At 37.6% G+C, this 72,089-nt stretch overlaps 1 protein-coding gene across 1 annotated transcript; it reads right to left on the reverse strand.

The window, feature by feature from the left end:
- Positions 1 to 13,030: 13,030 nt before the first annotated feature.
- hs3st3b1a (heparan sulfate (glucosamine) 3-O-sulfotransferase 3B1a) lies at positions 13,031 to 59,977 on the reverse strand. The gene is made up of 2 exons (XM_061974228.1): positions 59,327 to 59,977; positions 13,031 to 14,911 (listed from the first exon to the last, which is right to left on the reverse strand). The coding sequence occupies exons 1-2, from the start codon at positions 59,815 to 59,817 to the stop codon at positions 14,296 to 14,298; spliced, it is 1,107 nt and encodes a 368-aa protein (XP_061830212.1). The 5' UTR covers positions 59,818 to 59,977; the 3' UTR covers positions 13,031 to 14,295.
- Between the last annotated feature and the right edge of the window lie 12,112 nt (positions 59,978 to 72,089).

Consider the following 72,089-nt stretch of genomic DNA (forward strand, 5'->3'; position numbering starts at 1 on the left):
GAATAAAATGAATAAATATACTCACCTGTGTGATATCAGGTAATCAAGGTAATCCTCCTTTTTCATTGTCCCATTTACTCTCTGTAAAGCACCAGTTCCATTGGCAGCAAAACAGGCCCAGAGCATAATACTACCACCACCATGTTTGACGGTAGTAATGGTGTTCCTGGGATTAAAGGCCTCACCTTTCCTCCTCCAAACATATTGCTGGGTATTGTGGCCAAACAGTTAAATTTTTGTTTCATATGACCACAGAACTTTCCTCCAGAAGGTCTTATCTTTGTCCATGTGATGTCAGATGAAAAACATGTTTTTAAAAGTTACTAAGAACAACAATGAAAATCTTATTATTCAATGTTTTGTGTTAATTTGTTCTAACTATTTTTTTATGTATTAATTAAATGTAATGCAAGCATTGGGGTGGTATAGCTCGGTTGGTAGAGCGGCCATGCCAGCAACTTGAGGGTTCCAGGTTCGATCCTTGTTTCTGCCATCCTAGTCATTGCCGTTGTGTCCTTGGGCAAGACACGTTACCCACCTGCTCCCAGTGCCACCCACACTGGTTTAAATGTAACTTAGATATTGGGTTTCACTATGTAAAGCGCTTTGAGTCACTAGAGAAAAGCGCTATATAAATATAATTCACTTAGTTTATTACTCAGTGGCCTAGTGGTTAGAGTGTCCGCCCTGAGATCGGTAGGTTGTGAGTTCAAACCCCCGGCCGAGTCATACCAAAGACTATAAAAATGGGACCTATTACCTCCCTGCTTGGCACTCAGCATCAAGGGTTGGAATTGGGGGTTAAATCACCAAAAATGATTCCCGGGCGCGGCCAACGCTGCTGCTCACTGCTCCCCTCACCTCCCAGGAGGGTGAAGAAGGGGATGGGTCAAATGCAGAGGACAAATTTCACCACACCTAGTGTGTGTGTGACAATAATTGGTACTTTAACTTAACTTTAGATGCTTGCAATCCCAAATGAGTCACTTTAATTGCTAAATGGTCTGTATGGGGTGTGCACACATGTGCTGACTGGCATCGTGTAACTTGTCATGGCATGACAGACAGGCGACGGGACAAATGGAGTCTTCCTGCAGCCTGTACATAATCCACGTCTGCTCCCTAAAACCACTCTGTGGATTTTTTATTGTCACTTTATTACAAACGTATTAAGCTGTTCTTGATATCGTTTTTCTGTGGATGGCTGTGCAGTGTGCAATCTATGGCTGGCTGCCAGGTGTCTATTTTCCTTGTCTACTCCTCTCCCAACCTTCAAACAAATGCAAGCCTCACTTACAAGCGCCCGGAGGGGTGTACGTACAACAATTCCCCTGTCGAGAGGCAGGCAATTACACGGGCCTCCTCTATGGGCTATAGCTGCAGTGGGAGCCTCTTCCTGACAGAGTAGACTGCTTTCCTTGCCACCTGGGAGACCTGACTTCATCAACTCTGGCAGCCTCCGGTAAATGAGGGCGTTTTGGCTGAGGTGTTAAATAAAGGATGTGAAATAAAAGTTGCACATTAATAAAGTGGGGTGGTTAATAACTCACTTTCAACGTGACCTTGGTATGTAACTTTTACATCATGCGATCTGTCGCGACAAAGACACAACTTTTACAGTATACAGCAGGGGTGCTCACACTTTTTCTGCAGGCGAGCTACTTTTCAATTGATCAAGTCGTGGGGATCTACCTCATTCATATATATAATTTATATTTACTTATTTATGAAATATATGTTTTTGTTAACAAGTTAAAGGTGTTTAATGATAATGCAAGCATGTTTAACACATATAGTTAATATTGTTAAAAAATTAAAGGTGTTTAATGATAATACAAGTATGTTTAATACATATAGTTAATATTGTTAACAAGTTAAAGGTGTTTAAAGATAATGCAAGCATGTTTAACACATATAGTTAATATTGTTAATAAATTAAAGGTGTTTAATGATAATACAAGAATGTTTAATACATATAGTTAATATTGTTAACAACTTAAAGGTGTTTAAAGATAATACAAGCATGTTTAACACATATAGTTAATATTGTTAACAACTTAAAGGTGTTTAAAGATAATACAAGCATGTTTAACACATATAGTTAATATTGTTAATAAGTTAAAGGTGTTTAAAGATATTACAAGCATGTTTAACACATATAGATTCCTTTCTTTCATGAAGACAAGAATATAAGTTGGTGTATTACCTGATTCTGATGACTTGCATTGATTGGAATCAGACAGTGGTGATGATAACGTCCGCATTTTCGAATGGAGGAGAAAAAAAGTCCTCCTTTCTGTCCAATACCACATGAAAGTGGTTGGTTTTTGGCATCTTATTTGTCCAGCTTCCGTACTCCTTTGTATACACTTTACAAGAAATACATTGTCGGCAAACTCCGTAGCTTGCTAGCTTGTGCACGCCAGCTTTCTGAGACTCTTATTTTGTTAGCACAACTGTGCAACTGTGCAGTCGGTCTTTGGAGTTTTGACAACAGGTACGGCGCCAGTCTGTTGAAATAAAGTATTTCTCGCCTTCCAGTCGGTAATTTTAATGAGCTGGCAGCAGCCAGCATCATCTCAGAAGACCCTCGGGTGCCGTGAATGTCAATCAAGTGACGAAAGTGACGTCATAGTGAAGATTTATGATCGCTCATTTTTAGGACTATTTTTTTAATGCCTGGCTGGTGATCGACTGACACACCCTCCGAGATCGACCGGTAGCTCGCGATCGACGTAATGAGCACCCCTGGTATACAGTCTTGGTCAAAAGTTTACATAATGTCATGGCTGTCTTGAGCTACCAGTAATTTCCACAACTCTTATTTTTTTGTGATAGAGTGATTGGAGCACATACTTGTTGGTCACAAAAAAACATTCATGAAGATTGGTTCTTTTATGAATGTATTATGGGTCTACTGAAAATGTGAGCAAATCTGCTGGGTCAAAAGTATACATACAGCAATGTTAATATTTGCTTACATGTCCCTTGGCAAGTTTCACTGCAATAAGGCGCTTTTAGTAGCCATCCACAAGCTTCTGGTGGAATCTTTGACCACTCCTCTTGACAAAATTGGTGCAGTTCAGCTAAAGTTGTTGGTTTTCTGACATGGACTTGTTTCTTCAGCATTGTCCACGCGTATGTGCTCCAATCACTCTATCACAAAAAAAATAAGAGTTGTAGAAATTATTGGAAACTGAAGACAGCCATGACATTATGTTATTTACGACTGTATATCACGCCCTGATGAGGAACCTATTACTGTATTTTTCTATTTGCCAGGGCCATGGCAACCGATGGCAGCCGACGCCTGCCATAAACAGCTAAGAGCGCCGTGCTAATTAGCTCGTTAGCTCGGAAACCTTCAAGACGGCCAATTACACGCAGCGGTACACATTCGCATTGCAGGGATCTGCAGGTGAAACAGGATGTGGGAGAGGAGTGGGGTAGTGGGGTTCATCAAGACTAATTTCAAGTTTCACACAGAGGTACTACTTGTAAAACATATTTATTACTTCAATAAAAAAATAATCACACCATTTAATGGAATACCTCAGTCCAACCTGCTTCATTTTAATATTTCAAGGATGCAAACAGCAACATAGTGTTTCTATAAAAACAGGGAATGGCATTTATTGTTACAATGCTGAATAAAACTGAACCATACATGACACCCTAAATCTCCCACTGTAAAGTGTGTCTTTTTTGTTTTCTTCTTGTCAATATACCGTTTAGATTCTTCTAGTCCAGGGGTCAGCAACCCGCATGCGGCTCTTTGATCACTCTGATGCGGCTCAGCAGCTTACTTGCTGAACCCCCCAATTTTCCCGTGAGACTTCCGGATTTCAGTGCCTCTCGCGGAAAACTCCCGGGATTAATATTCACCAATTTTCACCTTTACAGTTACAATAAGGGCGTGCCATGATGGTACAACATTTGGCACCCTCTACAATCTGTATTAACAGCGTGCCAGCCTAACACTTGTTATACAATATACATCTTGTACTTGCACACGTACGTGACAGCAAGGCATACTTGGTCAGGTTACACTGACCGTGACCATATAAAACAACTTTAATACTCTTACTAATAATGCGCCACACTTTGAACCAAACCCAAACAAGAATGACAAACACATTTCGGGAGAACATCTGCATCTTAAAACAACATAAAACACAACAGAACAAACACCCAGAATCCCATGCAGCCCTGACTCTTCCGGGCTACATTATACACCCCTGCTACCACCAAACCCCGCCCCCACCCAAACCCTGCTCCCTCACACATCAACCCCCCCTCCCCTCTCTGCGCGTCGGTTGAGTTGGGCGGGGTTTGGTAGCGGGGGAGGGGGGGTGTATAATGTATCCCGGAAGAGTTAGGGCTGCATGGGATTCTGGGTATTTGTCCTGTTGTGTTTATGTTGTGTTACGGTGCAGATGTTCTCTCGAAATGTGTTTGTCATTCTTGTTTGGTGTGGGTTCACAGTGTGGCGCATTATTAGTAAGAGTGTTAAAGTTTTTTTTATACCGCCACCGTCAGTGTAACCTGTGTGGTTGTTGAGCAAGTATGCTTTGCTGTCACTTACGTAAGCAAGCGGAAGCCTCATACAACGTGTGGCTAATCAGGTACGTTGGTTGTAGTGGGTGCTGTTCGCTGTACCATCACGGCACGTATGACGCTGTCAAGTGCCATTCATTCAAAACCCGCGTGCCGCACCAGCTTTCAAATTCCATATAAAGGTGTGGGCAGCGTGCCTGAGACCCCTGGATTATAGATAGCACAAAGCCAAAAAAAACTTTGTATGCAGTGTTATTTCATTTAAAATTTCCAAAATTTTTTGCGGCTCCCATTGTTTTCTATAATTTGTGAAACTGGTCAAAATGGCTCTTTGACTGGTAAAGGTTGCCGACCTCTGTTCTAGTCAGACAAGATTTGGGGACGGCGTGGCAAATTTGGGACAGTGGCCGTGCCAGCAACCTGAGGGTTCCTGGTTCGATCCCCACTTTCTGCCAACCTTGTCACGTCCGTTGTGTTCTTGAGCGAGACGTTTCACCCTTGCTCCTGATGGGTCGGGGTTATGGCCTTGCATGGCAGCTCCCGCCATAAGTGTGTGAATGTGTGTGTGAATGTGGAAATAGTGTCAAAGCGCTTTGAGTACCTTGAAGGTAGAAAACTATACAAGTATAACCCATTTACCATTTATTTACCATTTTGGTACGATAAATGGAATATTTTACCCTGACATGTTTCGACCATTATCCGCAGATCAGAAGGGTCGCCCGGCCACTGTCACTGATCAGCTGTTCTTATAGGGCGGGGGTCAGCAACCCGCGACTCTTTAGTGCCGCCGTAGTGGATCCCTGGAGCATTTTTAAAAAAGGATTGAAAATGGAAAAAGATGGGGGGAAAAATATTTGTTTTAGTATGTTTTTTGTTTGAGGACAAACATGACACAAACCTTCTCAATTGTTAGAAAGCCTACCGTTTAATATCTTTGTGTGTATGCTTCACTGATGAGTGTTTGGTGAACATCATTTTGTCCTACTAATTTTGGCGGTTCTTGAACTCACCATAGACAGTTTGTTTACATGTAAAATCTTCCACTCCTTTGTTGCCTCATTTTGTCCATCAAACATTTTATACTGTGCGTGAATGCACAAAGGTGCACTTTGTTGATGTAATTGACCTGTGTGGAGTGCTAATTAGGCATATTTGGTCAGTGCATGACTGCAAGCTAATCAATGCTAACATGCTATTTAGGCTAGCTGTATGTACATATTGCATCATTATGCCTCATGTGTAGGTACATTTCAGCTCATTTAGTATCCTCTTTGTATATAATTTAGTTTTGCATGTCTCATGACACATTATCTGTATGTAATATTGGCTGCATTTCAGATGTTTCAGTTGTTTGTGTGCCATGCTGTTCCAGACCACAGCAAACATTACCTAGCATGCCAAAGATTGTAATACATCTATTAAAAGAAGACAGCCTGTCGTTTCCTTTAACTTGGACACACACATCTATACCTTTGGCCATTAAAAGCTAGTCATTTCTAGGAGTTATCTCACCTTCTGAGTAGCCTCTCATTTACTAATGGTTTCTAATGTTGTAAAAATGTGTAGAATAAATATGAAATTTCAACATTTCTGTCAACGAAGATTTGCTTCAGTCTGCGACACATAGTCATTTTGATAGTAGGCTATTATAGCTAATATAGACACTTACATCATGTGTTGCCTTCATTATAAGACTTATATATGGCTTTAAAAATTTTTTGCATCTCCAGACAGATTCGCTTTTTGTATTTTTGGTCCAATATGGCTATTTCAACAATTTGGGTTGCCGACCCCTGCTATAGGGACATAAGAAAGGCCCCTAAAGACATCATCAATCGCGACGAGGTAGCATCAATGCGCTCTCATACCTGGGACTCCCTCCTCCGATCCCCATCAAGCGCCTATGAATACGGCTGATATAGGAGACGCGTCACCGTGGTCAGGTGACCCTTCTGATGAAGACTGTAGACCAGGGATGTCAAACGTACGGTATCAGGCCCGCGAACAGGTTTTATCCAGCCCGCGCGGGATGAGTTTGCTAAGTATAAAAATGAACCTGAAATATTTGAATGAAAGAAACCGCTGTTCTAAATGCGTCCACTGGATGTCGCAATAGCAATTCTTTGTATCTTTGTAGATAATGCTACATATGTCCAAAAAAACCCACATGATGTTAGTACATCAGTCGAGGAAAATATCATCATTTTGATATCATTTTTTTTTATCTTCATAGATTGAGTTGACTGACATTATCACATAATTTATTCAGAAAATATAAATAACGACAAATAAAGTAGATATACTATTAACCGCAAAACCAACAACATTATTATTTGTACAATTTCCGAATGTGCTTAATCTATTTTTAAACAAAGAAAACAATCTGAAGTTGTCTTTATTTTTAAGTTATCGTGCCGTGATTTTACCAGTCCGGCCCACTTGGGAGTAGATTTTTCTCCATGTGGGCCCCGATCTAAAAATGAGTTCGACACCCTCTGCTGTAGACGACAGTTGAAACATGTCCAAGTAAAATAATCCATCTATCATACCGAAATTCTATGGTCTGACTAGAACAGGGGTCGGCAACCCGCGGCTCTAGCTCTTTAGCGCCGCCCTAGTGGCTCCCTGGAGCTTTTCCAAAGATGTATGAAAAATGGAAAAAGATGAGGGAAATAATTTATTTTTTGTTTTAATATGGTTTCTGTAGGAGGCCAAACATGACACAAACCTCCCTAATTGTTATAAATCCCACTGTTTATATTAAACATGCTTCACTGATTCGAGTATTTGGCGAGCGCCGTTTTGTCCTACTAATTTTGGCGGTCCTTGAACTCACCGCAGTTTGTTTACATGTATAACTTTCTCCGACTTTCTAGGACGTGTTTTATGCCACTTCTTTTTCTGTCTCATTTTGTCCACCAAACTTTCATGAATGTACAAAGGTGAGTTTTGTTGATGTTATTGACTTGTGGGGAGTGCTAATCGGGCATATTTGGTCACTGCATGACTGCAAGCTAATCGATGCTAACATGCTATTTAGGCTAGCTATATGTACATATTGCATCATAATGCCTCGTTTGTAGGTATATTTGAGGTCATTTAATTTCCTTTAAGTCCTCTTAATTCAATGTATATCTCATGACACACTATCTGTATGTAATATGGTTTTTTTAATTTTTTTGCGGCTCCAGACAGATTTGTTTTTGTATTTTTGGTCCAATATGGGTCTTTCAACATTTTGGGTTGCCGACCCCTGGACTAGAAGAAATTAAAACGTGTGTTTTTTTCCCATATTTATTCATTATCAGTTGAATTATCATAGGATATCGTTGTCACTTATACAGAACTATTCATGGAAAAACAGCATCTCTTCAAACAGAAAGAGCTTCAAACATGCATCTTTGGAAAACAGGTGGAATCCAACCCCTTAAAAATTCTTCCGGACACCAGTTGTCGAAATGTTCTACGACAAAACTTGCAGAGGACATTTTAAATTACATTTAACTTGATTGGACTTAAAGGTCAGCGATAACCTCGCGAGCATTAATGGATCCGTGTTTTATTGCAGCGCTTCAGCGATCGTGGCTGCGCCCATCCGTCGGGCCTAATTGACGTGATGAGGAGCTATTGCCGCATCAATCAACCTGGCCGAGTGACACCGGATCATCGGAGGCCCGCATCGACCTTACTAAGTGAGTCCACAGACCGCGGAGGGTCAAGCAAATGTTAAGGGGATATTACTCGTTGGATCTCGTAGTCAGGTTGAGGTGAGGGACGCCGAAGCAGCTTTTAAGAAAGGAAAAAGGAAAACAAAAACAAAATTAAAAGAGCTAGCTTAAAATACCCGTATTACATTGTGCTTTGAGGAGAATCTTTATAACCTTAAAGCAGTGGTTCTTAACCTGGGTTCGATCGAGCCCTAGGGTTTCGGTGAGTCGGCATCAGGGGTTCCGTGGAGCCAACTCATCAGGTAAATAAAAACTTCTGGTAACACTTTAGTATGGGGAACATATTCACCATTAATTAGTTGCTTATTAACATGCAAATTAGCAACATATTGGCTCTTAATTAGTCATGATTAAGTACGTATTAATGCCTTATTCTGCATGGCCTTATTATACAACCAGTAAGCCATTAACTAAGAGTCTTCCCTCAATAACCTCAGAATTGTTGCTTATTAGTAACCCTAACCCTAACCCTTATATGTTCTCCTAGTGTCCAGATAACTCTAAATTAAGTCTCTGTTACTTAAAATACGTTCCCCATACTAAAGTGTCACCAAACTTCTCCCTATCGGCGTATTATGGACACGCCAACAGCAGAAGTCACACCGATTTGCAGGTGTGTAATTTGTTGTGAGTTCTTGCACTGTGTTGGTTTGGTTCTTTTAAGAAGGTGATGTTCATGCACCGTTCATTTTGTGCACCAGTAAAAAAAACATCTAACTTTGTCTTGAATTTAAAAAAAAAAAAAACATTTTAGGTAACACTTTAATATGGGCAACATATTCTAAGTAACAAAGACTTAATTTAGAGTTATTTGGACACTAGGGGAACATATTGTAAGTAGAGATTACCGATAATGTTTTTTTTCCGATATTCCGATATTGTCCAACTCTTAATTACCGATACCGATATCAACCGATACCGATACCGATATCAACCGATACCGATATATACAGTCGTGGAATTAACACATTATTATGCCTAATTTTGTTGTGAAAAAACATGCAAATCAGCAACATATAGGCTCTTAATTAGTCATGATTAAGTACGTATTGATGCCTTATTCTGCATGGCCTTATTATACAACCAGTAAGCCATTAACTAAGAGTCTTCCCTCAATAACCTCAGAATTATTGCTTATTAGTAACCCTAACCCTAACCCTTATATGTTCTCCTAGTGTCCAAATAACTCTAAATTAAGTCTTTGTTACTTAAAATACGTTCCCCATACTAAAGTGTCACCAAACTTCTCCCTATCGGCGTATTATGGACACGCCAACAGCAGAAGTCACACCGATTTGCAGGTGTGTAATTTGTTGTGAGTTCTTGCACTGTGTTGGTTTGGTTCTTTTAAGAAGGTGATGTTCATGCACCGTTCATTTTGTGCACCAGTAAAAAAAACATCTAACTTTGTCTTGAATTAAAAAAAAAAAAAAAACATTTTAGGTAACACTTTAATATGGGCAACATATTCTAAGTAACAAAGACTTAATTTAGAGTTATTTGGACACTAGGGGAACATATTGTAAGTAGAGATTACCGATAATGTTTTTTTTCCGATATTCCGATATTGTCCAACTCTTAATTACCGATACCGATATCAACCGATACCGATACCGATATCAACCGATACCGATATATACAGTCGTGGAATTAACACATTATTATGCCTAATTTTGTTGTGAAAAAACATGCAAATCAGCAACATATAGGCTCTTAATTAGTCATGATTAAGTACGTATTGATGCCTTATTCTGCATGGCCTTATTATACAACCAGTAAGCCATTAACTAAGAGTCTTCCCTCAATAACCTCAGAATTATTGCTTATTAGTAACCCTAACCCTAACCCTTATATGTTCCCCTAGTGTCCAAATAACTCTAAATTAAGTCTCTGTTACTTAAAATACATTCCCCATACTAAAGTGTCACCAAACTTCTCCCCATCGGCGTATTATGGACACGCCAACAGCAAAAGTCACACCGATTTGCAGGTGTGAAATTTGTTGTGAGTTCTTGCACTGTGTTGGTTTTGTTCTTTGAACAAGGTGATGTTCATGCACTGTTTGTTTTGTGCACCAGTAAAAAAAAACATCTAACTTTGTCTTGAATTTGAAAAAAACAAACACATTTTAGGTAACACTTTAATATGGGGAACATATTCTAAGTAACAAAGACTTAATTTAGAGTTATTTGGACACTAGAGGAACATATTGTAAGTAGAGATTACCGATAATGTTTTTTTTCCGATATTCCGATATTGTTCAACTCTTAATTACCGATACCGATATCAACCGATACCGATATATACAGTCGTGGAATTAACACATTATTATGCCTAATTTTGTTGTGAAAAAACATGCAAATCAGCAACATATAGGCTCTTAATTAGTCATGATTAAGTACGTATTGATGCCTTATTCTGCATGGCCTTATTATACAACCAGTAAGCCATTAACTAAGAGTCTTCCCTCAATAACCTCAGAATTATTGCTTATTAGTAACCCTAACCCTAATATGTTCCCCTCGTGTCCAAATAACTAAATTAAGTCGTTGTTACTTAGAATATGTTCCCCATACTAAAGTGTTACCAAACTTCTCCCTATCGGCGTATTATGGATACGCCAACAGCAGAAGTCACACCGATTTGGAGGTGTGTAATGTGTTGGTTTTGTTTATTGAACAAGGTGATGTTCATGCACCGTTCATTTTGTGCACCAGTAAAAAAAAACATCTAACTTTGTCTTGAATTTGAAAAACACAATTTAGGTAACACTTTAGTATGGGGAACATATTCTAAGTAACAAAGACTTAATTTAGAGTTATTTGGACACTAGGGGAACATATTCTAAGTAGAGATTACCGATAATGGCTTTTTTGCCGATATCCGATATTCCGATATTGTCCAACTCTTAATTACCGATACCGATATCAACCGATACCGATATATACAGTCGTGGAATTAACACATTATTATGCCTAATTTTGTTGTGAAAAAACATGCAAATCAGCAACATATAGGCTCTTAATTAGTCATGATTAAGTACTTATTAATGCCTTATTCTGCATGGCCTTATTATACAACCAGTAAGCCATTGACTAAGAGTCTTCCCTCAATAACCTCAGAATTATTGCTTATTAGTAACCCTAACCCTAACCCTTATATGTTCCCCTAGTGTCCAAATAACTCTAAATTAAGTCTTTGTTACTTAAAATACGTTCCCCATACTAAAGTGTCACCAAACTTCTCCCTATCGGCATATTACGGATACGCCAATAGCCAAAGTCACACCGATTTGCAGGTGTGTAATTTGTTGTGAATTCATGCACTGTGTTGGTTTTGTTCTTTGAACAAGGTGATGTTCATGCACTGTTCATTTTGTGCACCAGTAAAAATAACATCTAACTTTGTCTTGAATTTGAAAAACAAAAAAACACATTTTAGGTAACACTTTAGTATGGGGAACATATTCTAAGTAACAAAGACTTAATTTAGAGTTATTTGGACACTAGGGGAACATATTGTAAGTAGAGATTACCGATAATGGCCTTTTTGCCGATATCCGACATTCCGATATTGTCCAACTCTTAATTACCGATACCGATATCAACCGATACCGATATATACAGTCGTGGAATTAACACATTATTATGCCTAATTTGGACAACCAGGTAGGGTGAAGATAAGGTCCTTTTAAAAAAAAAAAATTAATAAAATAAAATAAGATAAATAAATTAAAAACATTTTCTTGAATAAAAAAGAAAGTAAAACAATATAAAAACAGTTACATAGAAACTAGTAATTAATGAAAATGAGTAAAATTAACTGTTAAAGGTTAGTACTATTAGTGGACCAGCAGCACGCACAATCATGTGTGCTTACGGACTGTATCCCTTGCAGACTGTATTGATATATATTGATATATAATGTAGGAACCAGAATATTAATAACAGAAAGAAACAATGAGTGTGAATGGGTTTCTCAAACACATTACAAACGATAAAGTCAAAGAAATCTGCCGCCAGACCCTCATTGAATCTGCCGGAGTGTGTGAGCAATTCAGGGACAAAGGACCTCGGTAGCACGGCAATCAATGATGGCAGTTTGTTCCCGCAGACGAGCGAGCTAAACCCCCTGGATGTCTTGGCTCACACCGTCCCTTATGCCACCGAAGAATATCGACCCTAGCTTCTCTGGCCTGCTGACATCAACTCCAAAACTGGACAGATCAGCTTTCAGGAAAAGAGAGCGGATGAGGGTATGTCTACAGAATATATTAATTGATGAAAATTGGGCTGTCTGCACTCTCAAAGTGCATGTTGTTGCCAAATGTATTTCATATGCTGTAAACCTAGTTCATAGTTGTTAGTTTCCTTTAATGCCAAACAAACACATACCAATCGTTGGTTAGAAGGCGATCGCCGAATTCGTCCTCGCTTTCTCCCGTGTCGCTGGCTGTCGTGTCGTTTTCGTCGGTTTCGCTTGCATACGGTTCAAACCGATATGGCTCAATAGCTTCAGTTTCTTCTTCAATTTCGTTTTCGCTACCTGCCTCCACACTACAACCACCGTTTCAATACATGCGTAATCTGTTGAATCGCTTAAGCCGCTGAAATCCGAGTCTGAATCCGAGCTAATGTCGCTATAGCTTGCTGTTCTATGCGCCATGTTTGTTTGTGTTGGCATCACTGTGTGACGTCACAGGAAAATGGACGGGTGTATAACGATGGTTAAAATCAGGCACTTTGAAGCTTTTTTTAGGGATATTGAGTGATGGGTAAAATTTTGAAAAAAACTTCAAAAAATAAAATAAGCCACTGGGAACTGATTTTTAATGGTTTTAACCCTTCTGAAATTGTGATAATGTTCCCCTTTAAGAGAAAGCGATTGCAGCTATTTGGGATACAACACTTCTCAGACGGCTGGAGAACTTTCGAATGCGCGAAAAACTTTGTCCATTCGTCGAAGGAGAGACAACGAGAATGCGGGCTCCAGTGGATGTGATAAAAAAGTTAGCGTGTGCTTTGTATTACCTGGCCGTCGAGGGAAAACTAACTACGGAAAACGGCGAATGCTTTTGGACTGGCAAAGCAGACTGTATCCGTTATTGTCCGCCATATATGTCTCGGACTCAACGTCTAGGTCCAGAGTATATAAAGTCACCAAAAAGGAATGGACAATGAAGGTGAAGGCAAAAGAGTGAGGAGTGTCCTTACCAGATATTTAGATCCCTAGTTTGATTGATGTAAAATGTTCTTTATCACATTGTTTACGTGTCTAAGAAAGATTTGATTAATTTATGATGGCTCAGGTGTGATTCACTACAATAGGGCCCCACAGCACACTGGATTCCAGTTCATTGAAATACCACAACACTGGATATTGTTCAGATAAGTTAAATTTAAGAACTTGCACACAAAGCAACACTAGAGGTGGGCATTTTCCGCGCATACTTATTTGGTCGCTTTGCGCCAGCGGACGGATGGGGGCGGGGGTCTTAAACGGTGGCATTAGTGTGTGTGGACACGGATAAGGTTAGGTGTGATTTACCCTGGATAACCTTATCCGGCTATAGTGTAAACGGGGCCTTAGTTAATGGTTTACAGGCCATGCAGAATAAGGTATTAATAAGTACTTAATAATGACTAATTAAGAGCCAATATGTTACTAATTTGCATGTTACTAAGCAACTAATTAATGGTGAATATGTTCCTCATACTAAAGTCTTACCACATTTTATTTTTCACTAAAGAAGGGTTCGGTGAACGCGCATATGAAACTGGTGGGGTTCGGTACCTCCAACAAGGTTAAGAACCACTGCCTTAAAGTATGTGTCTACTCTAAAGTTACACAGCTTAGTAATCATAGCAATAAATTATTATAAAATAGACTTTTGGACTTTTTACATATCTGGCAAATATACTCTCTACGTCTTCTGCATGATACAGTTATATATAAAAAAAAACCCACACACAAATAAGGAACTAGCATGAGCCTGCTGCTCTTCCTTTCAGTCCCAGCCAAAGTCATGGCCAATCATCTGGTAAAACTTCCGGTTAAAGGGCTTGTAGAACTCCCGTAGTCTCTGCACCACCTCGGGGTCAATATTAGGATGGGTTCTGCCTTTTGTTTTGCCCAGACAGTGGGGCTTGCTGTTCCCCTCTGGCCTCTTTAAGCAAGGAAAGCCCTTTGTTGGGTTAAAGTGGAAATGCTTCTCCGTGACCACCCTCCGGAGCCTGAGAAAGTCTTGAACCCGGGCCACCTCGCCGGCGGGGTCGCTGATAAGTCTCTCGCCGCTCACAAACAGCAGCTGCTCCATAGGGAAGTACTGGAGCCAACGTTCCAGGTGCTTGGCGTACATTCCGATTTGGACGGCGCTCCACGCCGCGTCGATCACACCGGACGTGTTCTTAAAGGTCAGGCTCTCAAAGGACGGGATGTCCGGTTTCTTGGAGCGGGTCTGGGTGTAGTCCGAGATGGCTCGTGTGACGGGGTCCCGGACAACCACTATCAGCCTTGTGTCTTTAGACATGGCATAAATACGGGCTGGGACCTCCTTGGTGATGTAGTAGCTGGGCGTCTTCTCCATGGTCAGCTGGCCCTGGGAGGACTTGGGCATTAGCTCCCTGCAAAGGACATAGATATGATTATCCAGTGGAATCTCGATTTACGAACTTAATCGGATCTTGAACAGGGTTCATAAATCGAAAAGTTTGTATAGTGAAGCATATTTCTCCATTATAAACAAGGTAAATATGAATAATGGGTTCGGTAATGACTTGGTATCGGATTGATACCCAAATTTGTGGTGTCATCCAAAACTAATGTAAAGTATCAAACAGAAGAATAAGTGATTATTATATTTTAACAGAAGTGTAGATAGAACATGTTAAAATAGAGAGTAAGCAGATGTTAACAGTAAATGAACAAGTAGATTAATAATTCATTTTCTACCACTTGTTCTTGATAATGTTGAAAAATAATAGAATGGAAAATGACACAATATGTGACTGCATATGTCAGCAGCTAAATTAGGAGCCTTTGTTTGCTTACTTAAAGGGGAACATTATCACCAGACCTATGTAAGCGTCAATATATACCTTGATGTTGCAGAAAAAAGACCATATATTTTTTTAACCGATTTCCGAACTCTAAATGGGTGAATTTTGGCGAATTAAACGCCTTTCTATTATTTGCTCTCGGAACGGGAAGCAATCCGCCATTTTCTCACTTTCGTCGGTGTGTTGTCGGAGGGTGTAACAACACGAACAGGGACGGATTCAAGTTGCACCAGTGGCCCAAAGATGCGAAAGTGGCAAGAAATTGGACGAAATTTGTTCAAAATACGAGGCTGTGGGGAAAGCCGACGAAATGGTCAGTCGTTTGTTCCGCACACTTTACCGACGAAAGCTATGCTACGACAGAGATGGCAAGAATGTGTGGATATCCTGCGACACTCAAAGCAGATGCATTTCCAACGATAAAGTCAAAGAAATCTGCCGCCAGACCCCCATTGAATCTGCCGGAGTGTGTGAGCTATTCAGGGACAAAGGACCTCGGTAGCACGGCAAGCAATGGCAGCAGTTTGTTCCCGCAGACGAGCGAGCTAAATCCCCTGGATGTCTTGGCTCACACCGTCCCTTATGCCACCGAAGATGATCAAGAGAAGAATATCGACCATAGCTTCCCTGGCCTGCTGACATCAACTCCAAAACTGGACAGATCAGCTTTCAGGAAAAGAGCGCGGATGAGGGTATGTCTACAGAATATATTGATTGATGAAAACTTTATTCATTACTCGCGGTTTTACGTAAATTATTATACATAAACTGTGTTTACCAATAATTTAGCTTAAAAACATTTATTTTTTTCAATCATTCGAGTACATTCGGGTAGTCTTGTGTAATGCAGTATTTTGTGTCTATTTAGGTATGGTTAACCTGAGTGCTGAAATCGTGGAAAAATATATGTTCTTAGCGCGCCTGAAATGGGCTGTCTGCACTCTCAAAGTGCATGTTGTTGCCAAATGTATTTCATATGCTGTAAACCTAGTTCATAGTTGTTAGTAATTATCTTATCAGACAGTGTTATGCCGCTGAAATCCGAGTCTGAATCCGAGCTAATGTCGCTATACCTTGCTGTTTGTTTGTATTGGCATCACTATGTGACGTCACAGGAAAATGGACGGGTGTATATAACGATGGTTAAAATCAGGCACTTTGAAGCTTTTTTTAGGGATATTGCGTGATGGGTAAAATTTTGAAAAAAACTTCGAAAAATAAAATAAGCCACTGAGAACTGATTTTTAATGGTTTTAACCCTTCTGAAATTGTGATAATGTTCCCCTTTAATAGGGATGTCCGATAATGGCTTTTTGCCGATATCCGATATTCCAATATTGTCCAACTCTTAATTACCGATACCGATATCAACCGATACCGATATATACAGTAGTGGAATTAACACATTATTATGCCTAATTTGGACAACCAGGTATGGTGAAGATAAGGTCCTTTTTTTTTTTAAATTAATAAAATAAAATAAGATAAATAAATTAAAAACATTTTCTTGAATAAAAAAGAAAGTAAAACAATATAAAAACAGTTACGTAGAAACTAGTAATTAATGAAAATGAGTAAAATTAACTGTTAAAGGTTAGTACTATTAGTGGACCAGCAGCACGCACAATCATGTGTGCTTACGGACTGTATCCCTTGCAGACTGTATTGATATATATTGATATATAATGTAGGAACCAGAATATTAATAACAGAAAGAAACAACCCTTTTGTGTGAATGAGTGTGAATGAGTGTAAATGGGGGAGGGAGGTTTTTTGGGTTGGTGCACTAATTGTAAGTGTATCTTGTGTTTTTTATATTGATTTAATTAAAAAAAAAAAAAAAAAAAAAAAAAAAAAAAAAACGATACCGATAATAAAAAAAACGATACCGATAATTTCCGATTTTAACGCATTTATTGGTCGATATTATCGGACATCTCTACTATACAGTATTGTAAATCAAACAAACATGACAAGGGTGTGATGGATCAACTATCTCTTTATTAAAAAGCCAAATCAACGACAACAACGAGCTGCTCTCCTGTACCGGTTCGCCACCCCTCCCCCCGCACCCCATTGTTGTCACGTCGTGTCATTGCTGGTTTACGAGCAGACGAGCATGTTCGGCAGCGCACAATCACAGAGTACTTACAAGCAGACACAGTGTGTAGACAGACAAGGGAGAACAGACGCATTTTGGCTTGAAAACTAACGATAAAGGTGAAGTTATAACACCGGAGCACTGGAAGAGATGCTTTAAGACATGGCTACCTAGCTAGCGGCTAAAGTCCAGCCCCAGTCGGCAGTGTTTTAGCTACTTTTAAATCACTAATCCTCGCCTCCATGGCGACAAATAAAGTACGTTTCTTACAAGTATCATCCCTGCAGGACGCGGAATAGCTAAACATGCTTCACTACACACCATAGTGTCAAAATGTAAACAAACACCATTGGTGGATCCACACCTAACATCCACTGTAATGATACCGAGTACAGGAGCGTATCTAGTCGATACTACTATGATTACGTCGATATTTTTTGGCATCACATCTTCTTTGGTTTTTAAAAAATGTATATTATGTTTATAAAGTCAGGAAATATGTCCCTGGACACATGAGGACTTTGAATATGACCAATGTATGATCCTGTAACTACTTGGTATCGGATTGATACCCAAATTTGTGGTGTCATCCGAAACTAATGTAAAGCATCCAAACAACAGAAAAATAAGTGATTATTACATTTTAACAGAAGTGTAGATAGAACATGTTAAAATAGAAAGTAAGCAGATATTAACAGTAAATGAACAAGTAGATTAATAGTTCATTTTCTACCGCTTGTCCTTGTTATTGTTGACAAAATAATAGAATGGAAAATTACACAATATGTTACTGCATATGTTAGCAGCTAAATTCGGAGCCTTTGTTTGCTTACTTACTAATAAAAGACACGTTGTCTTGTATGTTCACTATTTTATTTAAGGACAGACTTGCAATAAGAAACATATGTTTAATGTACCCTAAGATTTTGTGTTAAAATAAAGCCGATGATGCAATTTTTTGTGGTCCCCTTTATTTAGAAAAGTATCGAAATAATTTTGGTACCGGTACCAAACTATTGTTATCGGGACAACACTAGTACACATTGAGAAATCTTTTAAGGGTATAACCCCAGTGACAACTACTACCTCTAAAACAGTGGTTCTTAACCTGGGTTCGATCGAACCCTAGGGGTTCGGTGAGTCGGCCTCAGGGGTTCGGCGGAGGTCAAAACACACCCGACTCATCGTGTAAATACAAACTTCTCCCTATCAGCATTTTATGGATACGACAACAGCTGACTGATTTGCAGGTGTGTAATTTGTTGTGAGTTTCAGTTTATGCACTGGTTTGGTTTTATTGTTTGAACAAGGTGATGTTCATGCACGGTTCATTTTGTGCACCAGTAATAAAACATGGTAACACTTTAGTATGGGGAACATATTCACCATTAATTAGTTGTTTGTTAACATGCAAATTAGTAACATATTGGCTCTTAACTAGTCATTAAGTACTTATTAATGCCTTATTCGGCATGGCCTTATTATAACCCTAACCCTCTAACCCTGACCCTAACCAAATAACTCAAAATTAAGTCTTTATTACTTAGAATATGTTCCCCTAGTGTCCAAATAACTCTAAATTAAGTCTTTGTTACGTAGAATATGTTCCCCTAGTGTCCAAATAACTCTAAATTTAGTATTTGTTACTGAGAATATGTTCCCCTAGTGTCCAAATAACTCTAAATTAAGTCTTTGTTACTTAGAATATGTTCCCCTAGTGTCCAAATAACTAAATTAAGTCTTTATTACTTAGAATATGTTCCCCTAGTGTCCAAATAACTGTAAATTAAGTCTTTATTACTTAGAATATGTTCCCCTAGTGTCAAAATAACTGTAAATTAAGTCTTTGTTACTGAGAATATGTTCCCCTAGTGTCCAAATAACTCTAAATTAAGTCTTTGTTACTTAGAATATGTTCCCCTAGTGTCCAAATAACTGTAAATTAAGTCTTTGTTACTTAGAATATGTTGCCCTAGTGTCCAAATAACTCTAAATTAAGTCTTTGTTACTTAGAATATGTTCCCCTAGTGTCCAAATTAAGTCTTTGTTACTTAGAATATGTTCCCCTAGTGTCCAAATAACTCTAAATTAAGTCTTTGTTACTTAAAATATGCTCCCCTAGTGTCCAAATAACTCTAAATTAAGTCTTTGTTACTTAGAATATGTTCCCCTAAAGTCCAAATAACTGTAAATTAAGTCTTTGTTACTTAGAATATGTTCCCCTAGTGTCCAAATAATTCTAAATTAAGTCTTTGTTACTTAGAATATGTTCCCTTAGTGTCCAAATAACTCTAAATTAAGTCTTTGTTACTTAGAATATGCTCCCCTAGTGTCCAAATAACTCTAAATTAAGTCTGTGTTATTTAGAATATGTTCCCCTAGTGTCCAAATAACTCTAAATTAAGTCTTTGTTACTTAGAATATGTTCCCCTAGTGTCCAAATAACTCTAAATTAGGTATTTGTTACTTAGAATATGCTCCCCTAGTGTCCAAATAACTCTAAATTAAGTCTTTGTTACTTAGAATATGTTCCCCTAGTGTCCAAATAACTCTAAATTAAGTCTTTGTTACTTAGAATATGTTCCCCTAGTGTCCTTACTTAGAATATGTTCCCCTAGTGTCCAAAAAACTCTAAATTAAGTCTTTGTTACTTAGAATATGCCCCCCTAGTGTCCAAATAACTCTAAATTAAGTCATTGTTACTTAGAATATGTTCCCCTAGTGTCCAAATAACTCTAAATTGAGTCTTTGTTACTTAGAATATGTTCCCCTAGTGTCCAAATAACTCTAAATTAAGTCTTTGTTACTTAGAATATGTTCCCCTAGTGTCCAAATAACTCTAAATTAAGTCTTTGTTACTTAGAATATGTTCCCCTAGTGTCCAAATAACTCTAAATTAAGTCTTTGTTACTTAGAATATGTTCCCCTAGTGTCCAAATAACTCTAAATTAAGTCTTTATTACTTAGAATATGTTCCCCTAGTGTCCAAATAACTCTAAATGAAGTCTTTGTTACTTAGAATATGCTCCCCTAGTGTCCAAATAACTCTAAATTAAGTCTTTGTTACTTAGAATATGTACCCCTAGTGTCCAAATAACTCTAAATTAAGACTTTGTTACTTAGAATATGCTCCCCTAGTGTCCAAATAACTCTAAATTTAGTCTTTGTTACTTAGAATATGTTCCCCTAGTGTCCAAATAACTCTAAATTAAGTCTTTGTTACTTAGAATATGTTCCCCTAGTGTCCAAATAACTGTAAATTAAGTCTTTGTTACTGAGAATATGTTCCCCTTGTGTCCAAATAACTCTAAATTTAGTCTTTGTTACTTAGAATATGTTCCCCTAGTGTCCAAATAACTCTAAATTAAGTCTTTGTTACTTAGAATATGTTCCCCTAGTGTCCAAATTAAGTCTTTGTTACTTAGAATATGTTCCCCTAGTGTCCAAATAACTCTAAATTAAGTCTTTGTTACTTAGAATATGTTCCCCTAGTGTCCAAATAACTCTAAATTAAGTCTTTGTTACTTAGAATATGTTCCCCGAGTGTCCAAATAACTGTAAATTAAGTCTTTGTTACTTAGAATATGTTCCCCTAGTGTCCAAATAACTGTAAATTAAGTCTTTGTTACTGAGAATATGTTCCCCTAGTGTCCAAATAACTCTAAATTAAGTCTTTGTTACTTAGAATATGTTCCCCGAGTGTCCAAATAACTGTAAATTAAGTCTTTGTTACTTAGAATATGTTCTCCTAGTGTCCAAATAACTGTAAATTAAGTCTTTGTTACTTAGAATATGTTCCCCTAGTGTCCAAATAACTGTAAATTAAGTCTTTGTTACTGAGAATATGTTCCCCTAGTGTCCAAATAACTATAAATTAAGTCTTTGTTACTTAGAATATGTTCTCCTAGTGTCCAAATAACTGTAAATTAAGTCTTTGTTCCTGAGAATAGGTTCCCTAGTGTCCAAATAATTCTAAATTAAGTCTTTGTTACTTAGAATATATTCCCCTAGTGTCCAAATAACTCTAAATTAAGTCTTTGTTACTTAGAATATGTTCCCCTAGTGTCCAAATAACTCTAAATTTAGTCTTTGTTACTTACAATATGTTCCCCTTGTGTCCAAATAACTCTAAATTAAGTCTTTGTTACTTAGAATATGTTCCCCTAGTGTCCAAATAACTCTAAATGTAGTTTTTGTTACTTAGAATATGTTCCCCTAGTGTCCAAATAACTCTAAATTAAGTCTTTATTACTTAGAATATGTTCCCCTAGTGTCAAATAACTCTAAATTAAGTCTTTATTACTTAGAATATGTTCCCCTATTGTCCAAATAACTCTAAATTAAGTCTTTGTTACTTAGAATATGTTCTCCTAGTGTCCAAATAACTCTAAATTAAGTCTTTGTTACTTAGAATATGTTCCCCTAGTGTCCAAATAACTCTAAATTAAGTCTTTGTCACTTAGAATATGCTCCCCTAGTGTCCAAATAACTCTAAATTAAGTCTTTGTTACTTAGAATATGTTCCCCTAGTGTCCAAATAACTCTAAATTAAGTCTTTGTTACTTAGAATATGTTCCCCTAGTGTCCAAATAACTCTAAATTAAGTCTTTGTTACTTAGAATATGTTCCCCTAGTGTCCAAATAACTCTAAATTGAGTCATTGTTACTTAGAATTTGTTCCCCTAGTGTCCAAATAACTCTAAATTTAGTTTTTGTTACTTAGAATATGTTCCCCTCGTGTCCAAATAACTGTAAATTAAGTCTTTGTTACTTAGAATATGTTCCCCTAGTGTCCAAATAACTCTAAATTAAGTCTTTGTTACTTAGAATATGTTCCCCTAGTGTCCAAATAACTCTAAATTAAGTCTTTGTTACTTAGAATATGCTCCCCTAGTGTCCATATAACTCTAAATTAAGTCTTTATTACTTAGAATATGTTCCCCTAGTGTCTAAATAACTCTAAATTGAGTCTTTGTTACTTAGAATATGTTCCCCTAGTGTCCAAATAACTCTAAATTGAGTCTTTGTTACTTAGAATATGTTCCCCTAGTGTCCAAATAACTCTAAATTAAGTCTTTGTTACTTAGAATATGTTCCCCTAGTGTCCAAATAACTCTAAATTAAGTCTTTGTTACTTAGAATATGTTCCCCTAGTGTCCAAATAACTCTAAATTAAGTCTTTGTTACTTAGAATATGTTCCCCTAGTGTCCAAATAACTCTAAATTAAGTCTTTGTTACTTAGAATATGTTCCCCTAGTGTCCAAATAACTCTAAATTAAGTCTTTGTTACTTAGAATATGCTCCCCTTGTGTCCAAATAACTCAAAATTAAGTCTTTATTACTTAGAATATGTTCCCCTATTGTCCAAATAACTCTAAATTTAGTCTTTGTTACTTAGAATATGTTCCCCTAGTGTCCAAATAACTCTAAATTAAGTCTTTGTTACTTAGAATATGTTCCCCTAGTGTCCAAATAACTCTAAATTAAGTCTTTGTTACTTAGAATATGTTCCCCTAGTGTCCAAATAACTCCAAATTAAGTCTTTGTTACTTAGAATATGTTCCCCTAGTGTCCAAATAACTCTAAATTAAGTCTTTGTTACTTAGAATATGTTCCCCATACTAAAGTGTTACCAAAAACATACAACTTTGTCTTGAAATTGAAAAAAAAAAACATTTTATTTTTCACTAAAGAAGGGTGCGGTACCTCCAACAAGGTTAAGAACCACTGCTCTAAAAGATATAATGTATTCAACTCCAGAAGAGAGTCAGGTTCGAGCAAGGCAGCCATCATCAAGAACATAAAACGAGCGTATGTGACGAGGACTCACATTCAGCCATTTGCAATCGCGTGTGAGTCCTAAACAGCCAGCCTAAAGAAAGACATTCATCTCCCGCCGCTGCATTTAATCTACCATGAAGCCTCAATCATCTTCCAGGCCTCACATTGAAATATCCCACACCTTCATTAGCGTACACAAAGGGCGGTTTAGCCCTGAATAGGTGGCATTACTCTCCTTAATGTCACGCCGAGGCAAGATAACGCTGCCTTTTCATCTTATATTTGTGTAATTTTGTGCAAAGATTGTTGAGATTTGCGGAATATTGCTTTTTTTTTTGTCCGGATGCATACCTTTGGATCGGTCTAATGCCTTAAAGGGGAACATTATCACAATTTCAGAAGGGTTAAAACCAGTAAAAATCAGTTCCCAGTGGCTTATTTGATTTTTCGAAGTTTTTTTCAAAATTTTACCCATCACGCAATATCCCTAAAAAAAGCTTCAAAGTGCCTGATTTTAACCATCGTTATATACACCCGTCCATTTTCCTGTGACGTCACACAGTGATGCCAACACAAACAAACATGGCGGATAGAACAGCAAGCTATAGCGACATTAGCTCGGATTCAGACTCGGATTTCAGCGGCTTAAGCGATTCAACAGATTATGCATGTATTGAAACGGATGGTTTGACAGCCTTAATTTATACCTAAATATAGTATGTAAAAAAACATATGAAATACATTAATTTGCATTATTATTTGGGGGGAAATTACTTAAAGGGGAACATTATCACAATTTCAGAATGGTTAAAACCATTAAAAATCAGTTCCCAGTGGCTTATTATATTTTTCGAAGTTTTTTTCAAAATGTTACCCATCACGCAATAGCCCTAAAAAAAGCTTCAAAGTGCCTGATTTTAACCACCCGTCCATTTTCCTGTGACGTCACACAGTGATGCCAACACTAAGAAACATGGCGGATAGATAGGCAAGGTATAGCGACATTAGCTCGGATTCAGACTCTGATTTCAGCGGCTTAAGCGATTCAACAGATTACGCAAGTATTGAAACGGATGGTTGTAGTGTGGAGGCAGGTAGCGAAAATGAAATTGAAGAAGAAACTGAAGCTATTGAGCCATATCGGTTTGAACCGTATGCAAGCGAAACCGACGAAAACGACACGACAGCCAGCGACACGGGAGAAAGCGAGGACGAATTCGGCGATCGCCTTCTAACCAACGATTGGTATGTGTTTGTTTGGCATTAAAGGAAACTAACAACTATGAACTAGGTTTACAGCATATGAAATACATTTGGCAACAACATGCACTTTGAGAGTACAGACAGCTCAATTTTCATCAATTAATATATTCTGTAGACATACCCTCATCCGGGCTCTTTTCCTGAAAACTGATCCGTCCAGTTTTGGAGTTGATGTCAGCAGGCCAGGGAAGTTAGGGTCGATATTCTTCTCTTGATCATCTTCGGTGGCATAAGGGACGGTGTGAGCCAAGACATCCAGGGGGGTTTAGCTCGCTCGTCTGCGGGAACAAACTGCCGCCATTGCTTGCCGTGCTACCGAGGTCCTTTGTCCCTGAATTGCTCACACACTCCGGCAGATTCAATGGGGGTCTGGCGGCAGATGTCTTTGACTTTATCGTTGGAAATGCATCTGCTTTGAGTGTCGCAGGATATCCACACATTCTTGCCATCTCTGTCGTAGCATAGCTTTCGTCGGTAAAGTGTGCGGAACAAACGTCCAATTTCTTGCCACTTTCGCATCTTTGGGCCACTGGTGCAACTTGAATCCGTCCCTGTTCGTGTTGTTACACCCTCCGACAACACACCGACGAGGCATGATGTCTCCAAGGTACGGAAAACAGTCGAAAAAACGGAAAATAACAGAGCTGATTTGACTCGGTGTTTGTAATGTGTTTGAGAAAATGGCGTTGTGACTTCATCGCTCCGAGAGCGAATAATAGAAAGGCGTTTAATTAGCCAAAATTCACCCATTTAGAGTTCGGAAATCGGTTAAAAAAATATGTGGTCTTTTTTCTGCAACATCAAGGTATATATTGACGCTTACATAGGTCTGGTGATAATGTTCCCCTTTAACAGTGTCTTCTTCTTGACCCTTGGATGTCTCTGGTTGAGCATAATGTAGCCTGTTAACTGCAGTCCCGGCTGGGTAATGGCTAAAGTGAGACAAGGGGATTAGGTTTAAGCCAAACACGCTGGAGCATTAGAGCCAGACTGGGTGGCTGGCTTGTCCGTGGTAAAAGAGATATATGGCCACTCCGCTAACTGGAGACCAAAAATGTACAAAAGAACTTGAATTAACACCAGAAGTTCAAAGCATTGACAAACCAGGGACAACCTTTATTCCCTGGTGTTTCTAGCGTTTTTTTGAAGGATTTGCGTGCCGATCAGAGTAGAATGTGTTTACAAGAATCCACCCTGCCAACTATTTGACAGCATAATATTGTAATTACTTTAATCGTTGAAACTTAAATGTTTTCAGAGTCAGCATTTGCTCAACAGAAGAGCGTGTCATTAGACGTGATTACCGTCATTTATAACAATGTGTTGCTACACGCTTCAGCATCCCTCCCTGCAAAACCCAGACTCCTTGATTGGTCACGAATATGTACAGTCGCGATCAAAAGTTTACATACACTTGTAAAGAACATAATGTCATGGCTGTCTTGAGTTTCCAATCATTTCTACAACTTTGTGATAGAGTGATTGGAGCACATACTTGTTGGTCACAAAAAAACATTCATGAAGTTTGGTTCTTTTATGAATTTATTATGGGTCTACTGAAAATGTGAGCAAATCTGCTGGGTCAAAAGTATACTTACAGCAATGTTAATATTTGCTTACATGTCCTTTGGTAAGTTTCACTGCAATAAGGCGCTTTTGGTAGCCATCCACAAGCTTCTGATGGAATTTTTGACCACTCCTCTAGACAAAATTGGTGCAATTCAGCTAAATGTGTTGGTTTTCTGACATGGACTTGTTTCTTCAGTATTGTCTACATGTTTAAGTCAGGACTTTGGGAATGTACATTCTAAAACCTTAATTCTAGCCTGATTTAGCCATTCCTTTACCACTTTTGATGTGTGTTTGGGGTAATTTTCTTGTTGGAACACCCAACTGCGCCCAAGACCCAACCACCGGGCTGATGATTTTAGGTTGTCCTGAAGAATTTGGAGGTAATCCTCCTTTTTGTTAGATCTGACATCACATGGACAAAGATAAGACCTTCTGGAGGAAAGTTCTGTGCTCAGATGAAACAAAAATTTAAGCTATTTGGACACAGTTCTCAAAATAATCTTACTCATCTCATCATATGAAATATAATTTACCGTATTTTTCGGACTATAAGTCACAGATTTTTTCATAGTTTGTCCGGGGGTGCGACTTATACTCAGGAGCGACTTATGTTTGAAATTATGAACACATTACCGTAAAATATCAAATAATATTAATTAGCTCATTCACGTAAGAGACTAGACGTATAAGATTTCATGGGATTTAGCGATTAGGAGTGACAGATTGTTTGGTAAACGTATAGCATGTTCTATATGTTATAGTTATTTGAATGACTCTTACCATAATATGTTACGTTAACACAGTGGTTCTCAACCTTTTTTCAGTGATGTACCCCCTGTGAATTTTTTTTTAATTCAAGTACCCCCTAATCAGAGCAAAGCATTTTTGGTTGAAAAAAAGAGATAAAGAAGTAAAATACAGCACTATGTCATCAGTTTCTGATTTATTGAATTGTGTAACAGTGCAAAATATTGCTCATTTGTAGTGGTCTTTCTTGAACTATTTGGGAAAAAAATAGGTTTTTAATTATATTTATAAAGGATTTTTGAATTGTTGCTATTTTTAGAATATTTAACATACCAGGCACGTTCTCAGTTGGTATTTATGCCTCATATAACGTACACTTATTCAGCCTGTTGTTCACTATTCTTTATTTATTTTAAATTGACTTTCAAATGTCTATTTTTGCTGTTGGCTTTTATCAAATAAATATCCCCCGAAAATGCGACTTATACTCCAGTGCGACTTATATATGTTTTTTTCCTTCTTTATTATGCATTTTCGGCCGGAGCGACTTATACTCCAAAAAATACAGTACATCACCAATTATTATTTATTTATTTCATTTTTATTGTGATTACTTATGGAGTATATTGTGAATAAATTGAGAACAGGAAGTGAACAAACGTTTTAGCAACTGTTATGTAAAAGAAAAGGGGTAGGATTAAATAAACTCTGCTTCTTCCTACTCCTTTTCGAACATGTTGAAAAGAGAAACTGGAATTTGTGATGTATCCTGTTGTATGCTTGCATGTTCGAAATAAACTCAAACTCAAACAATACCCAGCAATATGTTTGGAGGAGAAAAGGTGAGGCCTTTTAATCCCAGGAACACCATTCCTACCGTCAAGCATGGTGGTGGTAGTATTATGCTCTGGCCCTGTTTAACTGCCAATGAAACTGGTGATTCACAGAGAGTAAATGGGACAATGAAAAAGGAGGATTACCTCCAAATTCTTCAGGACAACCTAAAATCATTAGCCTGGAGGTTGGGTCTTGGGCGCAGTTAGGTGTTCCAACAGGACAATGACCCCAAACACACGTCAAAAGTGGTAAAGGAATGGCTAAATCAGGCTAGAATTTAGGTTTTAGAATGCACCTTCCCAAAGTCCTGACTTAAACGTGTGGACAATGCTGAAGAAACAAGTCCATGTCAGAAAACCAACACATTTAGCTGAACTGCACCAATTTTGTCAAGAGGAGTGGTCAACAATTCCACCAGAAGCTTGTGGATGGCTACCAAAAGTGCCTTATTGCAGTGAAACTTGCCAAGGGACATGTAACCAAATATTAACATTGCTGTATGTATACTTTTGACCCAGCACATTTGCTCACATTTTCAGTAGACCCATAATAAATTCATAAAAGAACCAAACTTCCTGAATGTTTTTTGTGACCAACAAGTATGTGCTCCAATCACTCTATCACAAAAAAAAAAAAGAGTTTTAGAAATGATTGGAAAGTCAAGACAGCCATGGCATTCTTTACAAGTGTATGTAAACTTTTGATCGCGACTTTACTGTATATAGCAAAACTAATACTCCTTTGAAGTAAACACCCAGAACTTGTATTATTGATGGATGTAAACAATCAAACACAGGGGCTACTCTTCTCACCTGCGCCACCTGCCAGACCATCATCCATCCGTACTTGTTCCCCATTCAACATGTGCCCTGGGGTTTGTCTCACTGTTATTATTCCACTTTACCCTCCCTCGGAGGCTCGGTCGCTGTTGTATGTGGTGGAAAAAAAATTGTCACAGCTAATCAAGCGAATATATGTCAGCGGTATGGGTTAGTATCTAACTGTGTTAGATACACACAATCAGGGCACGCGGTGAGATTAAACACAAATGGTCCCACGAGTCAAACTAACAATTTACCACTCCACTTATAAAACACTTGCTCTATTATTGGCAAGAGACATTTATTCTCTACTATTCAACTGCAGAAAATAAGAGTCATTTTTAGACTTGAGGTGTCTATTTGTACATTTTCTAACATTATTAGGTAATAATTTACGCTTTATTTTTATATATAATACCCATACACCCGAAACAGCTGCAGTTATTCAACCTCCCCTGTCATATTTTTTGGAAAATATTTTCAAAATGTTGTACGTTAGTAATAGCTTGTGACCGTAACATTAGTGGTGTTGGTCTTGTTTTATTTTTTTTTCATAAATTTTGATAAGTATAAATACAAATATAATTCATAATGAAGCTGAATAATTTTAAAATATTTTTTGTTGCATTTTAATTCATACTTAGACAAATTTTGATCTTAAAGGGGAACTACTCTTTTTAAAAAATGTTGCATATTTTTCACAATCATTATGAGAGACATGACGACGGATGGATAGTTTTTTTTTTTACGGTATTCTCAATATTAAATACATTCGATCAAAAGTCCGCTTACATACAGTACAGGCCAAGAGTTTGGACACAGCTTCTCCTCATTCAATATGTTTTCTTTATTTTCATGACTATTTACATTGTAGATTGTCACTGAAGGCATCAAAACTATGAATGAACACATGTGGAGTTATGTACTTAACAAAAATAGCTGAAATAACTGAAAACATGTTTTATATTCTAGTTTCTTCAAAATAGCCACCCTTTGCTCTAATTACTGCTTTGCACACTCTTGGCATTCTCTCAGTGAAAACCATTCCGGGTGACTACCTCTTGAAGCTCATCGAGAGAATGCCAAAAGTGTGCAAAGCCGTAATCAGAGCAAAGGGTGGCTATTTTGAAGAAACTAGAATATAAAACATCCATTTTCTACCGCTTGTCCCTTATGGGGTAGCGGGGGGTGCTAAAGATAAAACATAAAACATGTTTTCAGTTATTTCACATTTTTTTGTTGAGTACATAACTCCACATGTGTTCATTCATAGTTTTGATGCCTTCATTGACAATCTACAATGTAAATAGTCATGAAAATAAAGAAAACGCATTGAATGAGAAGGTGTGTCCAAACGTTTGGCCTGTACTGTGTATTCCCATTTAGATGAACAAAAACTGGACAGGGAATAGGGAACAAGCGCTTTTCGTGTTTTTTCTTGCCAGTTCCAGGTCCTAAATGGCTTTCAAGTGTGCCAACTTGTCGGAACACCTACTCAGACGTCTTTTGTGCAGGTGAGATGCGTGATGATCTACAATACACTTACAGGGAGCAGGGAAGCGAGGAAGCAGCAGGCTACTCAATGACGTAAAGATAGGGACACAAGCTTGTCATCACATCGCCGCTATAGATAGTTTGTTTGTGTTAGCGCTAATAATAACAATATCACCAATATTTAGTTAATATTGAAGTCACAAAATGTAAATAGAGTATTGTTGGCGCTTTTTGAATTGTTATTTATTGGAATTTGTGGGCGAAATAGTGGAGCTCCCATTGGATTTATGTGTATTAAATATTCAGAATGCATTAAAAAAAATCTATCCGTCGTCATGTTTCATAATGATTGTAAACGATAGGCAAAATAAAATTTAAAAAACGTGCTATTCCCCTTTAAAACCTCTTAAAGCCCAAGCTGTTTGTTTACACGCTTTTTTTTTTATTTCTCTTTGCTATTTGGGCTTATTGGACCCTAATTAGAATAAAAACTAAGAATCATCTTTTTATATGACGTACTTAGTCCATAAGTAACAAACGTGTACTTCATGTTTAGTGACATGCTAATTCTTATTTTTACACTTTTTTTCCCCAAATTCCATTGTATGTTATACTCTTCTGACACCACCAGATGGCAGTATAAGTGTCCACATAAGCGGCCATAAGACCCCAATTCAGTAGTGTACACAATTTTGGAAATAAGAGCTAAAAGGTGCTGTCCAACAAAGCCTTTAGAGGTTTAAATATGAATGTTAAAATATTTACAACATACATTAAGTAATAATAATGCAAATTAATGTATTTCATATGTTTTATACATACTATATTTAGGTATAAATTAAGGCTGTCAAAGTTAACGCGATAATAACTCGTTAACTATAAGTTCCTTTAACGGCGATCTTTTTTTTTAAAGCGCGATTAACGTTTTTTGACCCTCAGCCCGTTCCGTAGTTTGGGGACATGTGTAATGCCATCTTCTTCGCTACCACTGAGTCAATGTTTAATACTGCAGGCATGCCTGACACTGCCCTCTGCAGCCCACATCATGCAATTACAGTTGACTACACAATATTACCATCGCTATGGAATATTCTTTTATAACTTGTTCTGATAGATAGTACGCAATTGCAGAATGTTTAACAGGCTGAATATTACATTTTATTAATAGGTAGGTAGAGAAGGTTAAAACATTGTCATGCAGAGATATGAATGCCATTAAACTGCACTACTGTGCAGAACTTTGGGGCAATAATTCCATAAGCACACTATATCCACTCATCACCCTGCAGAAGAAAGCAATAAGGTTCATGCATAAGGCACTATATAGGGATCACACAAATACATTTTTCTTTCATTCAAAACTATTGAAATGTAAGCATCTTGTGGAACTATAAACAGTACAAATGACACATAAGGCATAATAAAGTGTAAAGTAAGTCAAGTGGGTAAAATATTATTGATAATATGTTTCATTAAAACCGGTAAATGTATCATTGTATACAATAATAATGATGATAAGAAAGCTAGTTATTTGATTTATGAATAAGGGGTGGGAGTAAATGTTTCACTTCTTCCCATATCTTTTTGTATATGAAGAAAAAAACCTAAACATTGTCTTGTTTTCATTTTATATGTGTTTTCATTGTGAAATATTTGTTTCTATTTATGTACCTTACAGTAATGTTATCAGAATTATTTCCTTTTTTCCCATTTTTTTTTCTTTTGCTTTATTTTTAATATGTCCTGCTACTACTAACTTGTACAACATGTAAAGTACAGAATATCTGAAACATTTCAAATTCATGTAGAAAATAATGCTTTGACAATCAAAGCACGATCGTAACAATCCACATTTTATGTTATTAACGCGTGAAACTGCTAACGAATCGCTACCCCCAAGGAACGAATCGAATCGTGTGGCGCCCAAAAATTTAACACACTTAAATGGACACCCATTCCTCAAGCGGTCTAGACCACTCGACTAAATGGATGGTACTAGCAGAGCAAACGCACCAAAGTTCCTTTCCGCCGAACTAGGGTTGTACGGTATACCGGTATTAGTATAGTACCGCGATACTAATGAATCATATTCGGTACTATACCGCCTCTGAAAAGTACCGGTCCCCCGCACCCCCGTCGTCGTCACGTCGTGTCATTGCTGGTTTACGAGCAGAGGAGCATGTTCGGCAGCGCACAAGCACGGAGTACTTACAAGCAGACACAGTGTGTAGACAGAAAAGGGAGAATGGACGCATTTTGGCTTAAAAACTAACGAAAAAGGTGAAGTTACAACACTAAAACACCCTCAGGAAGAGGTGCTTTAAGACATGGCTAGCTAGCGGCTAACGTCCAGCCGCAGTCGGCAGTGTTTTAGCTACTTCTAAATCACTAATCCTCGCCTCCATGGCGACAAATAAAGTAAGTTTCTTACAAGTATTATCCCTGCGGGACGAGGAATAGCTAAACATGTTTCACTACACACCGTAGGGGCATTAAAATGTAAACAAACGCCATTGGTGGATCTACACCTAACATCCACTGTAATGATACCAAGTACAAGAGCGTATCTAGTCGATACTACTATGATTACGTCAATATTTTTTGGCATCGCAAAATCTTCTTTCGTTCTTTTTAAATGTATATTATGTTTATAAACTCAGGCAATATGTCCCTGGACACATGAGGACTTTGACTATGACCAATGTATGATCCTGTAACGACTTGGTATCGGATTGATCCTCAAATTTGTGGTATCATCCAAAAACTAATGTAAAGCATCCAAACAACAGAAGAATAAGTGATTATTACATTTTAACAGAAGTGTAGATAGAACATGTTAAAAGAGAAAGTAAGCAGATATTAACAGTAAATGAACAAGTAGATTAATAATTAATTTTCTACCACTTGTCCTTAATAATGTTGACAAAATAATAGAATGGAAAATGACACAATATGTTACTGCATATGTCAGCAGACTAAATTAGGAGCCTTTGTTTACTTACTACTAAAAGACAAGTTGTCTTGTACGTTCACTATTTTATTTAAGGACAAACTTGCAATAAGAAACATATGTTTAATGTACCACTATATTTTTGGTTAAAATAAAGCCAATAATGCCATTTTTTGTGGTCCCTTTCATTTAGAAAAGTATCGAAAAGTACCGAAAAGTATCGAAAGAATCTTAGTACCGTTACCGATACCAGTTTAAAAGAGAAAGAAAGCAGACATTAACAGTAAATGAACAAGTAGATTAATAATTCATTTTATACCACTTGTCCTTAATAATGTTGACAAAAATAGTAGAATGGAAAATGACACAATATGTTACTGCATATGTCAGCAGCTAAATTAGGAGCCTTTGTTTGTTTACTTACTACTAAAAGACAAGATGTCTAGTATGTTCACTATTTTATTTAAGGACAAACTTGCAATAAGAAACATATGTTTAATGTACCACAAGATTTTTGGTTGAAATAAAGCCAATAATGCCATTTTTTGTGGTCCCCTTCATTTAGAAAAGTACCGAAAAGTATCGAAAGAATCTGAGTACCGTTACCGACACCAGGTTAAAAGAGAAAAAAAGCAGATATTAACAGTAAATGAACAAGTAGATTAATAATTCATTTTATACCACTTGTCCTTAATAATGTTGACAAAATAATAGAATGGAAAATGACACAATATGTTACTTTTGCAGCAGCTAAATTAGGAGCCTTTGTCTGTTTACTTCCTACTAAAAGACAAGTTGTCTAGGATGTTCACTATTTTATTTAAGGACAAACTTGCAATAATAAACATATGTTTAATGTACCCTAAGATTTGTTGTTAAAATATAGCAAATAATGCAATTTTTTGTGGTCCCCTTTATTTAGAAAAGTATCGAAAAGTACCGAAAAGTATCGAAATAATCTTAGTACCGTTACCGACACCAGGTTAAAAGAGAAAGAAAGCGGATATTAACAGTAAATAAACAAGTAGATTAATAATTCATTTTCTACCACTTGTCCTTAATAATGTTGACAAAATAATAGAATGGAAAATGACACAATATGTTACTGCATATGTCAGCAGCTAAATTAGGAGCCTTTGTTTGTTTACTTACTAATAAAAGACAAGTTGTCTTGTACGTTCACTATTTTATTTAAGGACAGACTTGCAATAATAAACATCTGTTTAATGTTAGATTTTTGGTTAAAATAAAGCCAATAATGCAATTTTGTGTGGTTCTCTTTTTTTTTTTTAAATATCAAAATAATCTTAGTACCGTTACCGATACCAATATTTTACCATCCGAACCATGGATGACAAGTGTAAACACACCCTTACTGTCCTGATGACCCCACAAGAACTAGGAGATAACGAGGCAGCAAAAAGACGTAGGCAGCACCGAGGACCAGATAAAGCAATACTCGGTCGTCACTTCAAACCATTCTAGAAGTGTCTTTGTTGTGTTGGTAACGTGGATGTTTAGTCTAGCACCCAGTCAGGTGTGTCCATTACGGCAGCCCCCACTGCCTTGTTTGCTTTGGACTGCTATCTGCTATAGGTTCAAAGGTAGGAATTTACAACATGGCTTTGTGCCTGGCTGCGTGATGCAGCCCGAGTAATGACTGAAGTGTGTTCACATCTCCAGCTTGACAACCCAGCTCTCCAAAAACCACAAAAAAAACAACCTTTGCGCTATCTTACGTCTTGATGAGTTCTAATCTGACACGTTGCAGCGCTGAGAGCGGTTGACTTGCCGTGGGAATGGCTTGCAAGGAAAGGATGGGAGGTGGTGGTATGTGGCCACTTGGAATAGTCAGAGCAATTTTAGAGTGAGACATGTTCCAGACTCAAATCAAAAAAATAGGGGAGGTGATCCATCATATCGTAGCGAACCCATCATCACACGTTACAATCATCTCATGTGACGCTGAACAGCAGCCTGAATAGAGCTCCATTATTTTTATGCACAACTTAAGTAGCATGTGTCATAATAGGTTCCTGAACACAGGCAGTCTTGCATGAAAACATTATGGCAGAACCAGCAGTGCCAATATTACAAATACACCATATTGCCAAAAGTATTTGGCCACCTGCCTTGACTCACATATGAACTTGAAGTGCCATCCCATTCCTAACCCATAGGGTTCAATATGATGTCGGTCCACCTTTTGCAGCTATTACAACTTCAACTCTTCTGGGAAGGCTGTCCACAAGGTTGCGGAGTGTGTTTATAGGAATTTTCCACCATTCTTCCAAAGGCGCATTGGTGAGGTCACACACTGATGTTGGTCGAGAAAATCTGGCTCTCAGTCTCCGTTCTAATTCACCCCAAAGGTGTTCTATCGGGTTCAGGTCAGGACTCTGTGCAGGCCAGTCAAGTTCATCCACACCAGACTCTGTCATCCATGTCTTTATGGACCTTGCTTTGTGCACTGGTGCACAGTCATGTTGGAAGAGGAAAAGGCCCACTCCAAACTGTCCCCACAAGGTTGGGAGCATGGAATTAACCAAAATGTTTTGGTATCCTTTGGCAGTCAGAGTTCTCTTAACTGGAACTAAGGGGCCAAGCCCAACTCCTGAAAAACAACCCCACACCATAATTCCTCCTCCACCAAATTTCACACTCGGCACAATGCAGTCCGACATGTACCATTCTCCTGGCAACCTCCAAACCCAGACTCGTCCATCAGATTGCCATATGGAAAAGCGTGATTCATCACTCCAGAGAAGGCGTCTCCACTGCTTTAGAGTCCAATGGCGACGTGCTTTACACCAGTGGTCCCCAACCACCAATTGGTACCGGGCCGCACAAGAAATTAAAAAAATATATATATATTTAATTATTATTATTTTTTTTTTGTATTAAATCAACATAAAAAACAGAATATAAACATTATATATCAATATAGATCAATACAGTCTGCAGGGATACAGTCCGTAAGCACACATGATTGTATTTCTTTATTAAAAAAAAAAAAAAAAAAATGGTCTGTGGGACAACTTTTCAAGCGTTGACCGGTCCGCAGCTACAAAAAGGTTGGGAATCACTGCTTTACACCACTGCATCCCACGCTTTGCATTGGACTTGGCGATGTATAGCTTAGATGCAGCTGCTCGGCCACGGAAACCCATTCCATCAAGCTCTCTGCGTACTGTGCGTGGGCTAATTGGAAGGTCGCATGAAGTTTGGAGCTCTGTAGCAACTGACTGTGCAGAAAGTCTTTGCACTATGCGTTTCAGCATCCGCTGACCCCTCTCTGTCAGTTTACGTGGCCTACCACTTCGTGGCTGAGTTGCTGTTGTTCCCAAACTCTTTCATTTTCTCATAATAAAGCCGACAGTTGACTTTGGAATATTTAGAAGCGAGGAAATTTCACAACTGAACTTAGCTCCTGAGAGTGACCCATTCTTTCACAAATGTTTGTAGAAACAGTCTCCATGCCTAAGTGCTTGATTTTATACACCTGTGGCCGGGCCAAGTGATTAGGACACCTAATTCTCATCATTTGGCTGGGTGGCCAAATACTTTTGGCAATATATTGTATATTGCTAGAACAGGGTTCTGTAACCCGCGGCTCTAGAGCTGCATGCAGCTCCTTCATGTCTGCACCCTGGCTCCCTTTGGCTTTGAAACAAAATACCAATAAATATTGGCTATTTAATTTCATTGTATTTTATTTTAATGTAACAGTTATTTTGGAAAATTCAGTGATCTTGTAATATAAAAATAAAACATTTTAATATTTTGTCAATCGAAAATGTACAACACGCCCCCTATACGTCATCTTGTGCTGCCAAGCAATTGTATTGATTTTTAGCGGTCAACCCAATGCACAGATCATAAAAGAGAAACCTTTCTGATGAAAGTTAATGCAAATTAATTTGCTTTCACTATTGACGAGGTTGGTTCACCTGCTGAGAATGTAGCAAACAACAAAAAATGAAAATGTTGAAAGAAGTTTTCAGAACCAACACACAATGTTTGCGGAAAAAAATACCCAGCTGGAGATGTCCGAAAAAGAGCAGTTTCGGAACTGCCGCGGAAAGCTTATAATCAGAGCAAAAATATTTGGTGAGTCGTTTTCTGTCCAGTGTTTGATTTTATTAATAATATAGCATAAGTGTAATGAAACTTTAAGTGGTGTTATTGTCATTTTAGAGATCTAACAGAGTTTACGGCTCTTAAGTGGGTTTTATTTGGTGGGAAATGGGTTCAAATGGCTCTTTGTTTACGAAAGGTTACCCAAAATGTTGAAAGAGCCATATTGGACCAAAAATACAAAAATAAAATTTGTCTCGAGCCGCAAAAAATTAAATATTATTATATTATATTATATTATTGATATAATGAAGTCTGATTGGTTGAAACTTGTATTAGTAGATTGCACAGTGACGTACATATTACGTACAATTGACCACTAAATGGTAACACCCGAATACGTTTTTCAACTTGTTTAAGTAGTCAACATATAAGTGTCTATATTAGCCTACTATCAAAAAACTGTGTCACAGGCTGACACAAATCTTTGTTGATAGAAATGTTAAAATGTAATATTTATTCTAACCCTTTTTACAACATTGGAAAACATTAGTAAAACACAGGTTTGTCAGTAATTTAACTCTTTTAAATTACTGTCTTAGAATGGCCAAAGGTATAGATGTGTGTGACCAAGTTAAAGGAAATGGCAGTTCTAATTCATCCCAAAGGTGTTCTATCGGGTTCAGGTCAGGACTCTGTGCAGGCCAGTCAAGTTCATCCACACCAGACTCTGTCATCCATGTCTGTATGGACCTTGCTTTGTGCACTGGTGCACAGTCATGTTGATTTTATTAATGATACAGCATAAGTGTAATGCAACTTTTAGTGGTGTTATTGTCATTTTAGAGATCAAACAGAGTTTGCAGCTCTAAGTGGGTTTTATTTGGTGGGAAATGGGTTCAAATGGCTCTTTCTTTACAAAAGGTTACCCAAAACGTTGAAAGAGCCATATTGGACCAAAAATAAAAAATAAAAATCTGTCTCCAGCCGCAAAAAATTAAAAGCCTTCTATAAGTGATATAATGAAGTCAGCATATGATATAAGTGTCTATATCAGCTATATTAGCCTACTATCAAAATGACTGTGTCACAGGCTGACACAAATCTTCGTTGACAGAAATGTTGAAATGTAATATTTATTCTACACATTTGTACAACATTGGAAAACATTAGTGAAACACAGGCTTCTCAGTAATTTAACTCTTTTAAATTACTGTCTTAGAATGGCCAAAGGTATAGATGTGTGTGTCCAAGTTTGTATTACAATCTATGTAAGCTGGGTTACATTTGCTGTGGTCTGGGACAACATGGCACACAAACAACTATGAAAAATGCACCCAATGTTACATACAGATAATGTGTCATGAGACATGCAAATCCATCCATCCATCCATTTTCTACCGCTTATTCCCTTTGGGGTCGCGGGGGGCGCTGGAGCCTATCTCAGCTACAATCGGGCGGAAGGCGGGGTACACCCTGGACAAGTCGCCACCTCATTTTAAATTACATGCAAATATAAATTAAATACACAGAGGACATAAGTAAAGGAAATTAAATGAGCTCAAATATACCTACAAAACGAGGCATATTGATGCAATATGTACATACAGCTAGCCTAAATAGCATGTTAGCATCGATTAGCTTGCAGTCATGGATTGACCAAATATGCCTGATAAGCACTCCAGCAAATCAATACAATCAACAAAGCTCACCTTTTGTGCATTCACGCACAGCATAAAACGTTTGGTGGACAAAATGAGACAACGATGGAGTGGTATAAAACACGTATTTCTGTAATTATATCTGAAATTCAGCAAATATTACATACAGTTAATATGTCATGAGGCATGCAAATCCAAATTAAACACACAGAGGACATGGGAAATTAAATGAGCTCAAATATACCTACAAATGAGACATATTGATGCAATACGTACATAAAGTTAGCATCGTTTAACTTGCAGTCACACCAAAAGTCAATAACATCAACAACTCAGCATGAAAAGTTTGGTGGACAAAATGAGACAAAGAATGAGTGACATAAAACACGTCTTTCTCTTGGCATCTTTGAAGAAAGTTATTACATGTAAACAAACCACGGTGAGTTCAAGGACCGGCAAAATGTGTAGGACAAAACGACGCTCATTAGTGGGATTTCTAACAATTAGGGAGGTTTGTGTGATGTTGTCCTCCTACAGAAACCATATTAAAACAATAATATATTTTTTCCCCCATCTTTTTCTATTTTCATCCATTTTTGAAAGAGCTACAGGGAGCCACTAGGGCGGCGCTAAAGAGCGGCTCTAGAGCCGCAGGTTGCAGATCCCCGTGCTAGAACAACTACCGGCTAACATAGTTTAGTGTTAGAGAGTATTGTAGTGCGGCCTGTTGGCATGTTATGTTTGGACTGTGGTGCCAATGTGCAATCTGTCAGCAAAAAACACTAAATATACGCTCAAAATATGCTTAAATAGGAGTCAAAACTGAAGTTCACAAGCATAAGTGGCGTGTGATAGGATCATTTTTCAAGTAAATTAATCAAACGAAAACAGCGAGTGAGTTGTGTGTTTTTAGGTTTTCTCAGCTGAAGCACTAATGATTCCGATATATTGGACTTTTTCCATGAGGAGATTAAAGCTGAGTTGTTTGAAAGACAAGCAACACCTGAAGGTCACAGCATTAGCGGTTATACGCTTGACCTTTTATTTTGACGTGTCCAACTGATGCCTAATCTTCAGTGCAAATTTGGCACTCGAACATTAAATAATTAGTAATAAACAACTTGTTAGTTTTGTGTTAAAGGCAAGATGTCATGTTGCAGTGGCAAAGTAAAACAACAACATAGAATCCCTGCCTGCTCGCCAAAATAAAACACTGCTCTTCTCCCACCTATCACTGTGAGTCGCCCCATGTTTAACTCAAGAGGTCAGCAACCCGCGGCTCTTTAGGGCCGCCCTAGTGGCTCCCTGCAGCATTTTTTTTTTTTTAAAGATGGGAGAAAAATAATTGTTTTTGTTTTAGTACATTTTTTGTTTGAGGACAAACATGACACAAACCTTAGAAAGCCCACTGTTTAATATGTTTGTGTGTATGCTTCACATGAACATCGTTTTGTCCTACTCATTTCGGCGGTTCTTGAACTCACCATAGTGTGGACTGTGGCGCAACAGTTTTTTTGCATGTAAAATCTTCCACTCCTTCTTTGTCTCATTTTTGTCCACCAAAGGTTTTATGCTGTGCGTGAATGCACAAAAGTGCGCTTTGTTGATGTTATCGACTTGTTGGAGTGCTAATCAGGCATATTTGGTCAGTGCATGACTGCAAGCTAATCAATGCTAACATGCTATTTAGGCTAGCTGTATGTACATATTGCATCATTATGCCTCGTTTGGAGGTATATTTGAGCTCATTTAATATCCTTTACTTTCATCCTCTTTGTATATAATTTAGTTTTGCGTGTCTCATGACACATTATCTGTATGTAATATTGGCTGCATTTCAGATAGTTGTTTGTGTGCCATGTTGTTCCAGACCACAGCAAACATTACCTAGCTTGCCAAAGATTGTAATAAATCTAATAAAAGAAGACAGCCTGCCGTTTCCTTTAACTTGGACACACACATTTAACCTTTGGCCATTAAAAGCCAGTAATTTCCAAGAGTTATCTCACCTTCTGAGTAGCCTCTGATTTACTAATGGTTTAGTCATTTTGATAGTAGGCTATTATAGCTAATATAGACACTTACGTCATGTGTTGCCTTCATTATAAGACTTATATAAGACTTTTCATTTTTTGCGGCTCCAGACAGATTTGTTTTTTGTATTTTTGGTCCAATATGGCTCTTTCAACGTTTCGGGTTGCCGACCCCTGGTTCAACATATCCGTATGATCCTGTGAACCAACAGCCTCATCTGTTTTTACTCTTTTTCTTTTATCAGTGTTACAAATAGCCCTGTTCTACAAAAGACAAATATCCACTGTAGAGGACGCTGGCTCTCAGCAAAATATAAGCAGGTGGCTTGTTTGCACTTTACTCAGCATTTTGTAGTTTACTGTAGGTTATTTTCTTTGAAAATGCCCGACAACATTACACTCAGTACATGTTCATGCACTAAAATAGTCCGATTTCTCAAATAGTTTGGCGCTAAATAAGCCTCCTATAACCCATGGAAACACCTTAATCCGATCATGTTCGGTTTATGACTCTTCATATCGTTAAAAGTTCAAGTTAAAGTACCAATGATTGTCACACACACACTAGGTGTGGCAAAATTATTCTCTGCATTTGACCCATCACCCTTGATCAGCCCCTGGGAGGTGAGGGGAGCAGTGAGCAGCAGCGGTGGCCACGCCCGGGAATCATTTTTGGTGATTTAACCCCCAATTCCAACCCTTGATGCTAAGTGCCAAGCAAACCAGTGAAGTTGGCACGTTGTGTAATTCGTAAATAAAAACATAATACAATGATTTGCAAATCTTTTTCAACTTCGATTCAATTGAATAGACTGCAAAGACAAGATATTTAATGTTCGAACTGAGAAACTTTTTTTTTTTTTTGCAAATAATCATTAACTTAGAATTTAATGGCAGCAACACATTGCAAAAAAGTTGGCACAGGGGCATTTTTAACCACTGTGTTACATGGCCTTTCCTTTTAACAACACTCAGTAAACGTTTAGGAACAGAGGAGACCAATTTTTGAAGCTTTTCAGGTGGAATTCTTTCCCATTCTTGCTTGATGTACAGCTTAAGTTGTTCAACAGTCCGGGGTCTCCGTTGTGGTATTTTAGGCTTCATAATGCGCCACACATTTTCAATGGGAGACAGGTCTGGACTACAGGCATCCCAGTCGAGTACCCGCACTCTTTTACTTCGAAGCCACTCTGTTGTAACACGTGGGTTGGCATTGTCTTGCTGCAATAAGCAGGGGCGTCCATGATAACATTGCTTGGATGGTGTAGATCAGTGTTTCTTAACCTGGGTTCGATCAAACCCTCGGGGTTTGGTGAGTCAGCCTCAGGTGTTCGGCGGAGCCTCCACCGCGGAGGTCAAGACACACCCGACTTATCGTGTAAATAAAAACTTCTCCCTATCAGCGTATTATGGATACCACCAAACAATGTTCCCTCTAATTTTCCATCTGATTTGCAAGTATGTAATTTGTTGTGAGTTCATGCACCGTGTTGGTTTTGTTCTTTGAACAAGGTGATGTTCACGTACGGTTCATTTTGTGCACCAGTAAAAAAAAACATATAACTTTGTCTTGAATTTGAAAAAATATATATATATATTTTTCACTAAAGAAGGGTTCGGTGAATGCGCATATGAAACTGGTGGGGTTCGGTACTTTCAACAAGGTTAAGAACCACTGGTGTATATAGAACATGTTAAAAGAGAAAGTGACCAGATATTAACAGTAAATGAACAAGTGGATTAATTTTAAAGCATTTTTAAAGCTTGTCCCTCATAATTTTGCCAAAATAGAATGGAAAATGACACAATATGTTACTGAATACATCAGCAGACTAATTAGGAACCTTTGGTTGCTTACTTACTAATAAAAGACAAGTTGTCTTGTATGTTCACTATTTTATTTAAGGACAAACTTGCAATAATAAACAAATGTTTAATGTACCGTAAGATGTTTTGTTCAAATAAAGCCAATAATGCCATTTTTTGCGGTCATCATAATTTAGAAAAGTACCGGAGTACATTTTGGCACCGGTACTAAAATATTGGTATCGGGACAACTAGAAATGTCCGATAATATCGGACTACCGATATTATCGGCCGATAAATGCTTCAAAATGTAATATTGGAAATTATCGGTATCAGTTTCAAAAAGTAAAATATATGACTAAAACGCCGCTGTACGGAGTGGTACATGGATGTAGGGAGAAGTACAGAACGCCAATAAACCTTAAAGGCACTGCCTTAGCGTGCCGGCCCAATCCCATAATATCTACGGCATTTCACACACTCAAGTGAATGCCCTGCATACTTGGTCAACAGCCATACAGGTCACACTGAGGGTGGCTGTATAAACAACTTTAACACTGTTACAAATATGAACCCACACCAAACAAGAATGACAAACACATTTCGGGAGAACATCCCCACCGTAACACAACATAAACACAACAGAACAAATACCCAGAACCCCTTGCAGCGCTAACTCTTCCGGGACGCTACAATATACACCCCCCGCTTAACCCCCCCCCCCCACACCTCAACCCCGCCCATCCCCCACAACCCCGCCCACCTCAACCTCCTCATGTCCCAAATTCCAAGCTGCTGTTTTGAGGCATGTTAAAAAAAATAATGCACTTTGTGACTTCAATAATAAATATGGCAGTGCCATGTTGGCATTTTTTTCCATAACTTGAGTTGATTTATTTTGGAAAACCTTGTTACATTGTTTAATGCATCCAGCTGGGCATCACAACAAAATTAGGCATAATAATGTGTTAATTCCACGACTGTATATATCGGTATCGGTTGATATTGGAATCGTTAATTAAGAGTTGGACAATATCGGGATATCGGCAAAAAAGCCATTATCGGACATCTCTAGGGACCACACTAATGTGTACATTTTCAAAACATGTTTATTTGTGTTATGGTTGATCAGCTGCATCAAGAAACTTTAATGTCAGAGGTTAAACACAGCTTGGAGCTTTTGGCAAGGAAAGTTTACTTATACACAAGGCAATTCAAAGTTCTTCACAGAAAACTGATGCACAGTATTGAGTATATCAGAGACTATGACCATGATGTTACAACATCCATTTCATGGCACTGAAAAATCCATTCTAACTCTAATGTGTTGTACTGCCAGTCCACCTCATGCTGGTCCAGGGAGCGCGAGCAACAAAGCAAACAACACGGCATCAAAGAAGGCAAACAAAAGATGGCTGTGGCAGATTGTTGCTTTCCATAGTTGTTCCGACTCGCAGTAACAGACACATTTTGCAGAAAGAAGCACAATCTCTCTGAAGATGCTAGAAAAGACTGATTTTGAGCGTTTTCAGAAAGCTGGAATAAGTGGTGCGGTTTGACAAATTGCTTCAGGCAAAAGCCCAGAGGGTTGCTGCAGCGAGTTCTTAGGAAGAAAACAGAGCTAGTCTATGTTATCTGTGTTGATGATCTGGTGCACTTGGTTCTGGGAAAGCTGGAATCAACTATGATGGCTCTGTTATTAAAGGTCTCTTATTATAGTATTGTTTAACTATTTTTTGTGGCTGAGCGGTCCCACAATAGTGTATTGAAACTAGGGCTGGGCGATATGGCCTTTTATTGATATCTCGATATTTGTAGGCCATGTCACGATACATGATATATATATCGATATTTTGCCTTAGCCTTGAATTAACACTTGATGCATATACACGTTCGGTGGCCACGGATGAAGCGCTGGCTGTCCAAAGTCGGGACCCGGGGTGGACCGCTCGCCTGTGCATAGGTTGGGGACGTCTCTGCGCTGCTGACCCGTCTCTGCTCGGGATGGTCTCCTGCTGACCCCACTATGGACTGGACTCTCACTATTATGTTAGATCCACTATGGACTGGACTCTTACTATTATGTTATATCCACTATGGACTGGACTCTCACACTATTATGTTAGATCCACTATGGACTGGACTCTCACTATTATGTTAGATCTACTATGGACTGGACTCTCACTATTATGTTAGATCCACTATGGACTGGACTCTCACTATTATGTTAGATCCACTATGGACTGGACTCTCACACTATTATGTTAGATGCACTATGGACTGGACTCTCACTATTATGTTGGATCCACTATGGACTGGACTCTCACTATTATGTTAGATCTACTATGGACTGGACTCTCACTATTATGTTAGATCCACTATGGACTGGACTCTCACACTATTATGTTAGATCCACTATGGACTGGACTCTCACACTATTATGTTAGATCCACTATGGACTGGACTCTCACACTATTATGTTAGATCCACTATGGACTGGACTTTCACTATTATGTTAGATCCACTATGGACTGGACTGTCACTATTATGTTAGATCTACTATGGACTGGACTCTCACTATTATGTTAGATCCACTATGGACTGGACTCTCACTATTATGTTAGATCTACTATGGACTGGACTCTCACTATTATGTTAGATCCACTATGGACTGGACTCTCACACTGTTATGTTAGATCCACTATGGACTGGACTCTCACACTATTATGTTAGATCCACTATGGACTGGACTCTCACACTATTATGTTAGATCCACTATGGACTGGACTTTCACTATTATGTTAGATCCACTATGGACTGGACTGTCACTATTATGTTAGATCCACTATGGACTGGACTCTCACACTATTATGTTAGATCCACTATGGACTGGACTCTCACTTTTATGTTAGATCTACTATGGACTGGACTCTCACTATTATGTTAGATCTACTATGGACTGGACTCTCACTATTATGTTAGATCTACTATGGACTGGACTCTCACTATTATGTTAGATCCACTATGGACTGGACTCTCACTATTATGTTAGATCTACTATGGACTGGACTCTCACTATTATGTAAGATCCACTATGGACTGGACTCTCACAATATTATGCTAGATCCACTATGGACTGGACTCTCACTATTATGTTAAATCCACTATGGACTGGACTCTCACACTATTGTGTTAGATCCACTATGGACTGGACTCTCACTATTATGTTAGATCTACTATGGACTGGACTCTCACAATATTATGTTAGATCCACTATGGACTGGACTCTCACAATATTATGTTAGATCCACTATGGACTGGACTCTCACTATTATGTTAGATCCACTATGGACTGGACTCTCACAATATTATGCTAGATCCACTCGACGTCCATTGCACCATCTGTGGTCCTCTCCAAGGTTTCTCATTGTCTCATTGGGTTGAGTTTTTCCTTGCCCTGATGTGGGATCTGAGCCGAGGATGTCGTTGTGGCTTGTGCAGCCCTTTGAGACACTCGTGATTTAGGGCTATATAAGTAAACATTGATTGATTGATTGATAATAACAGCAGTATGATGATTCTATGTGTCTACATTAAAACATTCTTCTTCATACTTCATTAATATATTCTCATTTTAAACTTTCATACAGAGAGGGAAATCACAACTAAGTCGATTTACCAAAACTGTATTTATTAAACAGTTATTAAGCAGTGGCACAAACATTCATGTCATTTCCAAAACAGAAAGTGCAAGATTGTCAGAGACATTTTAAAACAAGCTATGAGTGCACTTTTGTGCATGATGTCACTAAGATGACATATCAAAATAACACTAAATATTCAACATAAAGTAGCAAGAAACACGTCAATAATGAATAAAGCAAAACATGTTCTAGACCTAAAATCACTTCATATTCTCTACTGCTCGCTAGTGTTACCATATCTGAGTTATTGTGTAGAAATAATGGTGGAAACAACTACAAATTCACTAACGGTGTTACAAAATAGATCAGTTAAAATAATACATAATGTTGGATATGGAGAAAATACAAACCCTTTATTTATTCAATCACAATTATTGAAATTCAACATTTTGCTGCATTTGCAAACACAAAGCAAACTATAACCTGCTACCCAGGAATGTACAACAATTCTTCTCAACAAAAGAGGAGAAATATAACCTTAGAGGAAAATCTAATTTAAAACGTGTATGAACGTACAACACTTAAAACTAGAGATGTCCGATAATGGCTTTTTTGGCGATATTCCGATATTGTCCAACTCTTAATTACCGATTCCGATATCAACCGATACCGATATATACAGTTGTGGAATTAACACATTATTGTGCCTAATTTTGTTGTCATGCCCCGCTGGATGCATTAAACAATGTAACAAGGTTTTCCAAAATAAATCGACTCAAGTTATGGAAAAAAAAATGCCAACATGGCACTGCCATTTTTATTATTGAAGTCACAAATTGCATTATTTTTTTTTAACATGCCTCAAAACAGCAGCTTGGAATTTGGGACATGCTCTCCCTGAAAGAGCATGAGGAAGTTGAGGTGGACCAGGTTGTGGGGGGGTAGCGGGGGTGTATATATTGTAGCGTCCCGGAAGAGTTAGTGCTGCAAGGGGTTCTGGGTATTTGTTCTGTTGTGTTTATGTTGTGTTACGGTGCAGATGTTCTCCCGAAATGTGTTTTGTCATTCTTGTTTGGTGTGGGTTCACAGTGTGGTGCATATTTGTAACAGTGTTAAAGTTGTTTATACGGCTACCCTCAGTGTGACCTGTATGGCTGTTGACTAAGTATGCATGGCATTCATTTGTGTGTGTGAAAAGCCGTAGATATTATGTGATTGGGCCGGCACGCAAAGGCAGTGCCTTTAAGGTTTATTGGCGCTCTGTATTTCTCCCTACATTCGTGTACCACTCCGTACAGCGGCGTTTTAAAAAGTCATTAATTTTACTTTTTGAAACCGATACTGATCATTTCCGAACCGATACCGATAATTTCCGATATTACATTTTAAAGCATTTACCGGCCGATAATATTAGCAGCCCGATATTATCGGACATCTCTAATTAAAACTTTCAGTATACAGTATCAGCATGTGGAATTAAATTATGGAATGGATTCACCAAAGAAATCCAACAAAGCACCAATATGATTCAGTTTAAGAGACGGTTCAAACTACAAGTGTTCACAAAGTACACATAACAAGAATTATGATGAACATCTTGAACCCTTTTTTAAAAATTGTTATTTTATTTTATTGAGACAAAGATTATTCATGTATTTAATATGTGTTTGCTTACTACGGTATATTTGTTTATTTTTTATTTGTTCACTGTGCTGTTACAAAAGCACAGTAAAGCATTTAGGTTTTCAGCACCGAAGGCTTGGAATAACCTACAATCGAATCTTCAACTTCAAACCCTTGTTACATTAAATGAGTTTATAGCTTCTGTGAAAGGATTGCAGTCTACCTTGTCTGTATGCACATGTGTTATGTGAGCAAGTTTTAATGTTGTAAATTTGATGTTTTATGTGTTGTTTACTGTTTTTAAAGGCCTACTGAAACCCACTACTACCGACCACGCAGTCTGATAGTTTATATATCAATGATGAAATCTTAACATTGCAACACATGCCAATACGGCCGGGTTAGCTTACTAAAGTGCAATTTTACATTTTGGCAAAATATCCTGCTGAAAACGTCTCGGTATGATGACGCCTGCGCGTGACGTCACGGATTGTAGAGGACATTTTGGGACAGCATGGTGGCCAGCTATTAAGTCGTCTGTTTTCATCGCAAAATTCCACAGTATTCTGGACATCTGTGTTGGTGAATCTTTTGCAATTTGTTCAATGAACAATGGAGACAGCAAAGAAGAAAGCTGTAGGTGGGAAGCGGTGTATTGCGGGCGGCTGCAGCAACACAAACACAGCCGGTGTTTCATTGTTTACATTCCCGGAAAATGACAGTCAAGCTTTACCATTGGCTTGTGGAGAACTGGTACAACAGAGACTCTTACCAGGAGGACTTTGAGTTGGATGCGCAGACGCGGTACCGTGAGTACGCTTGCAGCTGCGGCTTCCAAACATTTGATTGCTTGCCCGTACGTGCGTGCCGCTGTGTGCATGTCACGTACGTAACTTTGGGGACTTTGGGGAAATATATGTGCTGTATGAATTTTGGGGAGGTGAACGGTACTTTGGGCTGTGGGATTGAGTGTGTTGAGCAGGTGTTTGAGTTGTATTGGCGGGTTATATGGCCGGGGGGGGGAGGTGTTTGTTATGCGGGATTAATTTGTGGCATATTAAATATAAGCCTGGTTGTGTTGTGGCTAATAGAGTATATATATGTCTTGTGTTTATTTACTGTTTTAGTCATTCCCAACTGAATATCAGGTCCCACCCGCCTCTCACAGCATCTTCCCTATCTGAATCGCTCCCACTGCCCTCTAGTCCTTCACTCTCACTTTCCTCATCCACGAATCTTTCATCCTCGCTCAAATTAATGGGGAAATCGTCGCTTTCTCGGTCCGAATCGCTCTCGCTGCTGGTGGCCATGATTGTAAACAATGTGCAGATGTGAGGAGCTCCACAACCTGTGACGTCACGCTACTCGTCTGCTACTTCCGGTACAGGCAAGGCTTTTTTATCAGCGACCAAAAGTTGCGAACTTTATCGTCGATGTTCTCTACTAAATCCTTTCAGCAAAAATATGGCAATATCGCGAAATGATCAAGTATGACACATAGAATGGACCTGCTATCCCCGTTTAAATAAGAAAATCGCATTTCAGTAGGCCTTTAATGTAACCTTGCTGCTGCCTTCTTGGCCAGGTCTCCCTTGGAAAAGAGATCTTTGATCTGAATGGGATTTTACCTGGTTAAATAAAGGCTAAATAAATAAATAAAATGACAGAGAACAAGGAAATCTGCTTCTTCCTACTCCTTTTCGGACGTGCTGTAATGAAACAACTGAAAATGTGCGATGCGTTACATTGCGTCGTATGCACGTTCCAAATAAACTGAAACGGAATATTTGGTGCTCATAATTTGAACGTTATTCAAAAGTCTAATGTGCACAATAGGAGGCATTTTGCTGGTTGTCATGTCGTCAGAGGTGAGGAAAAGTGGTAAAATGAGATTATTTTCTGATTCTTTGCGGCTGGTGTCAGAAGTGCTGACAGGTTCGTTTTATGTTCTTCATGTTGAGAGCTCGCGCCGACTTCCACCATTTCACCACAGCTAAAAAAAAAAATGCCTAGCGAGCAAAAACAACCACCGGTAAAGTAAAGTAATGTTGAACTCCGCTCTTGGGGGAAACTTTGCATCACAGAGCTATCCCAAAGTCAAAACTTCCAAGCGAAAAAACGTAGATGGTGACGTTTGAAGCTTCTCTTCCTGAACTGACTCCAGTGAATGCGCCCATTGTGGCGGACCCCCTGCCGAGCGCCGTCAAAGGGCACTTTCACCCCTCCTGCGTCCATTTGCATACAAAGTGAAGGCAGAGAAAACATGTTTCACACTAATTGTCTTCTCCTTTATTGTCGGGGTTAATGCAGACCTTAGGGGATCCGGGAGTCCCCTTTCATGGAGCTCCATGATTCTGTTGCGCTTTTCTAAAGACTCACTCTGAATTTACTGCCCTCTATCTGCCACTGGGTGCCAGTCAGCTTTCCCCCCCCCCCCACGGACTCGGAGGATTAGTCCGTCCTCTGTGAGTAAGCACGAAGGCCGGCTCACTGTCCCGGATCTTAAAAGGGGTAAAACATGATTTGAGCAATTACCGACAGCCATCAGACTGTATGATGCATATGTTCTTTTTGACTGTACGTGTACTGCAAATGTATAATGTATTTATATTATTCACATGTGAATAATGCTGTATAATAGACTGTATTTATGTTATTCACATGTGAATAATGCTGAATAATAGACTATTTATATTATTCACTTGTGAATAATGCTGTATAATAGACTGTATTTATGTTATTCACATGTGAATAATGCTGTATAATAGACTATATTATTCACATGTGAATAATGCTGTATATTAGACTGTATTTATGTTATTCACATGTGAATAATGCTGAATAATAGACTATTTATATTATTCACTTGTGAATAATGCTGTATAATAGACTGTATTTATGTTATTCACATGTGAATAATGCTGTATAATAGACTGTATTTATGTTATTTACATGTGAATAATGCTGTATAATAGACTATATTATTCACATGTGAATAATGCTGTATATTAGACTGTATTTATGTTATTCACATGTGAATAATGCTGTATAATAGACTAGATTATTCACATGTGAATAATGCTGTATATTAGACTGTATTTATGTTATTCACATGTGAATAATGCTGTATAATAGACTGTATTTATATTATTCACATGTGAATAATGCTGTATGATAGACTGTATTTATATTATTCACATGTGACTAATGCTGTATAATAGACTGTATTTATATTATTCACATGTGAATAATGCTGTATAATCGACTGTATTTATGTTATTCACATGTGAATAATGCTGTATAATAGACTGTATTTATGTTATTCACATGTGAATAATGCTGTATAATAGACTGTATTTATGTTATTCACATGTGAATAATGCTGAATAATAGACTATTTATATTATTCACTTGTGAATAATGCTGTATAATAGACTGTATTTATGTTATTCACATGTGAATAATGCTGTATAATAGACTGTATTTATGTTATTCACATGTGAATAATGCTGTATAATAGACTATATTATTCACATGTGAATAATGCTGTATATTAGACTGTATTTATGTTATTCACATGTGAATAATGCTGTATAATAGACTGTATTTATATTATTCACATGTGAATAATGCTGTATGATGGACTGTATTTATATTATTCACATGTGAATAATGCTGTATAATAGACTGTATTTATATTATTCACATGTGAATAATGCTGTATAATAGACTGTATTTATGTTATTCACATGTGAATAATGCTGTATAATAGACTGTATTTATGTTATTCACATGTGAATAATGCTGTATAATAGACTGTATTTATATTATTCACATGTGAATAATGCTGTATAATAGACTGTATTTATGTTATTCACATGTGAATAATGCTGTATAGTAGACTGTATTTATATTATTTACATGTGAATAATGCTGTATAATAGACTGTATTTATGTTATTCATATGTGAATAATGCTGTATAATAGACTGTATTTATGTTATTCACATGTGAATAATGCTGTATAATAGACTGTATTTATATTATTCACATGTGAATAATGCTGTGCTGTAGAATAGACTGTATTTATGTTATTCACATTTGAATAATGCTGTATAATAGACTGTATTTATGTTTTTCACATGTGAATAATGTTGTATAATAGACTGCATTTATATTATTCACATGTGAATAATGCTGTATAATAGACTGCATTTATATTATTCACATATGAATAATGCTGTATAATAGACTGTATTTATATTATTGACATGTGAATAATGCTGTATAATAGACTGCATTTATATTATTGACATGTGAATAATGCTGTATAATAGACTGTATTTATATTATTCACATGTGAATAATGCTGTATAATAGACTGTATTTTTGTTATTCAAATGTGAATAATGCTGTATAATAGACTGTATTTATGTTATTCATATGTGAATAATGCTGTATAATAGACTGTATTTATATTATTCACATGTGAATAATGCTATATAATAGACTGCATTTTTGTTATTCAAATGTGAATAATGCTGTATAATAGACTGCATTTTTGTTATTCAAATGTGAATAATGCTGTATAATAGACTGTATTTATATTATTCACATGTAAAAATACCTAAGTGTTTATTGTCTATTGTGAGCGAACTGTGGTGCTGAATTTCCCCCAGGGATCAATAAAGTACTTTCTATTCTATTCTATTAAGTCAAATCTCCAGAGCGGAGCTTTATTTTCCGGGGGAGAAGTAGTTAACTTTAAAGAAAAGGAGCCGGTTTCCCACGCCTTCCGAGTCCCGCCGCTGGAAGAGTGCACCTATCGTCGGTGTCCGCGAAAATCCGCCGCACTGTGGCCGGCGTCCCGTTGGGCAGACCCCCAGTGGCGCAGGCATACCGATCACAAGCCGGAAAATAGTAACTCAATGGCACCACAGGGGCTCGACGGGCCCACCCAGTGGACCGCTACCTCTTCTCAAGCTAGACCCGTTTTGTCCGTGGAAGGTGAAGTGAAACACACGGTGAAGCTAATCAGCTTTACCGTTCTCTCAGTTTATATTGAGATGATCTTTTGACAGGAAGTAGCTGCTTTGTTTCCGCTAACTCTTAAAAGGGTTATATCATAATTTTTTTTCTGGTGCACAGACAATCACCACACGATCTTTGACAGAATCGGGTCAGGGTCCAGTGGCATGGAGTCCAAGACGACTGGGGACCCTTTTCTGCTGCAGCCTTCCTCCACTATCGCAGCCATTGTGGTAGTTCTTACTCTTGCTCTTTAACGTCATGCCCAGGATTTACAGCAATGTTAATATTTGGTTACATGTCCCTTGGCAAGTTTCACTGCAATAAGGCGCTTTTGGTAGCCATCCACAAGCGTCTGGTTGAATTTTTGACCACTCGTCTTAACAAAATTGGTGCTGTTCAGCTAAATGTGTTGGTTTGCTGACATGGACTTGTTTCTTCAGCATTGTCCACACGTTTAAGTCAGGACTTTGGGAAGGCCATTCTAAAACTTTAATTGTAGCCTAATTTAGCCATTCCTTTACCACTTTTGACGTGTGTTTGGGGTCATTTTAGGTTGTCCTGAAGAATTTGGAGGTAATCCTCCTTTTGCATTGTCCCATTTACTCTCTGTAAAGCACCAGTTCCATTGGCAGCAAAACAGGCCCAGAGCATAATACTACCACCACCATGCTTGACGGTAGGAATGGTGTTCCTGGTATTTTCTCCTCCAAACATATTGCTGGATATTGTGGCCAAACAGCTCAATTTTTGTTGGATCTGACCACAGAACTTTCCTCCAGAAGGTCTTATCTTTGTCCATGTGATGTCAGATAGATAGATGGATAGATAGATAGATAGATAGATAGATAGATAGATAGATAGATAGATAGATAGATAGATAGATAGATAGATAGATAGATAGATAGATAGATAGATAGATAGATAGATGGATAGTACTTTATTGATTCCTTCAGGAGAGTTCCCTCAGGAAAATTTAAATTCCAGCAGCAGTGTACAGAATTGAGATCGAATTTAAAAAGTAAATAATGGGGGTATAAATGGAAACAAAATAGAAAAATACTACAATAAGAATAAAAATAAAAAGCAACAATGAGAATAAAAATATAACAGTAAAAAAAGAATGCACATATACCAGACCTGGGCCACATGCGGCCCGTTGAGCTTTTCAATCTGGCCCGCTGGACATTCCCAAATAATTTTTTTAGATCTTTAAGATGGAAAGTGTAGCTGCCATTATGATGTGCAGTCATGTTTTCTAATGACTGTAAGTCTTCAACTATACTAAGTCTTTCAATGCTTAGAATCTGCGATTTTGGATGATATACCAGTTACGTCGGTAATCTTATGAGTTACTATGGTCATCTAATTAGTTACTATGGTAATCTACGTCACAGCAGCTCAGACGAGGCACCAAGCAGTGTGGGCGGGAAGCGTTTCCACAGACGCGGAAGGAGATTTTTTACAACAAAGTTCTAGAGCTTCGTGATATATCAGATATATCAGATTGTAGGTGGGTTTATTTTGTACCCTTCGCGTTCATAATTCACTGTTTGTTGCATTTTTGTTGCGTTTCACTTGATTGTAAAATATGTCGATCGAAAGGGGGTGTAACATTCATATTTTGTCAATATTCAGTGTTTTATCGTTCATAGAAAAATGTAGAATTCAATTTTTTAAGGCGGTCTGTCATAATGTTTTTAGCATTCAATCAGACATTATTGTGAGGTTTTGTATTAGTGTTCCACATTTTTTTTCTCTAAATGTGGCCCCCGAGTCAAAATAATTGCCCAGGCATGACATATACTAACCCTTATGCCACTGTGCTGCCCCAAAGAGAAGCCAAACTTTGAAAACCTTCTTCCCTCATTAAATTTCCTTGTTTGAGAACACACCAAATTCAATTAAAAAAAATCATAAAAAGCCACATAAATTCATAAACTCAATTAAATATACAAATATTGCAGTCGGTACATAAAAAGTTGGGAAAAAAGACAAACTAAACACTAAACCTGTCTGTAAATTATGTCAAAAACAGCTTAAAAGATCACTAAAGTCCTTTGAACCGTGGTTCACTTCCTCTGTTATAGCCCACTTTGAAACTATCTTTTTTTTTTTTTTTTTTAACACCACATCTTGATCCCTGTACATTTTGCACAACACAACAAACTTGTACCTAGCACTGTTTAAAAAAAAAAAAAAAAAAAAAGAAAAAAAGATCAATATAGTGACATGTTTCTGACACATTTCTAGGAAAGCAAGCAAGCATACTGAAAACCTGCTGATCCCTGAGTTCTGGCACGGTTTTGCTTAAAGAAGAAAAACAAATGGCTGGCAATGGATCAATATAAGTGAGAGTTTATCTTCTTGAATCATCCCCTCTGCCTGCTGAGAGGGTGATAGCATGATGCAGTTGGCTGGATCAGAACCATAAGCAGATGTTTTCTCAGATCACCAGCCACAAGCAAACTTGATACATTACACCTTTCAAGCCTGGGTATCTGATTTGATTGTGTAACTAAATGTTCCGGAAAGACTGTTCCAGGTCATGCAAACAAGCACACTGTCATTTTGTAAATAATACAGAGAAATCAGACTCATGCATTGTAAGGTTGTGCAATAGGTAGATAGATAGACACACTCTGCAAATATCTGACTTTATAACAGTGTAATCATGAGGTGTTACTAGGGTTGTACGGTATACCGGTATTAGTATAGTACTGCGATACTAATGAATCATATTCGGTACTATACCACCCCTAAAAAGTGCCGGTCTCCCACCCGTCGTGTCATGCAGACGAGCATGTTCGGCAGCGCACAATCACTGAGTACTTACAAGCAGACACAGTGTGTAGACAGACAAGGGAGAATGGACGCATTTTGGCTTAAAAACTAACACTAAAGGTGAAGTTATAACAAAAAATGATTTTCAAGGTAAAAAGTGATTTTCAAGGTTAAAAATGATTTTCAAGGTAAAAAATTATTTTCAAGGTAAAAAATTTTTTTCAAGGTAAAAGTTTTTTGAGGTAAAAAATGATTTTCAAGGTAAAAAATGAGGAAGAGGTGCTTTAAGACATGGCTTGCTACATAGCGGCTATAGGTAAAAAAAAATTTTTAAAGAAATTTTTCTTTTTCAAGGTAAAAAATGATTTTCAAGGTGAAAAACATTTTTTAAGTTTAAAAATGATTTTCAAGGTAAAAAATGATTTTCAAGGTAAAAAAAAAATATCAAGGTTAAAAATGATTTTCAAGGTAAAAAATGATTTTCAAGGTAAAAAAAAATTTCAAGGTCAAATTTTTTTTTCAAGGTTAAAAATGATTTTCAAGGTAAAAAATGATTTTTAAGGTAAAAAAAAATGTTCAAGGTAAAAAAATTTTTCAAGGTAAAAAATGATTTTCAAGGTAAAAATTATTTTCAAGGTAAAAAATTTTTTTCAGGGTAAAATTTTTTCGAGGTAAAAAATGATTTTCAAGGTAAAAAATGAGGAAGAGGTGCTTTAAGACATGGCTTGCTACATAGCGGCTAAAGTCTGTCCACAGTCAGCGGTATTGTAATTACTTCAAAACCTATAATCCTTGTCTCCATGGAGATAAATCAAGTACGTTTATTTCAAGTATCAACCCTGTAGGACAAGTGATACAGGTTGTGTTAAAACTTGTCTATAGTTGACAAAGTCAAGACAATATTTCATTATGTCTGATCATTAACCATTAAGACTATCATTATACTTAGAACACACTACACACAAGTGAATGTGTGTAGTCAACAGCCATACATGTCACGCTCAGGGTGGCCGTATGAACAATGCTAACACTGTCATAAATATGTGCCATATAGTGAAACCACACTGAACAACGATGACAAACACATTTTGGGAGGATATTTGCACCGCAACACAACATAAACACTACAGAACAAATTCCCAGAATCCCCTGCAGCACCAACTCTTCCGGGACGCTACAATATAAGCAAACGCCATTGGTGGATCTACACCTATGATCCACTGTAATGATACCAAGTACAGGAGCGTATCTAGTTGATACTACATCAATTTTTTAGCATCACAAAATCTTCTTTAATTTTTTTTAAATGTATATTATGTTTATAAACTCAGGAAATATGTCCCTGGACACATGAGGACTTTGAATATGACCAATGTCTGATCCTGTAATGACTTGGTATCGGATTGATACCCAAATTTGTGGTATCATCCAAAACTAAAGTAAAGTATCCAAACAAGAGAAGAATAAGTGATTATTACAATTTAACAAAAGTGTAGATAGAACATGTTAAAAGAGAAAGTAAGCAGATATTAACAGTAAATGAACAAGTAGATTAATAATTCATTTTCTACCGCTTGTCCTTAATTATGTTGACAAAATAATAGAATGGAAAATGACACAATATGTTACTGCATATGTCAGCAGACTAAATTAGGAGCCTTTGTTTACTTACTTACTACTAAAAGACAAGTTGTCTTGTATGTTCACTATTTTATTTAAGGACAAACTTGCAATAAGAAACATATGTTTAATGTACCTTAAGATTTTTTGTTAAAAAAAGCCAATAATGCAATTTTTTGTGGTCCCCGTTATTTACAAAAGTACTGAAAAGTATCGAAATAATTTTGGTACCGGTACCAAAATATTGGTATCGGGACAGCACTACTTCATTATAACATTTATATAAGACTTTTAAAGTAATTTTGATAGTAGGCTATTATAGCTAATATAGACACTGACGTCATGTGTTGCCTTCATTATAACACTTATATAAGACTTTTAAAGTAATGTTGATAGTAGGCTAATATAAACACATCATGTGTTGTCTTCATTATAACAGTTATATAGGACTTTCAAAGTCATTTTGATAGTAGGCTATTATAGCTAATATAGACACTTACATCATGTGTTGTCTTCATTATAACACTTATGTAAGACTTTTAAAGTTATTTGATAGTAGGCTAATGTAGACACTTACATCATGTGTTGCCTTGATTATAACACGTATATAAGACTTTTAAAGTCATTTTGATAGTAGGCTAATATAGACAGTTACATCCTGTGTTGTCTTCATTATAACACTTATATAAGACTTTTAAAGTCATTTTGATAGTAGGCTAATATAGACACTTACATCATGTGTTGTCTTCATTATAACACTTATATACAACTTTTAAAGTCATTTTGATAGTAGGCTATTTTAGCTAATATAGACACTTAGATCATGTGTTGTATTCATAATCCCACTTATATAAAACCTTTAAAGTCATTTGATAGTAGGCTAATATAGACACTTACATCATGTATTTCCTTCATTATAACACATATATAATACTTTTAAAGTCATTTTGATAGTAGGCTAATATAGACACTTACACCATGTGTCGTCTTCATTATAACACTCATATAAGACTTTTAAAGTAATTTTGATAGTAGGCTAATATAGCTACTATAGACACTTACATCATGTGTTGCCTTCATTATAACACTCATATAAGACTTTTAAAGTCATTTTGATAGTAGGCTAATATAGACACTTGCATCATGTGTTGTCTTCATTATAACACTTATATAAGACTTTTAAAGTCATTTTGATAGTAGGCTAATATAGCTATTATAGACACTTGCATCATGTATTGCCTTCATTATAACACTTATATAAGACTTTTAAAGTAATGTTGATAGTTGGCTAATATAGACACTTACATCATGTGTTGCCTTCATTATAACACTTATATAAGACTTTTAAAGTAATTTTTGATAGTAGGCTAATATAGCTAATATAGACACTTACATCATGTGTTGCCTTCATTATAACACATATATACAACTTTTAAAGTCATTTTGATAGTAGGCTAATATAGACACTTATGTCATGTGTTGCCTTCATTATAACACTTATATAAGACTTTTAAAGTCATTTTGATAGTAGGCTAATATAGCTACTATAGACACTTGCATCATATGTTGCCTTCATTATAACACTTATATAGGACTTTTAGGTCATTTTGATAGTAGGCTAATATAGACACTTACATCATGTGTTGCCTTCATTATAACACTTATATAAGACTTTTAAAGTCATATTGATAGTAGGCCAATATAAACACTTACATCATGTGTTGTCTTCATTATAAGACTTATATAGGACCTTTAAAGTCATTTTGATAGTAGGGTAATATAGACACTTACATCATGTGTTGGCTTCATTATAACACTTATATACAGCTTTTAAAGTCATTTTGATTGTAGGCTAATATAAACTCTTACATCATGTGTTGTCTTGATTATAACACTTATATAGGGCTTTTAAAGTCATTTTGATAGTAGGCTAATATAGACACTTACATCATGTGTTGCCTTCATTATAACACTTATTTAAAGCTTTTAATTTTTTGCAGCTCCAGAAATATTTTTTATTTATTTTTTTGTATTCTTGGTCCAACATTTCGGGTTGCCAAACCCCTGCCTTAAAGGAAGGACTTTAACATATAGCTTTTGCACAAACATTGTTGTTAGGAAGTGAAAATGCGCGTCACCTGTACCACTCCAGTCCCTTGTCGTAGTTCCTGTCAAAGAAGTGCGGCTCCGCTCCGGCGGCGCGCACGTCAGGGTGCAGGCGCAGGAACTCCAGCAGGGCGCGCGTCCCTCCCTTCTTCACCCCGATGATGATCGCCTGGGGTAGTTTATTAGCCTCCGACACATTGAGGAGATTATTATTCCCTAAATGATCGTCCGTCCTCCCGGCGTCCTCCCAGTCGTCCCCTCTGCTGTCCAAGTCGTTGTCGTTATTCAGCAAATCCCGCAACGGCCCCACGGAGGAGCCCCGGGGGTCCACTTGGGGCTCCGCGCGGCTGTAATACGCCTGCAGGTCGGGCACGGTGGAGCTGTAGCCCACGCAACAGTAGATCATGTACACCCACAGGGTGAGCATAATGCAGAAAATAAACACTTTGTTCTTCAAGTGGGATGATGGCACGACATGGAGACCGTGGAACACCGGGCTATATTCCATAGACGCAGGTTGCATTCCAGGTGGTGCATGGCATCCTGGCAAAAGCGCACCTTTACTTTTTACACTTTTAAAAGTCCCTCAGAAACATCCACGGAAGCCTGGCGACGCGCGTCCGCGTGCGCGTGGATGAATTTATGTGTAAAAAAAAAAAAAAAAGAAGGTGCGCTCCCATCACTCGCCGTGCAGCGTGTGAGCGAAAACACGCTCAAGTGGGTCACGTTATCTGCGCCGTCAGTAGGTAGCCCTTCAAAGTAAAAGAAGCGCCGGCACACGGATGGTTCACGCCCAGCGAAACACAAGTAGAATAAACCATCATACTCACAGGGAGACTTTTTAGGACAGCAGGTGCGTATGTAACGTCTCTTTAACGCGAGGTCAGCCAAATATCAAGGTGTCTCACTGTGGTAGGTTCTTATTTTGAAACCCATATTGCTTTGCTGTTTACAGTAGAAACCGACTGTATGGCAATCTAATGGTGGAATAAAATAACAAGTGAACATAACTACTAGTATTAAAACCATTTTTTTGCTGAATTTTGGCCATAATTATTGTTGTGTTACTCCATTATACATCATTTTTATCAGAGGGTTTTTTCATTTTAGTCCAATTCTTCCTCAGGTGTATGATACACTGCTAGTTATTGGACGATGCCCCAAAGCCTAACAGGATATAAAAGTCCTTCATTTTTTAAACGGCATAACAATATGTTGGATATATCGAGTTTTTACATTTTTTTTTTATCAAAGTGTCTCAATGTGGGAGGCTTTTATTTTGAAAGCAATATTGCTTTGCCGTTTACAGTGGAAACCAACTGTAAGGCAATCCAATGGTGGAATGAAGTAACAAGTGAACCTAACTACTAGTATTAAAACCTTTTTTTTTTTCTGAACTTTGGCCATAACTATTGTTGTGTTACTCCACTGTACATATTTTTTATCAGAGGGTTTTTTTCATTTTAGTCCAATTCTTTCTCAGGTGTATGCTACACTGCTAGTTATTGGACGATGCCCCAAAACCTAACAGCATATAAAAGTCCTTAATTTTTCAAACGTCATAACAATATGTTGGATATATCCAGTTTTATATTTTTTTATCAAAGTGTCTCAATGTGGGAGGCTTTTATTTTGAAAGCAATATTGCTTTGCTGTTTACAGTGGAAACCAACTGTAAGGCAATCCAATGGTAGAGTGAACCTAACTAATAGTATTAAAACCCTTTGTTCTCAGTCAGTTTTCCTGAATTTTCGCCATAATTATTGTTATGTTACTCCATTATACATCATTTTTATCAGAGGGTTTTTTCATTTTAGTCCAATTCTTTCTCAGGTGTATGCTACACTTAGTTATTGGACGATGCCCCAAAACCTAACAGCATATAAAAGTCCTTAATTTTTCAAACGGCATAACAATATGTTGGACATATCCAGTTTTATATTTTTTTATCAAAGTGTCTCAATGTGGGAGGCTTTTATTTTGAAAGCAATATTGCTTTGCCGTTTACAGTGGAAACCAACTGTAAGGCAATCCAATGGTGGAATGAAGTAACAAGTGAACCTAACTACTAGTATTAAAACCTTTTTTTTTCTGAACTTTGGCCATAACTATTGTTGTGTTACTCCACTGTACATATTTTTTATCAGAGGGTTTTTTCATTTTAGTCCAATTCTTTCTCAGGTGTATGCTACACTGCTAGTTATTGGACGATGCCCCAAAGCCTAACAGGATATAAAAGTCCTTCACTTTTTAAACGGCATAACCATATGTTGGATATATCCAGTTTTTACATTTTTTTATCAAAGTGTCTCAATGTTGGAGGCTTTTATTTTGAAAGCAATATTGCTTTGCTGTTTACAGTGGAAACCAACTGTAAGGCAATCCAATGGTAGAGTGAAATAACAAGTGAACCTAACTACTAGTATTAAAACCCTTTGTTCTCAGTCAGTTTTCCTGAATTTTTGCCATACTTTTTGTTATGTTACTCTATTATACATCATTTTTATCAGAGGGATTTTTCATTTTTGTCCAATCCTTTCTCAGGTTTTTGATACACTGCTAGTTATTGGACGATGCCCCAAAGCCTAACAGGATATAAAAGTCCTTAATTTTTCAAACGGCATAACAATATGTTGGATATATCGAGTTTTTAATTTTTTAATCAAAGTGTCTCAATGTGGGAGGCTTTTATTTTGAAAGCAATATTGCTTTGCCGTTTACAGTGGAAACCGACTGTAAGGCAATCCAATGGTAGAATGAAATAACAAGTGAACATAACTACTAGTATTAAAACCCTTTGTTCTCAGTCAGTTTTGCTAACAGGATATAAAAGTCGGCATAAAAATATGTTGGATATGTTGATTTTTTTTAAATGTTTTATTACTTCCTTTATTTAAATCTCACGATCAACTTAAACCTTAAAACTACATACATTTAATGATTTTTTTTATATAAACCATTTGAAGGCATTTTATCATCATGTCACAGTTATTAATTTCGATTTGCATAACATTTTCTTTACTAATTTAAACCTCTGACATTATCTGATCAAAAGGCTCAAAATAAAATAAAAAAATTACATGGTGGAAAGGGACAAGCGGTAGGAAATGGATGGATGGGATGGATAGTTTGATATTTTCCTTTTATGTTCTTTTTGGCTTTGAATATATTTAAAAAATCTCTCCAGAGAGTTAATTGTAAATGATTTGTTTTTACATTACAGATCTCATTACTTTGCACACTTCCTGTTTTGTCTTTAGATTAGATTATATTAGTTTATTTCAAAGGGGACAATGCAATTTTCATAAAAAACACACGACTACACGTGGTTTAAAAAAAGCCAAAATGAGCCAGAAGGCTAGTTTTCATCTGTAGTCCCCTGGCCATGATGTAAAAAAAGGCAGTAAAATTTCAAAGAAAAAGAAAAAGAGAGATACAATAGCTGAGATAGGCTCCAGCGCCCCCCGCGACCCCAAAGGGAATAAGCGGTAGAAAATGGATGGATGGATGGATATAATAAAAAATAAAATACAACATCACAACATAACATTTATCATAGCATCAAAACAGGCTCATCTTTTAGTGCTGGCAGCTGTAGGCGTTGATAAGCCACATTTTCAATTTTTTTGTGAAGGTCGTATACGTTATTGTTATCAGAGGGTTTTTTTCATGCTACATTTGTGTCCAATTCTTTCTCAGGTGTATGCTACACTGCTAGTTATTGTGCGATGCACCAAAGCTTAACAGGATATAAAAGTCCTTCATTTTTCAGATATATTCTTTTATTTTTATTTGTATTACTTCCTTTATTAAAATCTCACAATCAACTTCAGCCTAAATTACATACACTGTACATGTAATATTTTTATTTAAACCATTTGAATGTATTTTAATCAAATCATGTCACAGTTATCAATTTAGATTTGCATAACATTTTCTCTACTAATTTAAACCTCTGACATTATCTGATCAAAAGGCTCAAAATGAAAAAAATAAAAAAAACATTACATGGTGGATGTTTTCCTTTTATGTCCTTTTTGGCTTTGAATAAATTAAAAACAATTCTCTCCAGAGAGGTACTTGTAAATTATTGTTTTTTTTAACATTACAGATTTAATTACTTTGCACACTTCCTGTTTTGTCTTTAATTCGTGCTGAGAACACCATGTGTGTACCAAAAACAGTCCACATTTGTCATATTAACATTTTACAGCCCTTGTGTGGTGTTCGGGTCTGTGGGACCCGTTTTGATTTTTTATTAAAAGAAAAATGATACAATTAACTAATTTTTCAAATTGAGACTCACTGACCTTGGCTCATTTTCTGTGAAGAACATATATCAGAATACATATTTAATGACCACACACCATACACCCCCCCCTACACATTTATATTACATATAAGATGTCCGGGTCCACTGGACCCGGGGCTAATAGAAGTGTGGAAATGAATGTTCTGTGTAACACACACACACACACACACACAGCAGGCCTAGACAGGAGGAGGACAGAGTGTAGGTACTGTCGGAGGCAGATATTTACATATATCCGAATTTAAGTGTTACTTCTTTTTATTTCATAATCATATTACAAAACAGCTAGTGTTTTTCTTCCAATTGTGGTCTTTTGGTTGTCTGCAAAACTGTGTGCTTAACCTTGAATGAGGAATGTTACAGAGAGAGAGATAATGGACATTTGTTTTGGCTAGAGAGACAAGACTGCCAGGAACTTAAGGGGGGGGAGGGTGTTTCGGGGGACAGACCATCTTAGCGGGGCGATCCGAATGTTCTATGCTGTCTCTGTTAATGTATATATGCAAAGCTTTGCATATATACATTACAAAATACCTATTCTGTCTCTTGGTGGTTTTTCAACTCAGCTTTAAGTGTCGGAAAGAGCTTGGGAGCAACTTGTGACTTGAATTCCCTGGGAGGAACAACTGGTCCAAAACGCAACAGTACACAGAACACCAGAGGGTCAAATGTGCGAGAAAATGAGAGCAGACAGTGTTGTCAAACAATGTTGCAACCTTGTGTGGGAACCGCAGGTGCAGAAACACAAAAGAAGAATCCCTGTGGGATGCAGAAACTGGCAGAGAATTTTAATTTAATGCCTCAAAATCAAACACTTTTATGTTAAAATACTGAACAGATGTTTACTGGGATAAGGTATACATCTGTTCATTATTTTAACATAAAAGTGTTTGATTGTGAGGCATTAAAAGCCACAAAATACAACGGGTCCATCAGACCCACAAACGCTGGCTGAGTAACAACAATATGAACATTACACAAGGGTTAAATTAAGAAAATATATAAATGTAATTGGGCTGTCAAACAAATTGATTTTCTAATTAGTCCCGATTCTTACTTGTAACGATTCTTAATCGATTAAAAAAAAAAAATCGATTAAATTTTTAACCTGTCCTGTCCAGAGACTCGGGCAAATCACATTGTTACTGTAGACGCCCATATGTGCTGTACAGATTTACTTAAAAAAAGAGAAGTGTGCTTTTCTCTTGTTCCCTTTTTTGTATTTGGTTAAATTACCGCATTATAAGGCGCACTTAAAATCATGTTTTTCCCTCAAAACTCGACAGTGCGCCTTATAACCCGGTGCCTTATGTAAGGAATAAGTTTGGTTGAGCTTATCCACCTCAAAAGTTGTTTTATTTGGTACATGGTGTAATGATAAGTGTGACCAGTAGATGGCAGTCAAACATAAGAGAGAAGTGTAGGCTGCACTATGATGGCAATATGACTCAAGTAAACAATTGAAAATATAAAATATAAAAAATATATATATATAAAATATAAAATATATATAAATATATATATATATATATATATATATATATATATATATATATATATATATATATATATATATATATATATATATATATATATATATATATATATATATATATAATAAATAATATATAAAATATATATATATAAAATATAGAACATTGCACACGGCGCATAAAAATCTATCGAAATGTTTTAGTACGACTTTGGTAAGCTATGAAGTAGGAGTGTTATTATGGTGTGTGTGTGTAAGGTAAGACATATTATCTAGCGTTGTGTTTCGCAAATTTATGCAAAAGCAACTTTTCTTCCTTTCTGGTACCTGCTGATCTGTATTTGGGATCTGCATAAGTCCTGAAAATGTGCCCGTGTCCACCTTTGTAGTAGATAAGCTTCTTCTTTTTCTCTATCTTCTTGTTATGGGACATTCATCCTCCACTGTTGCCATTTCTAATATAAAGTAGTGTAAAGTTCTTACTTATATCTGTCAATAAACTCGCCATGAAAGCGCTAAAACATACCGGTGTAATGAGTTTACATTATTCACCCAAGGAACTTTAGTTATTAGAGTTCCAGTCGGACGGTTTTCCACGGGACACATTTCCTGTGTTGTTGTTTCCGGATGAGGAGATAACTGCTCCGTTATTGATTGAAGTAAAGTCTGAATGTCATTAAAACATTTATCCATTTTATGGAAGAATGTAGTTAAACATAACACTGGCACCCAATGTTATTTAAAAAAAAAAACTATTGATTTTGAATTGAGAATCAATTCTGAATCGTTTCGTTACCCCCAAGAATCGAATCAAGTCGAATCGTGTGTTACCCAAAGATTCACAGCCCTAAAAAGATGATATATTTTGTTGGAATTGATATTTGTATTTTTTGCAGTACAGTGGAATAGTGGTTGGTCTGTCTGTCGCATTCACAGAATCAGGATATCCGGGTTCATATTTCAGTTGGAAATGTGAGTTGAACACTAAATTGTCAATTGATGTGAGTATGAGTTGTCCATATGTGTCCTGTGATTGACAATTGACCAAAGTCAGCTAAGATAGGTGGTTCCAGCTCACCACAGACCCTAATTAGCAGTTGTATAGAAAACCGATACATTGATACACTATATTACCAAAAGTATTTGGCCACCCATCCAAATGATAAGAATCAGGTGTCCCAATCCCTTGGCCCAGGTGTTTAAAATCAAGCACTTAGGCATGGAGACTGTTTCTACAAACATTTATGAAAGAATGGGCCGCTTTCAGTGATTTCCAGCGTGGAACTGTCATCGGATGCCACCTGTGCAACAAATCCATTCGTGAAATTTCCTCGCTCCTAAATATTCCAGAGTCGAATGTTGGCTTTATTATAAGAAAATGGAAGAGTTTGGGAACAACAGCAACTCAGCCACGAAATGGTAGGCCACGTAAACTGACAGAGAGGGGTCAGCGGATGCTGAAGCGCATAGTGCAAAGACTTTCTGCACAGTCAGTTGCTCCAAACTTCATGTGACCTTCCAATTAGCCCACGTACAGTACGCAGAGAGCTTCATGGAATGGGTTTCCATGGCCGAGCAGCTGCATCTAAGCTGTACATCGCCAAGTCCAATGCAAAGCGAGGGATGCGGTGGTGTAAAACACGTCGCCACTGGACTCTAGAGCAGTGGAGACGCCTTCTCTGGGACGACGTGGCGAAGTTGGGAGAGTGGCTGTGCCAGCAATCTGAAGGTTACTGGTTCAATCCCCACCTTCTACCATCCTAGTCACGTCCGTTGTGTCCTTGAGCAAGACACTTCACCCTTGCTCCTGATGGAACTGGTTAGCGCCGTGCATGGCAGCTCCCGCCATCAGTGTGTGAATGTGTGAATGTGTGTGCGCGAATGGGTGAATGTGGAATATAGTGTCAAAGCGCTTTGAGTTCCTTAAAAAGGTAGAAAAGCGCTATACAAGTACGACCCATTTACCATTTACCATTCTCTGGAGTGATGAATCACGCTTTTCCATCTGGCAATCTGATGGACCAGTCTGGGTTTGGAGGTTGCCAGGAGAACGCTACATTTCGGACTGCATTGTGCCGAGTGGGAAATTTGGTGGAGGAGGAATTATGGTGTGGGGTTGTTTTTCAGGATATTTTGGACCTTGTGGGAACAGTTTGTAGTGGTTCCCCTTCCTCTTCCAACATGACTGTGCACCAGTGCACAAAGCAAGGTCCATAAAGACATGGATGACAGAGTCTGGTGTGGGTTAACTTGACAGGCCTGCGCAGAGTCCTGACCTGAACCCGATAGCACTCCTTTGGGATGAATTAGAACGGAGACTGAGAGCCAGGCCTTCTTGACCAACATCAGTGTGACCTCACCAATGCGCTTTTGGAAGAATGGTGGAAAATTCCTATAAACACACTCCGCAACCTTGTGGACAGCCTTCCTAGAAGAGTTGAAGCTGTAATAGCTGCAAAAGGTGGACCGACGTCATGTTAGACCCTATGGGTTAGGAATGGGATGGCACTTCAAGTTCTTATGTGAGTCAAGGCACTGGACTCTAGAGCAGTGGAGACGCCTTCTCTGGAGTGATGAATCACGCTTTTCCATCTGGCAATCTGATGGACGAATCTGGGTTTGGAGGTTGCCAGGAGAACGGTACATTTTGGACTGCATTGTGCCGACTGTGACATTTGGTGGAGGAGGAATTATGGTGTGGGGTTGTTTTTCAGGACTTGGGCTTGGCCTCTTAGTTCCAGTGAAAGGAACTTTGAATGCTCCATGGTACCAAAACATTTTGGACAATTCCATGCTCCCAACCTTCCTCTTCCAACATGACTGTGCACCAGTGCACAAAGCAAGGTTCACAACGACATGGATGGCAGAGTCTGGTGTGGATGAACTTGACTGGCCTGCACAGAGTCCTGACCTGAACCCGATAGCACACTTTTGGGATGAATTAGAACGGATACTGAGAGCCAGACTGACCTCACCAATGCGCTTTTGGAAGAACGGTCGAAAATTCCTATAAACACACTCCGCAACCTTGTGGACAGCCTTCCCAGAAGAGTTGAGGCTGTAATAGCTGCAAAAGGTGGACCGACATCATGTTGGACCCTATGGGTTAGGAATGGGATGGCACTTCAAGGTCAAGGCCAAATAATTTTGGCAATATAGTGTAGATATGATTTCCAAAATGTCAGTCTAAATATGAAACATACAAGCTAAATTAAATATAATCTGTTTTTTAAATAGAACAATAGAATGTTGAAACTATGCGTCATGAATCGTATGTTTTCTTACACAATGTGACCCGTTTCCCGGAATTGTGTGACGTTTAACTCGCGTCGTAATCCCTCTTAATTACTCGACCAAACGACGTTGATATGAGCAAACGTGGTGTATTATGGCTTCTCAGCCAGTCATAACCGTTAATGGTTGACTCGTGTCAGGGTGTGGTTTCAGCCACTGGAAGTCACGGCGAGGACGTGTGACTTTGAGTTGTGACGTTGATATCAGTAGTGTCAGTGTGTGTGTGTGTGTGTGTGTAGGCACATCGTCTTGGGGTGGGGTCAAAGGCCTCCCACTCCAGTGCACCCCTGTGCTATCAGAGGATTAGCGGGATTACCACCCGAGCAGCCATGTCAGTCAGCGTTTCACCAGGGACAACCCCCCCCCCCCATCTAAGCCCCTTATCTCCTCCCTCAGACTGCCATATGAGATATGTACGCTCATGGGTCAATACATTAGGTACACGGCCTGGATCAAAATGAGACAGCGTCCAGATATTCCCTTACTGCAGTTCAAAAACAGACGTGAATAATGAATGTGGAACTCGCGCTAATAGGGTATGCACGACACGCCTGGCAGGTGGCCTCGCGCGTACCCGCCGTGCTGCTAATAACGTGGCGTACCTGCTCCTCGCCTTGTTTTTTTGTCGACTCGTCGGCGGCCCGGAAAAAAAGGTCTCGGCACGCGGATAACGCTGCAAGTACATGGAAATGTGGCAACACATGTTGCAGTGGCACAATGATTGATAGTAGGCTAATATAGTTAATATAGACACTTACATCATGTGTTGCCTTCATTATAACACTTATATAAGGCTTTTAAAGTCATTTTGATAGTAGGATAATATAGACACTTACATCATATAGGCTCCAGCACCCCCCGCCACCCAAAAGAGACAAGCGGTAGAAAAATGGATGGATGGATGGATGGATAGACACTTACATCATGTGTTGCCTTCATTATAACACTTATATAAGACTTTTAAAGTCATTTTGATAGTAGGCTAATATAGACACTTACATCATATAGGCTCCAGCACCCCCCGCCACCCAAAAGAGACAAGCGGTAGAAAATGGATGGATGAATGGATGGATAGACACTTACATCATGTGTTGCCTTCATTATAACATTTATATGAGACATTTAAAGTCATTTTGATAGTAGGCTAATATAGCTAATTTAGACACTTACATCATATAGGCTCCAGCACCCCCCGCCACCCCAAAAGGGACAAGCGGTAGGAAATGGATGGATGGATGGATAGACACTTACATCATGTGTTGCCTTCATTATAACATTTATATGAGACTTATAAAGTCATTTTGATAGTAGGCTAATATAGACACATCATGTGTTGCCTTCATTATAACATTTATATGATACTTTTAAAGTAATTTTGATAGTAGGCTAATATAGACACATAATGTGTTGTCTTCAATATAACACTTATATAAGACTTTTAAAGTCATTTTGATAGTAGGCTAATATAGCTAGTATAGACACTTACCTCATGTGTTGTCTTCATTACAACATTTATATGAGACTTTTAAAGTAATTTTGATAGTAGGCTAATATAGACACTTATATCATGTGTTCCCTTCATTATAACACTTATATAAGACTTGTAAAGTCATTTTGATAGTAGGCTAATATAGACACATCATGTGTTGCCTTCATTATAACATTTATATGAGACTTTTAAAGTCATTTTGATAGTAGGCTAATAGAGACACTTACATCATGTGTTGCCTTCATTATAACACTTATATAAGACGTTTAGAGTCATTTTGATAGTTGGCTAATATTGCTACTATAGACACTTACATCAGGTGTTGTCTTCATTATAACACGTATACTGTATAAGACTTTTAAAGTCATTTTGATAGTAGGCTAATATAGACACATCAGGTGTTGTCTTCATTATAACACTTATATAAGACTTTTAAAGTCATTTTGATAGTAGGCTAATATAGCTAATATAGACATTTACATCATGTGTTGGCCTCATAACACTTATGAGACTTTTAAAGTAATTTTGATAGTAGGCTAATATAGACACTTACATCATGTGTTGCCTTCATTATAACACATATGACTTTTAAAGTCATTTTGATAGTAGGCTAATAGTGACACTTACGTCATGTGTTGCCATCATTATAACACTTATATAAGACGTTTAAAGTCATTTTGATAGTAGGCTAATATTGCTACTATAGACACTCACATCATGTGTTGCCTTCATTATAACACTTATATAAGACTTTTAAAGTCATTTTGATAGTAGGTTAATATAGCTAATATAGACACTTACATCATGTGTTGTCTTCATTATAACACTTATATAAGACTTTTAAAGTCACTTTGATAGTAGGCTAATATAGCTACTATAGACACTTACATCATGTGTTGTCTTCATTATAACACTTATATGAGACTTTTAAAGTCATTTTGATAGTAGGCTAATATAGCTACTATAGACACTTACATCATGTGTTGTCTTTATTATAACACTTATATGAGACTTTTAAAGTCATTTTGACAGTAGGCTAATATAGACACTTATTACACAGATTATTCTCGTAACAGAGTAATCTTTTCATTAATTTGTTCAATTAATCAAGTAATCAAACTAAACACACTTTCTAGCCCCAACTTTCAGGAAAATAGTAGAAATAATCAAAAATTGTTCGAAATACCTTTATTCTTTCTTCTTATAAATGCACATAACATTGGGGTTTAACTTTTGCAACAGGAGCATTACTACTTATTAATTACATTAAAAAAAAACTAGTTATAAAGTTAAAAAACTACGTAGCCAGATGAACATGAGTCAGGTATAAATAGAGAGCCAAACTAAACATAAAGAATAGTAAAGTATGATACATTGAGGGACAATGTATGTTAACCATAGTTGAAAAGGTATTGATGGAATGTTTGTGAAAGTCTCTGTGTGTGGGTTCTCCTGGGACCGACAGAATCTGCGGGAGCCCGAAGTCCAGGTTCAAACAAGTCTTTTATTTTTATGTTTATAATAGGCAATGTCGCCAGCGGCCTCCTTCTCGCTTGTGTGGGGGTTTTTTGTCTTCTCTCCTCAGCGCTCCCCTCATGGCCTCAGAAGCTGCTGATAAAGGAGACAGGTGATTAGATTAACCAACCCCAGCTGGGCAATCTACTCACCTGTCAGCTGGGCTTCGAAGCCGGGCCATACACACTCCCTTCCTGCAGGAGGTGCGCCGACCACGCCCCCCTCCACACATACAAACTGCAGATGCTAACATCTTCTCACATGTGTTTGAATCAGGAACGTCAAACTCGTTTTCATTGAGGGCCACGTCGCAGTTAGGGCCGATTGTAAGAGCGAATGATGTATGAATTTGCCTCTGGATTTATTAATTATATACATTGTTTTAAGTAGATTTTACATGAAAAACTTTACATTTATAAAATTTTCATTGTAAAATATAGTGGGGGGGGTTTTTGTTAGTTTTTACAACATTTTAGGGTAAATGGAAAAACAGTACCATTGTTTGTTTGTTTTTGGGAGGAGCTAGGGGGGTTATTTTTGTGTTTAAATGACCTTGGTCTATACAACATTATATTGTTAATGGAAAAACAGTACATGTTCTTTTTTTATTCTGGCAACTTCGCTGCCAGTTTTTCTCCCATAACAACAAACGTACCTTCTTTCCATTCACAGTAATACACCGTTAAAAAGAAC

This window comes from Nerophis lumbriciformis, linkage group LG22 (genome assembly GCF_033978685.3).
Source record: "Nerophis lumbriciformis linkage group LG22, RoL_Nlum_v2.1, whole genome shotgun sequence".
NCBI lineage: Eukaryota > Metazoa > Chordata > Actinopteri > Syngnathiformes > Syngnathidae > Nerophis > Nerophis lumbriciformis.

Excerpts from the sequence above, each read along its gene's own strand:
- hs3st3b1a (XM_061974228.1), bottom strand. The coding sequence starts at position 59,817 with ATGCAACCTGCGTCTATGGAATATAGCCCGGTGTTCCACGGTCTCCAT. Across the intron at positions 14,912-59,326 it reads AAGGGACTGGAGTGGTACAG|GGAGCTAATGCCCAAGTCCT; the intron begins GTGACGCGCATT and ends TGTCCTTTGCAG.